This window comes from Xiphophorus hellerii, chromosome 4 (genome assembly GCF_003331165.1).
Source record: "Xiphophorus hellerii strain 12219 chromosome 4, Xiphophorus_hellerii-4.1, whole genome shotgun sequence".
NCBI lineage: Eukaryota > Metazoa > Chordata > Actinopteri > Cyprinodontiformes > Poeciliidae > Xiphophorus > Xiphophorus hellerii.
The window spans coordinates 20,445,309-20,515,777 of NC_045675.1; the positions used below are offsets into that span (position 1 = coordinate 20,445,309).

Sequence of the window (70,469 nt, forward strand, 5' to 3'; positions counted from 1 at the left end):
CACTCTTTCTCTTTGCAATATCAAAGTCAGGAATTGCTGAGATTTTTATGCATTTTTGGGGCTGTTTGGTCAAATGTAATTGTGACAAATCTCATCCAAAATCAGTCTCTATATATTTGAAATTAAAATAAACTTGACAATAAAATTGCAATTAGCTCAATCTTCTAAGTTCCAGTTAGACAGAATTAAGTTTTGTGTGGATCTAAGGCAAATAAATTAACAACAAAAAAATTCCAAGGGGAACAAAGTTTGACTTCCTTGTTTTTGTATTTTGAAATAATAACTGTATTTGATGAATGGGGATTTCCCCATTAATCTCTGTCGTACAAAGCTGAAATGTGTGTAACTGAGGTATGAAAAGTCCTGAGTCATTCCTGTTCTTTCTATATTTTACTTATCATGAGACTGACTTAGTTCATGGCTGTTTTTGCCACCTTTGTATTAAATCTTTTAACTCTGACGTTATGAATCATTCAGAAATAAAAAGGCTCCCAATCGAAGGAAAAGAATTAAGGCAGTTTATATTCAATCTTTAAGCACTTTGTTTCATAGCAGCCTAGACAGAGCTGGTTCCCATTTCCAAGAATATATCAAAAATACCAATCTGAACAAAGAACACATAGAAAACCAACAAAAAGGTGATTCCCAAAGAGACATGAGCTGGAAACTTGGGAAACATTTGATAACCAACTGGGGGTCTTGTTTAAATTTCCAAGTAAAATGAATTGTAATGTGTTCAACACCATTGAGCAAAGCTGTGTAAACCAGCATGCTCTTTTCTAAAGATTGACTTTGACATCTTCTGCTTGGATTTATATTTACTCCATAAATTTTGACAAAATCATTTGTTCATGCAATGAGTCTTGTGAGAAATCACAAAGTTTTTCACTACTTTGGGGGGGGGGCGTGGGGCTCACATTTGTGTTTGCCTTTTTCATTTCCAGATTTAAGATTTATTGAAAGATTGCAGTTATCTCTTGACACATCATCAAGTGCCTGGTAGATTTACCTTGCAATACAACAACCCCCACCCCAAAATTATTGTCATAACAATAAAGTTGTGTCCTGTGCCAGAACAGGAATCATAGAAATGTCTTCATGTACTGAGCACACTTTGCCACTTGATTGAATTATGGATGAAAAAGGTCAGAACATTTGGTAGGTGTACAGTTAATGAAATTTTACTCATATTTTCTTGTGTACTCTTAGCAGTTTTGTGAAACACATCCTATTTCACATGGTCAATTATGATGCACAAAAAAGCAACGTAAGACATGGAGCAGACAGTTAAACAGTTGAAAGGGTAAATAAACCCAAACAACAAACTGAGGGGTGATTTGTTTAATTACAAGGAACAAAAAAACTCTTCTTTGGAGCCACCAGGCAAGGTGCACAGAAGCAAGGGTGAGGTGCCTTAGAGCGGAGGATGCAGGAGGGGAAGAAGTGGCTGCAGGACGACACAGCTGGTTCCTGACAGAGGAAGCCCACATGGAGGCCCAGGTCCTGCTGCCTGCTGTTGTCTGCTGCTATCAACACAAGCAACCTTGCTGCTTGGCCTCCCTAGAGGCTGCAGCCCTGCAACACAGAAAAAAAAAACTGTAACATCCAGGCACACACTTCTCTTTTGAGCTGCAGTGGTGGGTAGAGTAGGAGGAGGGTTCACATGAGAGCACAGCCCCTCTACAGGAGCCACAAGACAAGCTGACCGGCTGGTGACATTCAGTCACACGCGTTCTAGATTGCATCACACAGGCATTACTGAAAAATATAAAACACGCAGGAAGAGAACCAGCAGAAAAGAAGAAACCTTTAAATTAGCTCAGAGATGTTCCTGTAAAGGGGTCTGCTGAGACGGAGGAACAAGAGTTAAAGTTTCGGATGGTACAGTGACCCTAAGGTGTTTTACATGTGCTGAAAGCAAAAGCTATATGCAAGTAAGAACAAGGAGACACCAGGAAGAAATTCAACCAGGACCGAAGACTGCAGTAAGTACGTGGAGGAAAGAAGAAACCCCTGTCTTTGTTTCTTTTTAATATCTGAAGAGTCGTGTACAGTTGAGACTACGTGTCCTTGCATGGCGGTTCAGCAGGTCACACAACTGTCTCCTGGGGCCTCAAAGGCGAAGATTATGAAGGAAAACAAGAAACTACAAGCTGAACTGGGAAATTATCAGATCTAATAGCAATTTTAAGTCTCACACCACTTTGCTGCTGGGCAGGTCAAACCTGAAGGTCAATAATCTGCTAGTCTCCAACCTGACCACCCTGGAAAGGAGTGCTAGCATGTCTGCCGAGGTCCACTTAGAGCGGCAAAAGAGGAACGACTTGGGAGCAACATCGTCCTCCTTTGCTCCTACCTTTACTCCATGTGTTCCCACGGTCACACTCATCAGCCACAGGGAGCTGAGGGAGAAGCGCGCTGCCCACAGACTCCAACCTGGAAGCCTCGACCACAAGCTGGTGGCCAGCAGTCTTTACAGATATACTGAAGGTAGGAGACTATCCTCTTACAGGAGCTGTTTTATGAAATCTACTGGCTACGCTGTAACCGCGATGTGTAATGGAGGGTACCGCAGCTGTCTGGTCTGCTCATTAAATCGAAGTGATTGGCAGATAATCAGTTTGTGTTGACTTTGCTGTAAGGGCAATGGCAGGTTTCTTCATATCACTGGTAAACCTGCTAACTGATGATTGAAGCCTTAGTATCAAACTTAGAAGGACATGAAATCTCTGGGTGAAATATAAGCTTCAATTTAGAGATAGACTGCTATTGAATTCAACAGTATGCCCTTTATTATCTTGGACTTCACATGGTCTGTCAAGTTCAAATGTTGCTAACAAGTCCATGGAGCATATTTATCCTGTGGCACTGGAAAGGAAAGGGAAAGAGGTGTTTTTAGAGCAATGGGTGTGTGGAGGGGGTCTTCCTCTGGGCTTCCCCATACAGCTGCAGAGAACACAACTCCATTCTGGAGTTTCGCAGTTCGGCTTCAATGAATTCCTAATGCCCATACAGCCAAGTGGCCGTAAAAGGCTCTTGGTGAATGCCGGAGGTACAACTTTAAGGCAAGCTTGCAGCAGACTGACGGGGAACACTTGAAAGGCACTCTGGAAGAAACGGAAAAGAAGTGCCTTGAAGTATAAATGAAAACCTGACTTGAATCAGTGAAGGTTGTGATGAGAGAGATGCATTAACAATCAGACTTTAAAAGACTAATTTTGTAGGCTCTAAATATGTAGGAACGGTAAGCCAGAGCGAGGACTAATACCCAACGTGGTGAATTACCTGCAGCGTGTCCCGTCTTTTGGCAGTAATGAGCTTTGTGAGCGTTGCAGTGATAAGGCCTCTATAATTAGGCTTAGTCATAAGCATCCCTCCTGTATTTCTGTGATAAAAACCCAGAACTCTGGTGTTGGTGCTCAAACAATTTCAACTCACACGTTCACATTTGCAGCTAAATCAAAATGGTCCACTTTGGACCGTAAACACCATGAGCCTTTTGTTTCAAGCAGTTTACCTGATGTCTAAACGTATGTGGATGGATATGTACAGTCGAGCAGCATGTTAACACTGTATGGAGAAGCAACAGCACGCTGCTTGTGCGTGTGCGCGCTCGCCGGTGTGTTTTTGTGTGTTTGGGAGGTGTTGTGTGCCACAGCGTAGGCTTCCTGTGAAGGAGCAGATGTCGCAGAGCTAAAGCACAGCTGCGACGGGCGATAACCGCGGTGGCAAGAATATGTCGGCACGCTGGCTCTTCTCCCTGGTTCTTATCAGTCGCACCCAGCACACAGAGTCACACACACATGCACGACCATAGACACTCGTATAAACACTCCACAATAAGGAACTGCCACCTAGCACTAGCACACCCTCCCAAAAGGCCCAGATAGAGCAAGTACGTCAATGAGAGGGATAGAGGGAGAGAGGCAGAGCAAGAAAAGCAGACTAAATCAAGGGACTTTGATGGAAAAGCTGGAAAAGAATCCTCAACAAAGCGTTGGCTCATGTCTCCTGTATCATAGACTTCATAATTTGAATGCCAGTCCTAATCCTCTACAGATATGAATTGGATATTCTTTACATTTCTCTAAAGAAACGTGCCACCAGTAATGGCTTTTCAAAACATCAAAAATAACTCTACAGCTTACTTAATATTGATGATGCTTGATTAAGTTGCATAATTTAGGTATAGATACAAGAATTATAATTTTCTCCAGGCTGCATCTTTTAAAACCAATAGTTCTTGGTATTTTTTTCATTCATAGTTTTTTTGCACACTACTTGACGATATTTTGCAATATCATCAATATCGTCAAGTATTATTATTTTGTCAAGCTGGTGTGAAAAAATGTGAACAGCTTCCAAAAGGAACTTATGCAATTGTCTATATCTGTCTCTGCTGGCCAAATGACTGCTCCAGAAGCACAGGTCAGCTGTCAGGTGCATGTAAAGACAAGTTGCTCATGGCTCTTATCTCTTATTATTGGTAGTTTGAATGATGTTATCTTCTGTTCTTCGTGTGGTTTGCCTCACACTTTTGTCAGGTCACGAGGTCTGCAGTTAGCCTGATAAATAAAACTGTCATGTTCAGAGTGACGGCACAAAATTTGCCAATGCATAAAACCAACGTTTTATAAATTTGCACATTACCTGAAAATGCAGTTCGCATTTTATTGACTAAATCACTGGTTAATTCCTTACATTTCCAAAAAGAATTTTACAAAATTTTGAGAAAAGTTGTGCAGTGATCATGATGTAAGAAGAGGTAAATGTTGAGTAAATCAGAATAAAAGTGATGGCTGTGTGCGTGGGGGTGTGTGTGTTTGGCAAGACAAGGTAGTAACAAAGTGTGTGTCTCTGAGAGAAACAGAGAGCAGTTATCCTCTTTATTTCCTCACTACCAGTGTTGTGGTTTCTATGAGGAACAGATGTTCACAACTTGATATAGTGCCTCATCCCCCTCTGCTCACTATCTCCAGTGCCAGTACCACCAACTGTCTGCAACCAATACACACACGCACACACATGAACACCCCGTCTCCTGGGAAAGTCTGTCTGTCGATCTTTCTGTTTGTCTGTCTTTCTGTCTGTTCGATCTTATCTTTGACCAACTATCCTTCCAAAGTGTCCTTGAGCATGACACTGAACTCCAAGCTTCCTTCTGTTCTGACTAACTCTGCGTCCTTGTAATTTGAGTGACTGAAATGACTGAAAAAGCACTAAATTTATTCAGTCCATTTAACATTCAGCTAATCATCACTTAGGATGCTTTGCTGTCCATTTCCTTGGAAGTTCAGGTTCAATGTCTTGTTCTAAAATATACATCAGACCTAATCAGGTGTCACTTCCTCCTCCGTTAGTTTGCAGTTCTGCGAGTCATATCTGGCCATGTGCTTAGAGCTCTCTCTGGCTCCATCTTGTCCTGGTCAAAGTACACATTCAATGGCTCATTTGGTTGTACTCCGTATATTAACATGCCAATATTTAAATCAAATAATACGTCAATATTAGTCATCCAGGGACTCACCAGCCCAATTAGTCCCATTCAATTAGTATTCTTGATGTAAAATGACAAACTAGCTAGGAGATGGAGCATGCATCCATCTCCAAGCTAGATGGATGCATGCTAGCTAGCTATATGTACAGAAATAAAATGTGGCTTTCAGTGCTAATGGAATGGGTGAAAAATGATTGTATTCAAGGTTTTGATATTTCAATTCCTGTCTTGCAGTCAGGCAACACTTTACCGCTCCATTTCAAAGAAAATGTCACAAGGGTCCATAAGTAAAATTTGTAAAAGCAGCATTCCAGTTTGTATACTTGAATATGTGGGTCAATAATCTGCTACACTGTGTCACAATGCAGAGACACTCTCTTTTTTTATTGTTCTCCTTTTTTGTGACATGCTCATGTTTAAGATGTAAGGGAAGAGGCCAGCGTCTTATTAAGTAAAATATTACAAAGAACAGAGTTTACATTACTGACCCTATATTTCCACAGGATATATGGGATTTATGAGAAAAGATTTCAACTCAAATCAAACCACTATGTCAGGATGACGATACAGTATGGCATGATATGAGACCCTCGGTCAATGACGTTAACAGCAGTTTCATAATAGTTTGTGTTGAATTTACACAAATGAGGAAAGGAAAGGATAGGAGAAGACAGAGAAGCACAGGAACACAATGAGTCTGGCATTCCTTTCAGTCAGCTCAGAGCCTTATCTCTTTTCAACACACTAGCCTGTGACTGCTGCAATAGGAAAGGATTTACAATGTGCGAGTGGAGGAAATGCTGCAAACTTCTCTCTGTCTCTCCTGCCTTTTACTCTGACTCAGTATTTACACAGACACAAATCATCATTCCCACTGCAGAACAATGACCAGTGTCAGTTCTTGCATCTCAGAAAGTGCCCAACCATCCAGGAGATGCTGTCAACATAATAAAGGAGGCGAGGATGAGGTGTTTGCGAGGTGACAGAGAGATAGAGGAGTGAGACGAAGGCTAGACAAAGGTGCCTTTGTCATTAGCGCCATCAAAGAGACTTCCAGTCACAGCATTATGCTGCGGGGAGTTCATCGAGGTGAGTTCTCGCCTTGTGTGTGTCTCATTGTGCAGTTTATCAGGCTGGCCACATGGAGCGTCAGAGGTAACCTGGTGACCGCGCAACAAAAGGCCAAATTAAGAGGAGTAAGAGGCTGTCTCTACAGAGAGGCTGACAGGTTGACTGACACTGTTCCCATGGAGAATAGCATCCTGTCAATCTTGGAGCTGTCACCTTGACAGGAATTCTTTATTTGGATGCAGCCCTCATTGCCAACCTTTCTGTCAGTCAAGGCCACACATACACTACTGTTTTCAGTATTCTGCACGAAGGGAAACTCCCTCTGCTCTGACATACTAAGAAGATAGACAAACACACATAGGTCTTTCTATCTTCACAAGGACTTTGCATCCACTTCCATTCATTTTTCATTCACTTCCATAGTCTAAACCTCTTACTCTGGTTTAGACTATGAAACCCCAAAAATCACCATTACCAGGACTTGCAAAACCTGACCTAACCTCAATTCACACCTTAGTCTTAAACCTAATCTCTAAAACCAAAACAGCACTTCTTCACATGGGGCCTCCCCATAAGCAGCAGTTGGTCCCCACAACATAGTATGTGTCCTTGCATTATATTGAATACAAGGCCTTTGCAGAACCTTGGGACAAATGAAAGAAAAACTTTGTGTTCATTTACTAATTTACATGAACAAAGACAATGCTTGAGGTGAACCTTATGAATTGGCTTTGACTTTACTGTTCACCTTTTAGTTCACATTTGACCCTATTCCAGAGCAGTTACTGAAATGCTTACAAGCTATGCTTCCAGAAGTTTATCGCCCACCTTAACTCTGGCAGATTTAAGTTATGCCCATGCATCTGTGTACAGGTATAGTGTACATGTATTTTACGCTAAGTTGTGTTTTGAGATGTTTAGTCAGAATCAAAACACCAGTTTAATTAGAAATTGGAAATTGCAATTTGAGCAAATACCAATTTCTTTACAGAACCTATTTGTACCTGAAGATATTTTTTTTTCTCATTGCGGATGCAGGCAACTGATCCTAATCAAGGGAGTGTTTGTGTTCAGCGCTTTGGAGGCTGGTGTGACTGGTGTCGGGGCTCAGCAGCTGTCTGTGTGTACTTTACAAGCTGGTTCTGTTTGTTCTGTAGACACAGGTGAGGTCAGGAGGGTGTCGGCTTTGTCTTCTGTCCCCCTTCCATGGCTATGTACGTGTATGTGTGTGTGTGTCTGATAGAGGGCAGGCGGGTGGGGCAAAGGGCCTAACAGACCAGTGCGGACAGGTGGAGGATTCTCACCATAGCGGCAGCAGATGTACTGTACCTGCCCTTTTCCCTCTTTGTGTCTTTCTATTTGCCTGACTAATAGAGTTGTTTATCTGCTTACAAGCTATATAAATTTTAACAAATAATAAAATGTCTACATGGCATTAAAACAGTAAAATACATTGCTATTGTGTTAATGAAAAAATAAATTGCCATCAAATTTTCTTGTTTTCAAAAACACCTTTTATTTTTAACCCTAGAGGCCTGTTAGATGATTTTCTTCTACTTTGTTCTACTGCTTTAAAGTTTGCAAACTTGACAGACTAACTGAGGTTTTGCATTCATGTGCATTGACCTTTACAGGCAATTTAGTCACCTTGATGCCAATAAAAAGTTGAAACAGTCAATTAATCATGACTTGGAGATATTAAGCGTTACTTGTGCATAGTGTATGGCAAAGTCTTTGCTGCCATTTCAACAAATAAGACTGAGACAATATATGATGAATATGTTAGAACATTATTAACATCAGGGTATGTTTTATGTTTAGTAATCACAACAAGACTTTTTATGGTGTTGTCAAGGTTCAAACTATTACAAAGCTGCAGATTCATACATAATTCCTGCTCTCATGCAAATACAAAATGTATTATCTGGTCAATGTATAAACATATTGGTTTTCCCAAAGCTTATTTAAATGCTTTAGCTACTGTAAAAGGATGTTATAAATAATTTCTAAGACGACCAAAGATAGTTAAAGGGATAGTTTTGGATTGTTCAGAAGTGATGTTATGTAAAATTACTATCAATATTAGTCTCCTTACTTGCAGTGGAAGGAATGAGTATGAATGCATCTGCAATCATGTAAGGAAACACTGAACTGCAAAGTGCAAATACGACACTTTTCCCAGAGTTCAGAAGCCACAGTCACCTCACCAGAGTTATTTACAGATAGACAGATGGAAGATGGGACTTCTGTCATAAAATACGATGACAGAGAGAACTGGAGTACCCAATGCAAGTGATAGTGCAAAAATTATCTCTAAGTTACTCTTTGGGATGAATGCATTACTACTTGTCTGTCATATTTCTTAGTCTTATTCCATGATTGACTGGTTGCTCTTGTATGAATGTCCCCTGCTTCAGCTCCCACCTACAGCCCAGTGACTCTGTAAGCAATAAGTTGAGATAGATAGACAGACAGAAAGAAAGACATTTTCTCTCCTGGGCAGCTTCCACATTAATGTCCTAAATTCATGTTATGCTGATCTGGAGTTCATTCACTGGAATGATTTCCAAAGATACTGCAAAACTTGAAAAAGCACAAGTGTGTCTCATTGATGTCGTTGCACAAGTGGCATTCTCCCACAAAATCCAGACATTGTCTTCTTCTCTGCAATTAGGCTTATTGATGCAGTCATCAGCCTTGGCTAATGTGTCATCATGGAGGGTGTTTGGATGAAAACACAGCAAAAATGTTAAGCTTTCCTTGTGAAAATATAGATATTTATTACCCACTAATACAGCGTTATATCCCACAAATATAAGCATTTTCAGTTTGAATTGTTTTAAATCAACAATTGTTTACTGTCAACTGTTCTCCTTTCGTAGGGCTTATGTTCTTTTCTACAAACTCATGACAATAAATCTGTCTTCTACAAAATGCAGAACAACTGATAAAAAGCATCATAAATGAAAACCCACCTGTTTAGAATTGTATTTGAAATGTAATCAATTACAAATTTATTGATGTAACTTGACTTAATGATTGATTCTATATTGCATTCTGATTCTGTGTTTGTAATGATGTAAAGCACTTTGAAATGTCTTGCTGCTGAAATGTGCTATACAAATAAAATTTGATTGATTGATTGATAAATCATCACTTAGAAAATCTGAACTATAAGTACTCGCTGTTACGTGTAACCTGCTAAAAGGAAAATCATACCCATCTTGAGTCAACACCTTTAATTTAAAGAAGCAATAAAAGATGATGATGTGATGCTAGTGTGGAAGGGGTAATAACCAGCCCTGGCCTACCACTGATTACATTTTCTCCATCTTCAGATCAGACCACAGAGGGAACTCTCCAAGAAAAGAATGTCACAATTCATTGTTTACTCATATGCCTGCAAACACATTCTTTTACATTTATTCTGCTCCCAAAAAGCCCTCATTAAGGAGTTAGATAAAGTAAATAAAATCTCGACGACGCTGCTACTGTCCTTCTCCTTAACGCCCTGATATGAGGAAACAGCGGCCCCCACCGACAGACGGTGAAATGGATAATAGTTTGACTCAGTTCTCGATCCCTCGGTGGGGGTCTGAGACTGAAATGATTAAGTCGGGCATACTTCTATTTAGTTTAGAAATTTTTGGGCGAAGACATTTTTTGTTTCGTTTTGGTCATTGAAACAATTAAATATAAAGTTTAAGGCCGGCAAGAGTTTAAATATTACAGTTTGTAAGGTATTTCAGAAGATGTGCGGTTGTTTGAATAGATTTGTACCAATATGAGATTACTTTCTTCTGCTTAGAAAGGATTTGTGTGAAAAAGTTGCAATTTTTTTTGTTTCTGATGGTACCCCATACACGCACAGAGACAGAGAGAGAGAGAGAGAGAGAGAGAGAGAGAGAGAGAGAGAGGTTAGGAGCTCCAGATGGTGTTTAAACGCAGACAGAAGGCTACAGCGAGGACACAGAGAGAGAGAGGAGGAGGAGGAGAGCGCCGCGGTTACTGCGCACAGTGAGCTCGCCAGCTCCACTCATCACCGAGGACATAACAAGTCGTAAAAATACCTAATACCGTGCATTGGAGGGGAAAAAAAAGACTTCTCCTGGTCTGCTCCGATGACAGCGTTTTTTTATTTCTCCTGGAAGTGAAGGTTTAATACAACAACCATCTGAGCGCAGCCTGACGGACGATCGGCGCGTCGGAGGAGGACAAGCACCGAACATAGAAACGTGGAGGTGGAGCAGCTTTGTCCGCAGGCTGGAAACAAACAAGAGAAAAACTATATATATTTTTTTTTCTCGGATTGGATGTATGAGAACTTGCCTCTGACACCATGAACTGTGGGTTCAACTGTGAGCTAAGAAGACTGTAAAGTTGTTTGGGTGGGGGGGGGGAATTATAGGCGCACCCTGCAGCCCTGAGGATCTGCATCTTAATGTGACCTCACATGGTGAGGCTTTTTGGACTTAGAGTGACAAATTAGTTACTTTTTGTACGTCAAAAACAAACGGGACCTCGTTCCTGCTGTAGAAATGACACTGTGTTGTCTCATCTGTCTGGGATGATCAGAAAGTGCCAGGGAGCGAATATACACGACTGGGACAAGTTCTGATTCTGTCGCATCGCAAACACAAGAAGCTTTTCTGCTTCAACAAATAATAAATCTATATCTCAGATTGAAAAACCAAAGACAGCAGTTTTCCTAAGGATCCAACAGCCCTTGTTTTGGTCTTATTTTTTCTTTTATCTTTTATTAAGAAGATAAATACCTCACAGCCTAAGACTTATTTAACCTGGACCCTATTAGAGCACCCAAAGGAAAGTTAAACATTTTTATACCATCATATATTTTTAGAAAAAGGGAATAACCCAACAAAGGCTTTAATTTTTGCTCATTTTTAGTGTACTTTTTTTTTTTTTTTCCAAGACGATGAGGATTGAATCGATATAAAATCCTGTTAAGAAGCGATTTGGTGTGGATTATCGCTCTGCTTGACCTCGACCTTCACAAAGTGAGTAAAAAAACCTGCACACTCAAACTGCTAAGAAACAAAGGACTTTAATTGGACCTGCAGTTCATTAGAACCTATTAAATGCAAGCTGTTTCATATATGAAAGCTCAAATTTGTGAAAGGTCAAGTTTAAACTTCTAGGTTCACTTGAGGATTGGTAAGAAGCTTGTTAATGTGAAGGTGTAAATTGGGATACCATTCTTAAAGTGGTTTTAAGCATTTCATGAATTTTCAATATGCTGAAACAGCAAAGAAGGTGTAAAGATATATTAATACAACCATACAAATGGAAGCAAATATACCTAAAAAGAAATAAGTAATTTGCAGATGTTATGTTGGCACCACATTTTTGTTTGTTGGGCTGATTTTAGTGTTGTGAGCAAATTCTGAGAGCCTGAAAAGGGAAAGACAAAAGAGGGGGTCATGAGTTGTTTCACCCCGGCAGTATGTGCTGCACATCAAAGAGATGCTGAGACAAAGTGATGACACCAGACCTCTCTCCTCTCTGTGATTTTAGTGTCCATCCATGCTGCACAAAGGTGATGGGTGTGAGAGGATAAATGCATCATTTACTCTGGACTGAACTGTTGTGAGACCCACAATAAAGCCCCATCCACCTTTTTTGTGTTGGTGCGCATCATCGCTGCGTCTGTGTAGGAAAAATAAAACAGTGAGACTAGAATCCTATCTGGTTGAGTCTGCCATGTATTCCTGTGCTGATGCGCTTAATGAGGAGAGAACTTGAAAATGTATCTTAGAAAACGATAAAACATTTCAACTGTGAAATATTTCAAAGGGTTTACAGCAACTCTACAAAAGCAGCAAATAGAGGCTTTCACTCCGCCTCCCCTACTTGAACAGCTTCAGCAGCAAACTTCTTCTTCTAAGTGCAACAGTAAAACACTCTGGCCATTTTCTCTGCAGGACACAACCCTGTATAATTGGCCCTGGTAAATATCATCTGAATAATTGAAGAGTTGATAATAGTCTCGAAGAATGGATGGGGAGGTTGCAGAGGTGAAACCGCAGTGCAGACACCCTGCCTCACCGCACATTATCCCTTCATCGCCGCAAGAGAACATCTCTTCCTCCCTCTGATCAGCAGGGCCTTCCGCTCGCTAAAGGCAGATGTCCCTACTTCATCACTGAGGAGCTCTCTTAAAAGGCAGCCCATTCATTATGACCCCCAGCCTGCAGAGTGTTTATTCACTTCCCATCTACCACAGGTGCACGGTCTTCTGTGTTTATATACTGGAAACATACCACCAGCCAGCGATAAGGAACCTGTTTTCTTCGGAGGATGTCAGAAGAGCATCTACTGTAGCTTAACAAATTTGTGTTATGTATTCATTTGAGCCAGGGTTGCCAGATTTCGCTTCAGGATTCATCTGGTGTTGAAGAACAGAAAACACTATTTTTTAAAACTTAAAAAGTTTCTGTTCAAATGAAAAAAAGACTCTTCTTCACTCTCTGTTTTTTGACAACTGCAGAATCTGGACCCCAGCTCAGTTTGTGTTTACCGTACGATTGCGTGGGCTCGTTGAGCCCAGCTTTGTGTGTGGTTAATTATTGTGATCTGAATGCGGGCAGTGCAGGTGAAACCGGCTGCTTCCTAATTAATGAGCCGAACAGATGGCCCTGGGTGGGCGGCAGCGTGAGCGTGCGCTGAGCCGGTCAGGTGGTCAGCACAGCACAGACACCTGGGCCGTCACAAACAAAACAAGGAAAGCAGCAGCCAAAAATAACAGGCCTGTTCTGGGCGCGCTTTTGTTTACATATGTTTGTGTAAGTCAACAAACAGATATAATGGTCTTTGTATTTGATATTTGTCACCTTTTACACGTTTTTCCGGCAGCCCACTATTTCTGATTGGCTCACGAAGCCACAGCTTCCTCACTCAGCTGTCATCTCTTTGGGTGTTGGTTGATTGCAAAGGAGGAGGTGATTGATCCCATTAGGCCATTGTTGCCTAAAAAAAACACTATAAAAGAATTCTTGCGTCACATTTATGCAAGCAATAATAACTAGTTCATTGTACAAAAACAATCAAATCCTTTTCACTGGTTTAGTGACATTTCAAACTTTTCAGTAAGTACTTCTGTGGTGCTGTACTGACAAAGAGTTACACAGTGTGTTTTAGGACTGCACCATTAATATCATCATTGCAATATCAGTGTGCTCAATGTTTTTATTGCGAAGAACTGTTTGGAATGCGATATATGTTGGCCATTATGTTCCAAGTGTCAGCAACTCCTGCTTTGCATACTAATAAGATATTTAGCCTGCTGGATGAAGTCTCATTGCAGTAGATGCCTACACACGTTACAGATAACAGTGTTTTGTAAAATAGTCACACGGAGAGGTGTGTATGCATTGCAATGACAGATGGGAAATAGAGAAATAGAGAAGTGGAGAGGTCATCTATCTGCGTCAACTGATACCATTCTTGCAATATTTTGTAATATTGTGCAATAATTGCACACGTCGCGTATTTGCTCTTGTGTATGCATTGTCTGAACAAGTGAAACAAACATTCACATTCAATCTATAAACAAAAAAACAAAATAAAGAAAAAACAAAGTGATTGACAGAACTGCATACTTCATGTTTGTGGCAATTAGGAATATTCGGATTAATTTTCATCTTATTAGCTGATATCAGGACGTTTACACCGTGTCATCTCCAGTGCATAAATATGTACTGTTGTTTTTTTGTTGGTAAATAAGGAGTTGCAGAGAAATTTCCAAAAGTTGGGTACAGAAGTGCTTTGAATGTTGAAACATTTTCCACTAGTTGAACTCATAAAACCACGGGTCTGAGTGTGAACTCATAAAACCATGGAAGGCATTGATGATAGGTTATGTTTGACTGGAGATGTTAACTATAATTTCATTGATATTTTTTTTTGTTTTTTACAAGAAATGAGATGAATTGTTGAGCAGTCCAGGTTGTTTCTAAGTCTGATTTTACAGTACAGATATATCAAAAACATTGTTTGTTTTATGTAAATATGGTAGCAATATATGAGGTGACGATCCTGGTGGTTAATGTTATCCTGCTATGTAGCCTCCTGCATGTCCATATATGTGTGTGTGTAGCTGTATGTTGGTCTGCTCTGCCCTGGTCCACATGTGTTTGATATTACTGCGACAAGGCTGCCCAGCCTCTCTGGGGAGACTGAGAATGTCAGAGACCAGAGTCGAGAACCAAGGCAGCTTCCCAACATCTGATGGAATGAGAAACACACTCTCTGGATGCTTGGCCCGCTGACGGCTCAGCGTGGGAGCCAAGCAGAGGGCGGAGAGCCACAATTGTGTGTTAGGAGTATCACTCTTTCTTTCTTTACACTTTTCACTGCCAGGATATGTGGGATCGAACACAGCGCACACACGGTCGTAATTTCTGCTGCTTTCTCCAGATTACCAATCCTGAAGAAACTAAAAAGTAAATGTTAAAACACATCACCTACTGACAGCTGCAGGCTAAGAAAAACACATCCTCCTCCTCCCTTCCTCATCTTGTGCCAGATTCACCTCCTGCTCTCTTTCCTCACCTTTTACTTCCCCGCATGCCTGCTGACCTCTGACCCTCCTTCGACCTTCTTCGCCTTCTCTTTCTCAGCCTCCTCGCTGCACCGTCTCACCTCCCGCCCCGCCGACTTCACGGTAGGAAGTGTGTTCAGCTCGGAGTCAGACTGAGGAAACAGCTGGGCTAATCTACAGTAGCACTGGACTCTGTTATAATCAAGAGGACAGGTCAACAGCAAAAAAGGGAACTTCATATCACCACCCATAACTCGCAAAATGAATCCCTCCCTTCCCCTTTTGCCTCCAACTGAGACCTTTATCAAAAGCGAGGGGATAAACAAGCAAAAACAAAACAAAACAAAAAAAAGCTGGACATGGACCACTCCAAAGAAGTCCTCTCGCTGGAAATCTTAGGAAGTGCTGCAACGGTGGAGCGTGCAGCCGCAGAGTGGGAAGGAAGGCATGTCTGTCACGTTCGCTCTGTTTGTCTCCTTACATTATTTGCAAAATTAAAAATGCCGTTATCTCCTGGAAACAGATCCTGTGCCACACAGATGGTTCCGTCTCTTCAAATGGGAAGCTGAGCCACTGAGTGCCGTTGTGTTACCAGTTAGTCGCACAGACCTTAATCTCGGCTCCAGCCTTCCTTCCTCTCTCTCTCTCCACACACACACACGCACACACATAAAAAGCACATTCAGACAAACTGAATCCTTTGACATAAATGTATTGTCCCTCTAAACGTTTTAACAGCTTACAGACACATGCACCGTATTAAAGAGAGGTCACAGATTTTTCGAATGTGTCAAAGAGTGGCAGTCACTTTGATGAGCAAGTTATTACTAAAATTACAACTTTAGGACCATTAAATGGTTCTGCTTATGGTCAGGTTCAATTAAATAAAACTGAGTTTTACTGGACTGGTGTCATACACAACTGGTATGCTTCACTGTGTTTTCATCTTCAAAGTCTAAACTTCACAACAATGATCCATATGAATTCTGAGCGTAGGCAAAAATCAAACAGATGGTGAAAGACCAAAATGACTTCTTCAATACTTAAACTTTTAAATGTCTTTCATTTACATGTAGGTCAGATTAATAGATGTTTCCAATCTGACTTTGCCAGTTTTCACTCCAGATTTTGCACACAAAGTAGGGCTGCATGGGAACATTGTGGAGCTGTAAGCAAAAGAAGAATCAGAACATAGAGGTTAATCATAATCAGTATTACCACTGCAGTTTTTACCAGTAGTGTCGGAACACCATGTTTTCCTGATATCATCTAGTAGTATGTCGAGGCACAGAGAATAGATACAGATATTACAGATTCGTAACTTACTTTTTCTTGACAGAAAGAATCAATATAAAGTTGTATGTTTTCTTTGTCATTCACCTTGAACTTAATTTAAGACTTTAGACTTCCATACAATTTCTAGGTGACATTTTTATGCCCTTTGGATCCATATATTTAGCAAATTTAAACAAAATTCACTAAAGATAAGTTTCCTCATTGTGGCAGGATGCTCAATGTAAACTTTCTGACTGACATAACAGTGGGCCGTGTTAATTAGTCAATTATTTTGTGTAATCGGCATGTTATTGGTACATCAGTTGTCCTCTTTCTTCCCCTAGCTCACTCTTTTTTTTGGGAGTTTTTTTTTTTGTGGCGGTGGCGGCGTCCTGTAGTCGGATTGTGTCCTGCAGGAATAGCTGGTATTTATTTTGGCAGCTTCCAGCATGAGCAGGCTGTAGGCTAAATGGAGAAACTGTCAAAGCTCCTCTCTAACCTGTCACTTAAATACACTCCACCCCTCCTCTGCAGTCCACCACATTTCTTAGTGGTTTGTATGTGTGTGTGTGTGGGGGGGGGGGGGGGGGGGGGGTGTAGGAGAGTGGGGGGGCTGTGAAAACTATGGGATCCTGTGTGATGATGCACAGCGCCCTACCAGCCAACGCCTGGCTAATGTCAGCCACTTTTGTTGGTGTGCCTGCAGGCCAAATGAAGAGGTATGAGAGAGCTGGCAGGCTGGGGAGCAGTTCAGGCTGCAGACAGTTTTGTCAGCGCTGACAGCTCCACAGTGACAGAGCAGACATTTAACACAGAATGAAATGAAATACAAGACATCAAGCTGGAGAATGACTAATCTCCTGTTTGTTTTCCTGTCTTAGCGGTTAGTGACAGCTCAGTGTCAGGTTTTACCGCCACACAAAGCGGTTCAACATGCAAAGAGTCGGGGGTCTGAAACGAGATGAAAAGATGCTGCGTTTGCTGTGATGCGTGTGTTGCCAGGGTCTAATCTGAGACTTCTGTGCTCCATAAATCAGCAGGCAGCGGCGGTGATGTAAGAACAAACAGAGCCGCTCTCTCCGCTGCAGCTGGCTCGAACAGGGGAGAGGAATAAAACGGAGGGAAAGCGAGAACAGGACAGCAGCTGTCAGGCCTCCATCGCACACCTGTCACACAGGAAGCCCACATCGGCCACTGTTTCCTGGACACACCTCCTCAAACATCGCTCCTGGAAGGAATGGAGGGAGGACATCTGCTGCCTGGGAGAGATGCTGAAAAGATCAACACAGGCATGTTCTAAGGATGAAGGATACGAGCCATATAACCCTGAGGAAAATGTTTCTCAAGCCGTCTTTGCTGTTTTACGTGTGTGTATGGATGCAGCTTGCACAGTTTGGAGGATGTTTGTGTTAGAAGCAGAGCTCTGTGACGGACGGGTCACTCTGTGGAGACTCCTCTCTAAACTCTCCCACAAATACAGTAAGCCCCCGTGCCCTAAAACTTTACAGTGGGACATTTCCCACGGTTGCTCCTCTCAGCCACCCCTCCAGCCCCCGCCTGCTGCCTCTCCTGTGACCAATACGAAGTAATCCAGATGTGGCCCACAGATGTAGCACAACTCTCTTTGCTCAGTCTATCTGTCTCATCTATCCCCCACCATCCTTCCTCACTCAGCCCACAGCCTCGGCCTGCAGACCCCGCCGATGTGAACAGGAGGTGATATCATCCTGTGCTTCTGACGAGGCGCTCGCAGCTATTGTCTCCTGGTTGTCTTCTCCTCCCAGCCTCCAGAACTGCACTGTTGTGGCTGCTGGCAGAAATAAAAAAAAAAGAAACTCCTCTTTGTTTGTCAGGCTTGTCAGGCTGGGTCCTCAGGAGGCTCCCCTTACCCTATTCCCAGGCTGCCCTTCATGCTGCCTGTGTGCAATTAACAGAGTAATTAAAAGCCTGATGAGCTAATAGGCGTTGGCTCAGGCTGCAGGTGTTTGGATGGGGGAACTCGTTTGGTGGGAATGCGCTCACCGCAAACATGCTTGGACAATTATGAAACCATATTTTTATGGTGTGTATGGATTAAATGATTCCTTGATAAATAGATAAAGTTTCTAAGTTTCTTGTGGATTTAGAGCTGCTACCACCTTCAAGGACCTTATGTCCCATTTTTCTTTTTTTTTTTTTTCCACATTAAAATTATTTGTATCATTAAACGGTGGAATTTTGTTTACACAAATGTTTCAATGGAAATTGTAATCAGCAGTTCAGACTTTCCAAAACAGAAAAACAGAAGGTTTAGGAAAATGTTTACACCATAAAAAAGGATCTTTTGTTAAATATCATAATTACTCTAAAATAAAAATGTCACTATGGTATAATAGTTTTTAAATGTAATGTTCAAGATAATTGCATTTCAACAAGTTTGAATATTTTATTTTGTAACAGAATTTGTCTGAATGTTTTGAATGGTTCTGTCAATTATTAGTTGCTGTGTCTGATGTCCAGCTGAAGACAGTAACCGTGATACATTCATCTGGGTTGTATTATGAACTAGTATATCAGCTTACTGAAAAATTAAAATGTCTCGCACTGAGAAAGTTTCTGTGTTGGAGCAAGAATTTCAGCTGCAAGTCGGTTAACGTCAGTGCTAACGCTATGGTCAAACTTGCTAACTAGCAAAATTTTAGAGCTCTTAAACAGTCATTGCCATAAATGGCACATCTTATCTGTTTTTGTAAGAGAAAATGCAAGAACAGATTTTTAAAAAATATTACAGTTTCAACTAAACAACTTCTAGTTTAGACATTACATGGTCTTCATAATTGTACTACATTTTAAACTGGTGGGAATTTGATTACCTACCAAGAAAATGTATGTAAATTATCACACCAGTTTTGTTAGTTACATTATAACTTGATTGTATCAGTAGCGCATCACTTGTAAGAAGAGGTTGTCAAATCTTTTGTATTTTCACATTTATCAAAATTAATGGTAAAAAAAAAAGTATTATTGTCAGAATATTGAAAGAAAATCGGGGAAGGTGTTTCCCTAACACCTTCCCCCTGGGTCAATTTCTGCTTCTTAAATCATTATTACCTCACATACCTTTACATTATTCAACAAGTTTTGCCACGTGGCCCAGAACCTAGACACTTTTACACAGCTGTCTCACACCCCACTGTATGAAGACCGCACTAGATGGTAAGATGATGCATCTCTCTACTGATGGAGCTCATCGGAAAAGAAACGGAGAACAGAAAGTCTGATCAAATGTTAGTTTACGACAGCCTGAGGCTGAGCTCTCAGCTGGCAAAATTAGACTCACAGCTGACAAGATTAAGAGGAGAGGATGTAAATGAGTGGGAACAAAGGAGAGTTTTTTTTTCCATCATCCAGAGCAGAAGCTACAATTCTACTTTTCTCTTACGTCTGTCTGTCTCTCTGATCCCAGATGCAAACAAACTCACATAGTAATGTCCTCATGTGTGTTTCTGTCTTGTTTCCGCCCCCATATGTCCCCCCCTCCTCTCTCTGCCTGTCCCTACCCTCACCCCCTCCCCGCTCTGTGGCAGCTGTGCTGGTGATGGCTGTGCGCCCGTGGTGCAAGCTGGCTGTGGGGTCCCAGGTGGCCCGCATGACAGTTATTGATGTTCAGGTGTTCAACTTCTCTCACACAGGGGCCCTGGAGCCACACACACACACACACACGCACACCCCCCCACACATACATTAAGAACTAAGGCACACGCAAGGATGCTCCCAAATGTAGTTCACATGCATACACAGAATACATGCTAGTAGTCATGTTCTTGCACTATTATGCAGTTAAACTGCATTTTCTGTATATTAGTGCCAGGGAAGTGTAAACAACACACTAACAAGTACAACTGAGACTTTGGGCTTGCAGCTGCAAACTTGTCTGGAGAGAATTACAGTTTTCAGTCTGATGTAAAAAAAACAAGCTTCATAAGAAAGCTTGCAGTATGGAAGCTTATGGGGAATTTTCTGTGCACACATGTGATGGAGTAGCCAGTGTCGGTACCAGTGCCCTGCGCAGTCCTAACAAAGTCCAGATGTGTCTGGCTAGTTGAGGAGTTGTTCTTGGCACGGCTTGCCTCGGCCAAATGTCACAAATACTTTCCTTTATTTAGGAATGGCTCCGGGTTTAGTGGCTGGAGAAAAAAAAAAAGAAGGCGAGGATAGATGGATGGTTGGAGTGAGAGAGGGAAAGAGCGATGGGAGGAGAGGTAGATGAAAAGAGCCTAATAAATGATTAGCAACGTAGGACAGGAGAGCAAAGAGGAGGCGTGGGGGGAGCAAGAGAAAACATGAAGAGGGACAGAAGATAGGGAGGGAGGAGAGAGGGAGGTGGGGTGGGGAGGGAGGCAGAAACAGCTCCAGTCTAGCATCTGGATTTTATTAGCAGCCGTTGGGAAAATCTGAAAAGGAAGTTTTTTCTCCGTGAGCACGTCGGCAGCAGTGATATGCTGCACATAACCACTTCACTGCCGACAAGAGGAGCCAGGCCCTCCCAAAGGAGAACAGATGGTCGCTAGAACTTCAATACAATTACATCAACAGCTCTCGCAGATATAAGCTCGGTATGACAGAATCCCTGCAGATTGGTGAGACAGAAATACAACTCCTCTAACCTTAGCACCTCTGGCCCCGGATAAATTGCCTTTGATTCATCATTCCCTCCCCGCTTGTCCTCGAGGTAGTCCAGCTTTTCTTGCCAGTTTAACCAATAAAAGAAGATCTGGATACTTTTGACTTGAAAAAGCTGGTGACCTCTCGGTGATTTGATTGCTGTAATCTGATCAAAGACAGGATGGGGTTTTTTCAGTGCTTAGTGGGAAGAACAGATGACCCCCTAAGCCCCCCACACACACCCCCCCACACACACACCCCCACCCCCGCAACCCCAGTCCTCCCATTCCCCAGCTTTGTTTTGTGCTCAACGTGTTTGTTCAGCCGGCTCTGTGTACTGTCACAGCGATTCTTAAGTAACACGGGAAAATGTCTGTGTTTGTGTCCTTAACAAAAGCACCAGCATTTTGTATACTTGTAAGGGTTTGTTTTTTTTTTGTATGTTTTATGAGCAAAAAAAAATGATTTTCCACCACAGGAACAGCCTGTTATAGAGATTGGAGTGAAGTAGCCGAAATGCATTAACTTACACAGACAAACGTCTAAAAGCATGTGTTTGTACTGGTCTGACTCCCACCCTGTTATTAGTGAGGGCTGTAAAGACTCCGAACTCCAAATCAGCACAAGATGAACCAGAGTCTGCGATCTTGCTGCAAGAGTAGCTTCCTGTGCAGACATATGAAAGGATATAAACACATTCCCAACTCACCTGTGATAGAACCCAAACGCTGTCAGATAGCAGGCATGTTTTAAAACACAAAACTCATTGGCAGATGTAGAAAGCATGCTTGTTTTTGCTCTTTGTAGCTGTCAGATGGTGTTTTGGTTCTGGGCCAACTGTATTGTTTTTCCTAAAAATGTCATTTTCTGCCTGTAAGAAAAAGTGGGCGGTTCTGCACCCATAAGTCTCATGTCCAAGGGACAGAGCTACAATCCCAAAATGTTTTGATATAAAGACCTTAGAGGGGGAAGGGTGGCAGGGGGGCTTATTCTCTGTTTGTGTGGACTCCACAGCGGCCTGATAGGGAACAGATGTGGAAAGGCAGGCGGCTGGGCAGCCAGCCAGAGCAGCTGGGAGAAATTAAAAACAACAGCATTCCTGGAGACTGGGGGAATTACAGTGGGAGGGCGGGAGCAAGAGACGGAGAGAGAGAGAGAGATGGAGTTTTAGGCCTATGTGGTCACCAACGGAGTCTCTGTGGAGTACAAGAGATTGAATAGGCGAGGGGGTTTTAAGGGAACTGTTCTGCAGCGGTTAGCCAGAGCTAATAAGCTGCAGCTGTATTTTCAGTGGAAATGCATATGGGCATGCACACATATACATTGCATAGAGTCCACACACAAAATGAGATGTAAAATGAGTTTAAATCCATCCTCAGAAGAGCAGTCTAATGTAAAACGATTTGTACTCATATGTTTATCTTGATGGCGCTCCAATGAGAGCTTGTGTCTTTAAATCTTTAATAAGATTCCAGAAGGACTTCAGAAAGTTTGAAGAACCCACCAAACTGCGCTCATCCAGTTGTTCGGCGTGCTCTCTGCGGTTTAGTGCCTCTTGCAGTGAATTGTTTTTCATCTCGTTTCATCATGGCACAAGGGGAGAGCAGAAGACAGAGAACATTTTTAGAACGCAGACTGCAGACTGCTTCTTTGGTGAGCAATCTTTTAGCCCCGATTACGTCAAACCGTACAGACATACAGCTGTTCTCAGAGTCTGAGAAACACAGACAAACAAGCACAGGCAGCAGCAGCAGCAGCAAGGTAGGTAATGATTGTACCACGCTGGTTTATTTTCAGCCTAATATGCAGGAGTATTTAGGACAGATGGCAGTAGAATTGAGTGGATCTATTTTCGCCTGCATTGGTTTCAAAGTGGCTCCTTTCAGACGTACGTGTTCGAAAAGCTACACCTGAACCTCCAAAAAACAGGTCAACTTCTGCAGGTGATTCACTTCTCCTCTTTTTGGTATACGGCTTTTGTTCTTCAGCACAAAGCACGGTGGAATCACAGGTGGTCACAGATGGGGTTTCAGACCGAGCAGACTTCCTAATGTATTAAAAGTAAAATCCAGAGCATGATGTGCATGTGTGTCCTGTCTCTGGAGCTGGTCAGATTAAACAGCTGTCCATAATCCCGCGGTGGGGGCAGACAGACAGGATGGTCCCCTTATCCTTTCCTTTCCTATTTCTTTTCCTTTCCTTTCCTTTCTCCTCATCATTTGTTCATCAAGTATAACTGTATGTACTCAAACTAACAAACATGGGCACAGGTATCACAATCTGACTTCGTAAACACAACAAAACCACTGAAGGTGGGACAAATCTACCGTCTTGGACGTCTGCTTTTGCATGTAACCCTGTATTGAAGAATGGTTGCATCTATTTATGGCAGCTGCCCCCCGTCTGCCTCTGTTTTGCGTGTTTATGTTGAGAGCGTCTGGCATGGGCCAAACAGCCAAGCACCCCTCGTGTTCTTGGGGATCACTGTGTCAATGGCCCTCGTACAACATACTCCAGTGTGGCGCTCTTTAAATACAGACACCAGCTGTTGAATGCTGCTACGCGAAGCTCTCAGAAATAGGCTTACTGCGAGCTGAGGCCAACTGACATGGTGGCGGTGGGGGGTGTTTTAGAGAAACACACGAAATGAAAAACAAATTGTGCGATGGTGATTTAATGGTAGCGGATACATTCATACAGGAATATATACACGCAGGATTTAAACAGCATGAAGGTCAGGACTCTTTAGGTCATTTACCTCAACGGTATTGATGCCGGGTTTAGGTTCTCCTTTTATTTGTAGAGGTTCAAGAGATTATCTCTAAAGCCACAAAGAGGACAATGATGACAGATGCTTTCATTTATATGATGTTTTCGAATGTGGATTGTGACATTTTGAAAATATTACAGGAAAATAAATTTTTTGTCCTGTGGTAGAGAAGGCAGCGAGAAAATGATCAACCATCTCTTAGTGTTGTCCTGAGTTTCAGGTTTAAAATTTTCAGGTTTGCATGTATATCTCCAGAAAGAGAAGAAATTAAGTACAGAACATAAATCAAATGGTTGTAATTTTATTTTATACTACACAAGGTGATATCATCAATGACACAAAATACAGAAAACAATGAGGGAATTTAATGTATGTAAACAGTTTGGCTTGGTTTACTGATATGTGCCATTGATTGGTTTTCCTTTAATATCATCTCATATTTCTGTTTTTAATCTTCCATGAATAACAAATTGATAAATACCAGGAGCCATAACAAATGAGAAATAAAATGCTTTATTCTTCTGAGGCTTACAAATGCTTTATAAATCTGATTCTGTATATGCAAACAATAGATTTTTTCCAGCTTTTTTTGAAATTGCAAAAATGGATTTTGACAACATCAATTTTAGTAAGATTTTTTTGCACTATCTAACTTATTTACCAATGTAAGGATAAAACTTTTTGTTTGGAAGATAGTTAGGTTCTCAGTAACAAATGGCGAGTTTTCCATCATTTTTTCACATGGTAGACAGTTAAAATGATGTTAAAAACAGATGTTCATTGATTCACATGTAGTGCATGTCCAGATGAAGGAAGAAAAGAGAATGTTTGACATTATTTGCACTATTTTGACAGATAACGCCTTACCACAGAGACAAAAACAAAAGAAAATACAAATTGCTTTTAAAATTTATGCGTTCGCTCACGGTGTCTCAGCAGAAGAATCATCAAATGGCCCATTAAGTCTACTCTGTGCTCACATCTGTTTTTATAAGTTAGAATAATGACTTCCCTGCACAAGTTTTTATGATACATGTTTATATTCATTTAGTAAATATATGCAGCATTTATTGTGAGCAAACCACCCATGTATGTCCTGATCCATCCGGGGCATAATTAAAAATGTACTTTATTCCATTGGTTTTTCTGTATATGGAGCAGAGTCATAACCTGCTTTCCATCCTTCTCAAGGGGCTGAAAAAGTCATCACACTCTGTGCTCAGGTCTGCAATGCAGGAGGATCTGGTTCCAGCAGCTGCACCAACAGGTGGACACAAACATCAAGACTAGTCTATGCTCCATAGATAGATGCAGATTGAGTTTAAGTTCATGCATGCTGTGTTGTGTTTGACAGTGATTTTCTACGATCTGCATAGAATAATACCCAATCCAGGAGCCTGAAAGGCGCTGGTGGCTGCAGCAGGGCCACCTTGTTGTTGCATTTTCTCCGCTGTCAGAGCCGAGAAAATGTCCTCCACCTTCATGCTGCAGAGCTTGGCCTTGCCTTGTTTGGTCCTGGCAGCATGTCTGGCAGGAGACAGAGAAGCCTCTGGTAGTAAGACAGAACTCTGCTGAAAGCCAGTCTCAGTGATGGACAGCAGCAGATCCAGCTGCACTTGTCACTGGCTGTCAAGCCGGCTGTCTAGGCATGGGAACGAGAAGGGACAGGCGGTGTGTGTGTGTGTGTCTGGGGGTTGGAGGTTACAGTGGGGTACTTGTGGGGTGGGGTTAGTGGGGTGCACTGATTGGGATGTCATTGCTACACGGATTGTGTATGTGTGAAAGAGAGAGCGTGAGGGAAGAGGGGGGCAGCGAGGAGCGCTGATCTCAGTTAGCAGCAGCTGAGAGGGAGAGCAGGTGTTACTGTGGGTCTCTCAGGCCCCATGAATCTCCAACAAGAAAGACAATACAAGTTTGGATCCATTTCCACTCTCTGCATTGATCTCCTTTAGCTCTTTGCATGAGGCTTTTTGGTTTAAGGAAACAATCGATGGCTCGCAGGTGAAAATGTCAGTGCTCTCCTCTTTAACCAGCTGTCTCCTCCCAGCACAGATCCTGGTTTTATAAAACCGGAGCTCCATTTTTAACCTGTTTATGTGTTTTTCTTCTTCCATGTGGCAGGTAGCAGAGTGCAGAAGGCTGGAACAATGCCAGATTCACCTGCGGATGTGAAAACCCAGCCCAGGTCCACCCCACCTACCATGCCTCCTCCACCCCCGGCTGTGAGTCAAGCAACAAGTCGCAACGCCTCATTCACACCGGCCACCAGTAAATCAAGTAAGACTCCCTTGTGTGCAACGATGCGTAGTTGGTACTACAAATCGTATCCAGTGATCCATCCTTGTTGTGCTGTAAATTATTTGGCTGAATGATGCTTAATCCAGAGTTATTTTATCTGCTGTTCGATGGATGTTTTCTTGAAAAGTCAGAAGGTCTTTAAAAACAGGCAGATGTGAGAGAAAAACAGAGACAGGTGATATATCAGAGAGCAGGCAGCTCACTGGGGATGAAACATCAAACCCCGTCCAAGTAGAACTGACAATAATTAACAAACAATTAAACTAAAAGTATGTTTCCCAGAGTACATTTTGGAAAAGATATTGAAACCAGAACACAACAGACCAAAAACATAAAATCAACATTTGTTACGAACAGCATTTTTAAAGTTTAGGTCCTGCTTTGAGGTGTTTGCATGGTTCTCTTGCCATTGTTGCTTCTGCTTATTTGTACTTATTCAGTTTTGTTTTATCATTTTCTACCCAATGATAATGGGAATGAAAAGGCAGTGACATTCAGTTGAGATTTCATCCAACCATCATATCGTACCACCAAACCTCTCTGGGCTCTTTCGTTTTCTAAAATCTGCTTCTAATAGACTGTAAGATATAAATGTGATTCTATGAGTCCAATATTTCAGTTGTACAAGTCAGAGGTTACATTGATTTGATCAGTGGATCAAATTGCTTCATGCTGCATGAAAGCCATTTGGTTCAACTAAACCAGCCAGTAATGGAAGTGGTGTGTTATTTCAAATATTTCCCAAAATATTATACAAACTGATTTAATTGAGAGTCAGATGTAAGCATGTTATATGTATTTATCTCTCCATAAGTTGTCAAATATATCTATTGCTAGATGTATTTCGGAAAATACTACAACACATTTCTTTCTTGTAAATATGTGTTGTAGTATTTGCCCTGTTTTATTTTTCTTGCTGTATTTTACACACCAGTACCGACCATTTTAACCAGATTATGAAACAAATCAGTCAGTGATACTAAACATGTCAAGTTTCTGTTGCAGGCAAAATGTCACGTACAATCAACTCTAATGCTAATCCTTTTACCTAGTTTGATGGTTGTTCATCTGCATTGAGCGAAAGGAATCCAAAATATTTGTTCCTTCCCAGTTCTAGTGAGCAAGTGTTTTGGTCACTTGTGTGTCAGGTGTGTCTCTCGTGGCATTTGTCTGTCTTTTGGTGGAAATAATGCCCTTGCTGGCGGGACAAGTGTCTTTTGGTGTACATTGTTTATCAGCTGGTCAGGCGGCGGGTTGGTACAAGGGACATCAGGCGTTCTTTCTTCCCTATATAGCAACGTCAGGCCGTGTTGTTTCACCTGTTGTGGCTGGCGGTCAGCAGCATGGCTCTCTCCTTACGACTCTTCCTCATCTAAAACCAGAACACAAGTGCCAGGATCACATGGGTTAGTCCATATGTGTTCAGGCCTTCGACCCATGGATTAGAGCAACAAGCATGCCTGAGAAGAACCACAAGAACAGGGAACAGCTGAAGGTTAAAGACTGCTTCTTCCAGAACAAGGACCGGGTGACGAGGTGCATTTCAAAGAGATGCTGCAGCAGAAATGAACTGATGTTTAGCATGCTGCTGTTGTGAAATGAGTCATGGTTCAATCCTAGTTACATCAGATTTTATGGGAAAAAAAAAACAAGCATGCGACATACAATCATCAAATAATCCGATATGCATATAAATGCACATAGAAATCGTGACAGATTGAAGAGCAGCGTTTGAGGGGAAGAGGTCAGGCTTGCTCCCAGGGTATTTACGAGTTTGTTTGGGCTTCCATTAAGAGGTGAACGTGTGTGATCATATATGTGTACGAATGCTGTGTGACTATTCTGAACCCCAAAGCTGCAAATCTACTTTCAGCTGGTGGACATGTGCAAGACCTGATTTAGCAACACACCTGCTACTGGAATAAAAGTAACACAGCCCACTGGACTATTTTTGGCACCTCTTTAACAAGTTCCTCTTATAGTTGCACCCTACTGAGTGAGTGAAGAGCAGGGTGGAATACAGGCTAATACAGGGGCCGATGGAAGGGCTGGAAGGGGTCAAATGGTAGCACTTGTGAGACAGCTGAAGTTCCTGCAAACACACATGCAGCTTGAGGGAAGGTAGTAGAAAGTTGCATCCCTGTGGTTGTTTAAGCATCAAGTGTCATGCGGCCATGTATAAGAGTGATTTAATTACTTCAGCTGTCATCACATCTATCAGACTCCCCATACAGGCAACTGTTATTCACCCCATGTGTGTTTTTTTGCAGTGCTGAACGGGAGCAGCCACTCTCCTACCTCGCTAAACGGTGCTCCTTCGACTCCCAATGGCTTCAGTAACGGGCCGGCGATGTCTTCGACGGCCTCCCTGTCCAACCAACAGCTTCCGCCGGCTTGTGGCGCCCGACAACTCTGCAAACTAAAGCGCTTCCTAACCACACTGCAGCAGTTCGGCAACGACATATCCCCCGAGATTGGGGAGAGAGTGCGCAGCCTTGTGTTAGGACTGGTGGTAGGTTATGTAAATATCTGTTCATTGCAGCCCAATGTTCCTTTATTGCTTTGATTATCATGTCAGTATATGTCCTGTGGAAAATTTTAACTGAGGTTAATGTTTCTATCACTTCTGCTTTAAACAGAACTCCACTCTCACCATTGAAGAGTTTCACTCCAAACTTCACGAGGCCACTAACTTCCCACTGAGGCCTTTTGTCATTCCTTTCTTAAAGGTAAAATATAATCAATCATTAGATTTTATGTCAACTGTTGAACATCAGTTATGATTTAATGATGGTCTGAAAGCATACCTTTCATACCCGAAAGAAGCCAAGTGAAATCTGAAAGAGGAACTAACAACTAACAAACAGCAGGAGTACATTTTTCAATCAGTATTGATGAGGAGCTCCACATCTTTTTCTTGCATTCAATCAAATTCTACACTGAATATGTTTACACTTCATCACTTTCAGTAGTTGTTTACCTTGTTACTGTTTTCTTAATGGAGCAGTAGCTGTCATTGCAGCTGACGCCATATTTTTAGCATGTTGCCATTTTTGATACTACTCGGGATGCAATAATCTAAGGAGATGAAAGATGATGGGTGGGCAGCAAAACTCCACAAAACATTTATTTTCTTTTTTTTCCATCGTAAACTCACCATTGTCTTATATGGCCGTTGACATGTTCATTGATATATTTATGTATATATACATACGTATATATATATGTGTGTTTGTAAGAAATAGGTCCCTATGCGAAAAGAATCATGGTACCTCACTCACTGTAGAGATGGCCCAAAGCAGAACTTAATTTGAGGACCCACCTCCAACAAAGCCCACCAGCAGGGCATCGTAAATGAAACTCTGGCCTAATTAAAACCTATATGTAAGCAGTGACTCTATATAAGGAATCCATCACTTGTAGCCATCACTGGTAGGATGTAAATACATCTTTTAAAAAAAAGGTGTGAAAGTGTGTGTGAAAGTGTTGGACCTCCTGCCGTGCGATGATCCTTCACATCTGGGATATCGCAGCGAAGGCTGTGTTATATCAAGCCGACAGGTCTGAGAGAACTGTTTGACAGCGCTGTTACACACACGTTCACACATAACCCCCCCACACACAGACGCAACACACACAACAGCACAACCCGAAGAGAGCGAGGCACATGGTGGAGGAATGTGTCAGGGTACCTGTCTTATCTCATCCTGTCTCTTCATCTATCACTCTCTCTCTTTTTACTCCCTCCTTAGCTTAATCTGGCATCAACCTCGCCCCTGACCCCATAAACCTAATGTTCCACCAAAGGTTTTAGTTTCTCTTCTTGTCCACTTAACTCTTCTCTAAAGGTTATTTGATTAAATCTATTATATCTTTCCTGCAACTTCCAACTTGCCTAAGCAGAGATGCCTGTCTTTCCTCTTTTAACCACTAAAGGCAAACCTGCCCCTGCTGCAGAGAGAATTGCTCCACTGTGCCAGACTGGCCAAACAGACTCCAGCCCAGTATCTGGCTCAGCACGAGCAGCTCCTCCTGGACGCCAATGCTAGCTCGCCTCTCGACTCCTCGGAGATCATGCTAGAGATGAACGAGCATGGCAAGAGAAGGACTCCTGACAGGTGAGACATTAGGGGCCTGAATGCGCCATCTTAGTGCATTAGTGTTTTTGTCTGAATACCAAGCAGGAGGAAGTGATAAATCCTCTGAGCAAGAGGCAGAAGTCTGGACAGTCGTAATGCCAGCCTGACTTTGCCAGCTGTCTGGGGAGGAGGAGGAGGATAAATACAGAGTACGGAAAGAGGCAAAATAGAGAGAGAGCTCTGAGAAGCAGGAAGCAAATAAGACAGTTGTGTTAAACTCAATAAAATACAAACAAGACCGATTCAGGGCTGCCCTCCTTTTCTGGTCACTGTTTTCACTTCTCTGTGTGATCTGTTATTCCCCAGCAGCCATCCATATGTCAAAGATGTGTCCAGATGGTGACGTGCTGCGCGAGAGTGTTGGGAAGTCAGTGGCTGGCGGTTTTGGATAGACCAGAACAAGGGGTTGAAAGCTGGATGTGCAATCCCGCTGTAATCTGCACACCTCCGCCTCCCGACCTCTGGCTTATGTACCGCGTGCAGAGTGGAGGGGGAGGAAGGGCACGAAGGCAACATTTTTCCAGCTGTTCCTCTCATTTGTTAGCCACTGCAGCCAAACACATGCACGAGCAGTGCACGTACGTGCATGAAACGTCATCTGTGTCTGCATGTGGGCCGCCGCATTGCATTTATTCACTTTTTATCCCCAGGATTGTAAAGAGTGATTTTCATCCGAATGCCCGGCTATCGCCATTCCAGCTAAACAGATTAATATCAACGCTCACATTTAAACTGACCAGATGGCTCAAAACCACACACTCCTTTCAAGCATACAGGCGTATACAAGTCCGACCAAACATCTGTCAAATACACAGCTTTCAACCCCCACAGCCCCTTAAGCCTGAGTACAGGGTGGGGGCGAGGGACACTTGCAGTCAAAGAGTAGGCAGAGGGATATTCAGATTAAGAGCATGGGATGCAGGGTGTACAGTTGGACTTGGTTCTGTTAGATACATATGGCGTACAGCTGTCTGAAAAGCTTTAGAGAAGCCGTATTGTACTGTAACTGAACAACAAGCAGCTCTATATGAGTGTGTGTGCGTGTGGGGGTGTGTGTGCTGGTGGACACCATATGGGAGTTGTTGGACTTAAAAGAAAACATGTTTGTGTTCCTTGTTTGAGCTTCTCCAACAGGAAAGTTCTTCTACTCGAGGCTGTAATCTGTGACACACATCTACTGTTTTTGTTTTTTTCTTTTCACTCAAAGTGAACTTCATACATTCTGGAAGTTTTCTGTAAAAATAATGAAGCAAAGTTCAACTTGTGTCTGTGTCTATCTGTTTAGGACCAAAGACAGCTCCGACAGAGATGGCTTGCACCCGGAGCACCTGGCAAAGCGGCCCTGCACTATCAGCCCCAGCCAACGCTTCAGCCCCAGCACCGGGCTCCCAGCTCACCCGCCTCCCAACGGCCTACCAACGCACCCACCCAACGGTCTGCCCCATCCGCCCAACCCCCAAGTGGGACCCCAGCACTACCGCCTAGAAGACATGGCCCTGGCACACCAGTACAGGGATGCTTTCAGACACAGCGAACACAGAGACTCTCGAGACAGACACCGGCAGACAGGTAGGACATTCACATGGCTCCATAGAGTTTCTGGTTCCCATTTAGGTGGTTGAGACAGAAGGAGTTTGCGTTAACATTGGTGGAGTTTGGGAGTAGGACAAAGGCCAGTTGTCGGGCAAGTGGGATAATCCTCGTGGCGGTGGGTCTATATAAAGGACCCAAGCCATACATGCCCTTTTATGCTGATCATCTGCTTTTCTAATAGGGAAGGAGAGTCATTCTTTTTGACATCGTTTTACTACTTAGTCATTAGACTGGAGTTACAACCATGAGTGGTTCTTTTTAATTAGAAAGAAAAAATGCTAAAAAGCAAAACAGTTTGTCTAGAAAGTGTAAGTCATTATAAGTTTCACCAAGTAAATTAAGAAATGAATTCAGTATTCATGTTGAAATTGAATACTGGTAAAAGTTATGAAAACAAGTTTCAATTTTGTTTGAATTTAGTTTTTCTATATTTCTACATTTTGTCTTTTTAATAAGTAATAACACTGTGTTTTGCACACTAGAGACCAGATTATTTACTACATATTAAAACGCTGGAATTGGCCAAACACGTACTTTGACTGTAGGCAGGTAAAAAACTTCTGTACCTCATTTCTTTTAGACCTTACTTCAATGTAATCATATTTTCTTGTAGTCTGTTATCTGTCTGTTATGATTTTGAGGAGACTGTATTTTATGTTAATTCCTAAGACTTGTTAATCAGTTAGGCATTAAAAGGACCTCAAACAAATAGCAGATGACACAAAAGCATGCTTCAAAAAACTAATTTCAACAAATTTTGTATGTAGAAACTTGTTGAAACTTGTTGAAACTTGTTACTGGCAGCCTGACAACACGTAGTGTTTTATTTTTTGTTGGGTCTCTAAAAATTCAACTCAGTTGTATTTTGTTTCATCAGCAAGTTCATTTGTACATGTCTAGTAGGTGAAATCTTGGCATATTTTCCGTAGGTCTTTAATGTTTTCCAGTTTCCACATGCTCATCTGCAGTTAATAGGTTTTTCTGGCTTGAAACATTTGCTTATTTACAATTTCTGTCTTCTGGATTTTTTTCCACCTACAGCAGCATTTAGTACATGTACACTTGATGTACATGTCTGCCTTAACTTCTACAGTTTGTCTACGTCAGTAATAGCAATTCCCTCTAATATTGTACAGACTGTACAAATCATTTTGCATCGGTTACATCTAAATATCTAATAGCCTAAATTTTACGTTTTTGTTAATTCAGCTAAATCCTCAAACTGAAAAAGAGCTAAACAACCAAAATTAATACCAGCTTTTGAATTGTCTTATTAAAATAAAGCTGTAGTTAGGAGTTATGAACAACTGCTATTGTGCGAAGCTGTAATTGTACAGCAAGTATAACGGAGATGTCCTGTTGCAGCGGTGCACGGAGCTCGCCAAGAGGAGGTGATCGATCACCGTCTTACAGACCGAGAATGGGCAGAAGAATGGAAACATCTTGATAATGTATGTATTAGCCTTCTTATTCCCAACCACCCTCTTTCCTTCACTGACAATAAATGGGTCGGGAAACCACAACAGTCAGCAAGCGATTAAAGTTAGCATTAAAGCAATCTAAGTATGGCGGGCGCATGACATCAACAGGAACTGTCAACAGACAGAGCAGACGCCGTCCCACCTGAGTTAGCAGCTGACAGAGGTCTGCGTCAGTGTGGCGAATTGACAATTGGCGGATACCTTCCCGGATTCCTAGCACCAAACTCCACAAAGCGAAAGCGGTGCACATTAGAAACCCAGACACATACTCCGTTAGTTAGAAACAGGACCCCAGATGGAGCTGAGGGCCCAGCAGAGAGCAGCTCCAGCTGGGTAGAGCAGCTGAGACAAGAGCTGCAGTCGTGGAGGGAACCGGCCAGGCCTGGACCCCTGCCAAATTAGAAACACTTCACTGAAATAAATATAGCCAACTCAGAGGGGAGGGAGCTGAGATAGAGAGAGAGGGGGGGGAGAGAATGGGAATAATGAGATGGATTGAATGTCAACTATGCTAAACCTATTTAGCAGATCTTGCTGAGCCTGAAAAGACAGGGCACTTTAAAAAAAAAAAGAGTGACACAGTTTACAACAGAGGGAAAAACGACAGGAAATCTGTTGAGTTGGCAGGGAACAGCGCCGAGCGGGGGAAGGAATCAGCTCGAAGTTCTCATCAACAGCCCAGCTGTTACAATATCATTGTTGTAATTCTCTCAGACACTGAAATTCACCAACGGGGATGCAGTCAGTGACTAGATAGACAGATAATAACACACAAGCTGCCTGGTTGATATATGATGTGCTGTTAGAGATGAATTAAGATAATACACTTTCTATTTGACCAAGTTCTGATTAGTGTTATCGGAGCCAACCAGCAGTGAGATCACATTTTCAGAACTAAGTCTTGGTCTTGGTTTCATTCTTGTCTCTGCATTTTTTCTTGAGACGATTCGAAACTACAGCTGCAACATTGTTGTTGTTTTTTTAGTGTAACTATAAAACGTCTAACTGCAAAAATTATTATTGTAACAGCAATGGTGTTGAAAATGGTCTTCCATTGGTTTGGTCTTGAGCAGATTAGAGGCAAAACCGAGCCTCTAACCTGATGTCTAGACTGCCTCAGATCTGGAGATCAACACTCATTCTAAATCGTTGCTTTTCAATTTTGGAAAAATTGGATGAATAATAACATCTGAAAGAACATAAACTGCATTTTGTAGTTGACATCTCTTCTGTGTTTGCCTTTGCAGCTCCTTAACTGCATCATGGACATGGTAGAGAAGACGCGACGCTCCTTGACGGTGCTGCGCCGCTGCCAGGAGGCCGATCGTGAGGAGATGAATCACTGGATCCGCCGTTACAGCGACGTAGAGGAGATGAAAAAAGGTGGGAGCAACGGACAGCACTGCCTCCCTCCTCCTCCTACTCTTCCTCCTCCTCCTACTCCTCACCACAACTCCTCCTCCAACACAGCTAGCAGCAGCGAGTCACTGCCCATAGGAACTCCCTCGGCTGCTGAAAGGCAGACAGGCAGACAGACAGGTAGACAAACACTCTCAGGGTATGTTTGGCAAAGCAAAACACTCACAGCAAGGTAGGGCTCATTGGAGACGCTGAAATGCTGTAATACGCTAATTCAGACTCAAAAAGTCAGTTAGAAGATCATATTTTTCAGCACATTTGCAAATTGGAGCTCACACTGTGAGGCAATTCAAATCCACCTGCAGCATGTTGGATTTTTAACTAACTGATTGCACTCTTATGTTAACAGCATCCTCGTTCACATTAAAGTTTGTATTCATTTGTAATCCCTGGAAATGTATTCTGTCCTTGAAATGGTAAAAAAATAACAAAAAAAAAAAAAAGGGATTCAATTCATCTCCAAATGTTGACGCATATGATTTGTTTTTGTCCCAGAAACAGATGTGCAAACTATAAGTAGATGGATGTGTATTCTTGCATTTTCTGTGTATGCTTTATGTTGCTGATTGGGTGGCTGTGTTCGTGTTTCAGAGATCCACAGAGACTTCTTGCACCGGCCTCCCTCAGGATACCTGCCTGAAGAAATCTGGAGGAAAGCTGGTAAGAATGGACTGTCATCCTCCGTCCTGCCATCTTCACGACCAATCCCCCGACACAGGCTAACAAAACACACACCATCACTCTTCATGGCTACCAACACATTCAGAGCAGAGGCCTTGTGGCTCCAGGTCCATGAGGCTGGAGGCTTGCAGGCCCTCTGTGTCATTTAGGCTAAACGCTCTCCATTTGTCACCACTATGAAAGGCCACTGCAGTTAAAGCTGCAGTGAAAATGCAGACACCAGGGTTTTATTGGGTCGCAGCAGCGCAGCACAGCGCAGGGTGGAACTTACCTGGTCTCCCTCATCCTAACCTGCCCCTACATTCCTGACTTATGTAAGTCAAAAACAAACAGCTTAAACATACAAACCCTTGATGATTTTTTTCTGGCTCCTTATGTAGCCAAATAGAAGCAGCTGAAGGTGCTGCTCTGCATGGGCTCCTTGTATTTTAGACGGAGCCGATCCCAGGAGTCATCCGGTTCGGCCTCGGTTCCACCTCGGTCCCAGCACTATTATGTTGCACTCATACTCCAATACCCTGCGGAGGAGAAGATGCTGCTGCTGTCGGCAAAAATACTGTGCTGCATTTTCACCGGCAGGAAAGGCTCTTTTAATTGCAGTTGTTTTTCATACAGGTACTACAAGCATGCCGCTTTCCCCAGCTCTAAAGCACCTCCAAAACAAGCAGGGTGAGTAGCACATCTTACTCCCAGCATCTCACCTCTCGGTGTTCTTGTGCCTATGTGTCACCTCCGGTTCTGCAGCCAGGTAATTCTGTCTCGCTGAGCTGCGGCACTCTTTTTGCCTTTAATTAAAACCAAACATGTCGTCTTTGGTCTGGCTGAGGTTGAGATCTAGGATCTGAAGTGCGAAAAAGCAGCCAGTAATAACACATCTTAGGGACTTGCCAAATCTCTGGGGAATTAAAACGTTAATATTGCTGCCCCCGTGTTTTCCATTAAGTGCTAATTGCCCCAGCATCTGCTATGCAGTCTCCTTGATAAGAATTAATTAAATTTGCAAACTAATCTTAGTGGTGCATGCATTAAGGCAGATAGTTGAGAAGCTTGGAATAATGCATATAGTGTGGCAGAATGCGAGAAAGCCCTGCGAAGGGTGAATTTGTGTTAAGGATTTTTTTTCATTTTTAAATACTGATTTTTATTTTAATTAAGCTTAGTGAAAAAAATATGTAACCTTCCCCAAGCTCACATAGGCTGGATAGCCTTTTTTATTAATAAATAAAATCATAATTTATACACTAGGTATACAAATACCTTTTGTAATGATCCTTTCTGATTTTGAAATCAGTTTGATATTCTGAGACGTTTAGGTGTTGCAAAAAATCAAAACCAGAAGAAAGGTTTAAGAGAGTAAATATTTTTCCACACAGAGTAGGAACACATGCAAACCTATGGCAGGGTTTAGATAAGGATTCTCCTGTATTTTACTTTTTATTTTGCATCTGCACAGTAGTTTGAAACAGCTGAGAGGATAGGCAAGGAAAAGTGACAGATATTTATGAGCTCCCTCTCAGACAAACATGGAGCGGAGGAAATGGGGAGCGGCGGTGAGAACATCATCAGCCTCACCTCCTACTTGGTTGGTCTAACACACCTGGCAGGCCCATCGCACATCTGGAGGAAGAGCAAGATGCAGCATTTATTGTTTGTAAAAATGTTGCTGTCTTCGACGGTGTGAATAGCAGGGGGAATCTGACGATGACAAAGTGTCCAAAAAGCATTCAATTAATGAGCAGGATATATTTGGCAATCCTTGTTGCTGGACCAACACACCAATGTGAGAATTAATTTGCTTTATATTTCTTGTGCACTTCCTACCAATACTGAAATGAAGCAATACATATCCAACTTTTTCAAGGATGGCATTAATCAGAGAAGCAACCAAAAGGTCATAACTCTCAGCTCAGGTGGGAAAATTAGTTGACAGGACGACTATTAATCATGCCCGGTTGCAGTTTGCTATTTCACGTAACATAGGAGCGCAGCACAATCTTGATCCTATGCTTATATGAGACCGAATGTTAATTTCTGGCCTAAAATTAAAAAGAATGTGTTGGAAGACTAATAACGTACATGATCCTGAACAAACCATCTCCACAGTTACACATTGTGGTGGCAGCATCATTCTGTGCATCAAGCCTTTCTTCAGCAGGTGGAGGGAACTTGCTCAGCATTGATGGGTAGATGAATAAAGAGAAAAAAAAGACAAAAAAAAACCTCTTGTACAGTGGCCACACCCCTTTTATGGGAAATTGATGGCATGGTTTAAATGGGAGTCAATGCAACTTCTAGGGTTTTCAGCATAATAAAAGCATAAATTAAGGAAACAAATATTTTCTGTGAGTTTATGTGCTTATTCTTATCTTAAAACGAAGTCGTCAAATCAGAAAATGAAATCAGATTGGCTTTTGTTATAAATAAAATGTCAATTTTCAGTTCATTTTGAAATCTGGCCTTTTCACCTTTTTGGCCAAAACTGTTATGTCTTGGATTGTGTATATCTATTTAGTGAAGAAGAAGGAAGTTCTTCTTCAGAGAAAGGGTGTTACTGCAGGCGCAGTGAGATGCAGTCGTTAATGGCCCCCTGTCTCTTTCTGTGTTCCTCAGAGGAGGCGGTGAATGAAGTGAAGCGGCAAGCCATGTCAGAGCTGCAGAAGGCGGTGTCAGACGCAGAGAGGAAGGCTCACGAGATGATCTCTGCTGAACGATCCAAAATGGAGAGGGCACTGGCCGAGGCAAAGAGACAAGCTTCCGAAGACGCGCTAACGGTCATCAACCAGCAGGAAGACTCCAGCGAGGTGAGGGTCAAGCATATTTATCCAAATCCACCTTCTGTGTTTAAGGAGTGGTGCTGAAAATGGCCAGCTTTCAATTCAAAAAGAAAATCTGTCAGTAACTGTTGAACAGGAACACTGGAAATAAGCCAGCCTCTCCACGCTGTCATCTATTAAAACCTCTTATCTGAGGTTTTATGGTTTAAAAATGTAAAAAGTTAAGAGCTTGTGGTTATATTGGGCTTAATTTATACTAAATGTTGCTGTTCCTGCATGAATACAAGTAGACAGACTCAGATGGGCTGGAGCAAAGTGCCTGGTTCATGTCTTCAGGGAGCAGTTGACCACCACCTGCTGGTAGCAGATCAGCTGGCCTTGGACCAAACTCACTCACTACAACAACAGCTGTGGATCCGAATTATAGCAAAGTATAATAAGGACTTTCTGTGTCTTTTGGGAAAAAAATGTGTAAAAGAGGGAAATGGACTTTGATGTAACACAGAGGAGACTTCCTACCAACTGACCTGTCCAGGGGTTTGCAACCTTTATGATCAATTTCTCCAGCAATCTAATATTGTTCTAATGTTTGTTTGGAATCAAAAATCCCACTAAGCCATTGCAAGTATTTTCAAATTATCCAAGCACAGAACTATTCACACCATATTTGTCAAATTCATAAAATACGTAAAGTTTTAAAGTCCAGTTATTATCTAAGTAATAATTTAATTTTATTCTAAACTTATTTCGTATGATTTCTCTCACCATAAACACACATTTGGCACATTTATTATAATGTTTTAATTGTTTTAAAGCCATAAGATCTAGTCATTCCTAACATATGTACAAAATGTCTGGTGTTTTACCTGTAAAACACTGTTACACACAATCAAATAAAATTGATTGACTGATTGTGGTTTTTCTATCAGCAGTTTAATTCAGATGTTTGCAAATAAAACATTTCTACTGAATTTTGAATTGAATGTTTGCCAGAAAGTTGGATAAAAAAGGCGAAGAAAACAATTTAAGAAACGTTCAACTTGTTTGTTTTTTATGTTAAATAAGTGAAAAAATTACATATTTAATAAATGCAGCTCTACGATAAATATTTTTCTCATTCTTTGGTGGAGACTCAATAAATATATTTCACAAATTAAGATGAGAAAACTAGCCTTTCCTAAAACAAGTGAACTATACATATTTGCAGATTTCCTCCTTCATTTCGGTCTAACGTACAAGCTGGCGCATAAGGGGTAAAAGCCTGCGGTTCTGGAGTTGCATGTTGCAGGCCCCTGATCCAGTCTCTCATTTCTGTCTCCCCAGAGCTGTTGGAACTGCGGCAGGAAAGCCAGCGAGACATGCAGCGGCTGCAACACAGCTCGCTACTGCGGCTCCTTCTGCCAACACAAAGACTGGGAGAAACACCACCACGTCTGTGGTCAGGGCCTGCAGGGGCTGCCGGGGGGCAGCAGCGTTCCCCTGGGCACCCCTTCCTCCACCTCCTCGGTGTCCTCCAGCGCGCCACCGACCCACTCAGAGAGCACCCCTCCAGGACCCCTCTCCCTGGCGGGCCAGAGCAGTATTGCGGGAGGCGCCGGCAGCGGGAGCGTCTCCGCCAGCCCCAAAGAGAGCAGTTCCAGCAGTGCCTCTCGCTCCACAACCCCAGCGACCCCTGCCCTACTGGATGCCACCTCACGCTGACGTCTGAGCCCTCTGTTCGTCCATGCGTACTGAAATGACAGTGCCCACACTCCACACAAAAAGCCAAACTGAGGAATCCGCATTGCACACAACTCCCTTTCCTCCTACCCTTATTCATAACGCTCTACTTGCAAGCTCTGTGATAAATCCTTTAACAACCAACAGCTTTTCTCACCATGTATAATGTTTTCTATCTCTTCGGTGACCGACCCACAGGCAGAAAGATTCCAACCAGAGGTTCAACGTGGTGCAAAGCGTGCAGCTTGCAGCGTCTGCTTCAACATATCAGATTTGTTTGCTGAGAACATAGGCTTTGAATTAAAAATTCACCCTCATTTGTGTAGGCGTGGTTAAGTTAGGGGCTGTGATCAGGCAGCATTTATGAAAGATAAGTAGGACTTGATAGAATTTCCCCTTTAATTTAGCACCAGTGGAGGTACATCATCCAGCCCTGAAATGTGCACTAACAGTCTGCTGATGTGACAACTCTGCAGACTGTTTATTATGAAACTTTATTATGCAGTTTCATAATAAAGAAGCAAAAGTCATAACCTTGCTCCAAAACCAAGGTGGGAAAGGATACGAACTGTGATGCGATTTATTCCTCAGAAACACAACTTAGTATTTATTAAAGGTTTCTTTCTGGCTTTAACGGAAAACAAAGATAAGTCCAAATATTCTGAGTAAAGAATAGCGCTGATGATGCTGATGATGATATGAGAAATAAATTAATTTTAAACTGCTAACTACCTTGCTAGCAAGCCAAGAAAATCTACACCGGACTCACCTCTCTGCACCATTATGAACCCAAATAAATTCAAAGATGAAACAAATAACATGATCCAAACCTTTTTACTACACTGCCAAAGTGAAAAAAAGAAACATAAGTGATAGAAAGAAGCACTCATCTTATAACCAAACACAAAGCAACATCACCTCCTGAGCAGAAAAGCGAGCCCTGATAGGACCAGGCGTGGAGGAGCTGCAGAGCAGCATCTCAACTCTGAGATTAAAAAAAAAACAAAAAAACACAAAACTGTGACCTGCTTTGATCTGCAGCTGCCTCCCGCAGTCCGGATAAAACTCCAGCGACTCCTCAGCGATGGCCCAGACTAGTGAATATGGACAATGCTGTGAAATTGCCAACAAGAAACACTTGATGAAATTGATGGAAACCCTGCCACAGTGTGGTTTTTTTGTGAATGGTAGCGAGGACATAAAGAGGGAAATAGGAAAAAATTAATGCTACATGGCCTCAAAAGAGACAGGTAGAAACAAGGCAACGGAGCTCCCAAAAACCTCAAGCAAGCTTGGAGACATTGTTCAAGAAGGCATTGCATACTATGGAGACGTACAAGGAGATTGCTTAAAAGTTGATTGTTTGTTTTTTTTAAAACAAAAAGCTCAGAAGGAGGAGACATTTTGAGGAATTACTGTTACCTTTACATTCACTCCTTCCTTTTCCAAAGCATGACTCGCAGTTCAGAAGAGCCGACAGGGCGGTGTAAACTTTGTTCTCCTCTCTTTCTACCTCCCCTCATCCCTTCTTTGCTCGTCCCCAAACTAGTGGACTCACGTTTTACCCCCAAAATCTCGGGTTTGCTTTGGACAGAGCTGCAAAGCACTCGCAGGGGAGGGTTGAACCTACTTGTAGATATTCTTCCTCTTTTCACTTTTTTCATAAATGTCTCCTGATTGCTGATGCCACATGTGCTGCCCTTGTGTATATCCCAAAAAATGGACTTTGTTTTGGGTTATTTGCCTTTCATTTTCTTCAAAGTTTGGGTTGAGCAGTCACAGCAGAGGAAAGGATGTTTGTCTATGAAAGGAAGCCCCACATTGTACTTATTGTTTGAACTGTTGTATCTGTATTGATGAGATGAAACCCCTCTTGTAGAATATTTTGTATTGCTCGCATTGTAAGACAGTGAGAGGACAGAGGTGCAATATGAAGAGAATTCAGCTACTGAATGGAACCTCAGCAACTGCCCGTAGGGTGTCATATAATATAGATACATATAGATATATTTAAAGCAACATCAGTAACTTAATGTGAATGTACATAGTATTTAAAAAGGTCCAAAAATGTGTTTGCCAAATAACAAAAACCTTTAAAGTTCAGAACATGACTTTTTCTCACAGTACATTTGTTTTTCACTCGTACAAGCTGAATCAAAGTGTCATGAAACTGCTGGCGACAGACATAAAGTAACTCCAGCCTGCACCAGGCAACATAACATTATCTGTTTTGGTCTGGGACATCCCAATATAGTCAATTGTTACAGGGGGTTAAAAGTGATGGATCCATTAGAAATCAGCATATTTCAGTCAGATCTTCTTTAGTGACTGTGATGATCCTGATCATTCTGATCAATCTGAATCAACACGTTTTGCAAGACAGGCCATTATTGTAGGGGAAAGTGATACGCCAGTGTTAAGCTCACATCAAAAGTCATTTTAATTTTCTGTTTTCGATTTGACCTCTTTGTTGTTTTATTAAACATGTGATTCAAGAAATAAGCTGCAGACGTGGAACAGGCCTTTGTTTCCAGATCGAGAGAGCGGCTTCGCCGCATTCCACATGTTAGTATCTTCTTTTAGCCTCTCCAATACGGACTTATTGCCTTTTATATTGATCATTGTAAACCCTACATGGCTAGCTTCATTTACACTTGGACCAAACTTGGAGAAACAAAATAACTTTTTTTTTTTTTACAGAAATATATGGTTTTCTTTGGACTATTTGGGAAAAGCTAAAATTCAGATAAGCTGTAAGGTACCCCTGCATCTATGTGTAGCATTCATGTATGTGTTTTATAATTACTGTGTTGTAGTGTTGAGCTCAGTTGTTTTTCTGTGACATCTTTCTTCTCCCCTGATGTCTAATTGTCAGTCAGACCCACCACATGTCTCCTCTTCCCCCCTGTTGACACGAGCTACCTCCTGTGAGCATACAGCGCACCACCAGGAGAGGCTGACCTGGTCTTTAAAAAACACAGATGGCTTGAGAGCAGACATGGGCACACAATCACGTTCGCAGGTGATCAAATGAATCCATGCTGAAAGGAGCTGTCATTACTCATGATGTGGGAAAAAAATCCATTTTCACTGAGCTGCATTTTTATTTTAGGGGAGGAAAAAAAACAGCTTTTGTTGAGATTTATTGGTAGACACACATCCAGTTATTCCTGCATTTTACCAAACCAACCCCAGAATCAGTGATGACATGTCATTTGCTGTCTGAAACCAATAAAAGCACAGACCAAAGTACTAGTTTGCCATTGTAGACAGTAACATGGCAAGTAATGACAGATGGCAACCAGTCAACCAAAGTATATCTGAAAAACACACACCAGGAGAGCCCAATCGACAAACAAAACATCTGAATTTCAGATGTGAATTCTTACTCAAGCAATCAAAGTGCTTGTTGACTACATATTGAGCAGTGCTTCTCTGTAAACAACAGCAGCGTCACCTTTAGAAAAAGCCTGCCAACTGTGTGTTCTTATAGCTACAAAGCCTTGCAGAGTTAAAGTGAATACGTGATAAGTGTGTGTCTGTCTGCGGATGGTGGAGTGCCTGTCTTTTAGTAAAAAAAAAAAAAAAAAAAGAAAGAAAGTAAGAAAAAAAACCAAACAGCAACAAAAAAAACTTTATGTCTCTCTGCAAACTACTTGAAACCTTCAGAGCTTTAATGAAACATTCAAGAAAATCAACAGTGATGTATTGATTTAAAAATAATAATAAATAAAGCAGCAGTTTTCGTGCAGGTTTGTCTATAGAAACATCCACATCATAACACAATGGGTTGACAGTTCCATTCAATTCTTGAAGTGCTTTGTGTGAACCTCCTTGCCTGTGAGTAAGCCCTCAGATAAACAAAGCCAAACCCAATATACAGTGTACAAATTACCAAAATACAACCAAAAGCTGCATCTTTTCTTCTTCACGTTGTTAAGTTTTTCTTATAAAAAAAAAACAAAAAAAACTGACACTCCCCCTCCGTGACCCCTCTTCAAGTCATCATTCTGCAGATTGCAAATATCTGTTACTTTCTCTGTCAAGACGCATCGCCACCCTGCTAGTCAAGGGTCTGCTCATTTTTTTTTACATCAGCTACATTTTATCTGTTTAACCATGTTTCACATATGGGCAAAACACATATTCAGAGAGGACATTTAAGTGCAGGGTTGGTGTTTGTCCCAACCTGTAGATCTGCTTGCAAAGTTTCAGAGCTCAGCCAGTGCGATGGTGACACGTCCTTCCTGTGAAACAGGCTCCGAAGACTAAAAAGCTGAAGTGGCAAAACAGTGGACGCAGCACTTGTTTCCCAATAAGCCATGGCTCAGAATGATCTTGTTTTTAAACTTCACATAAACTGAAGTGAAAAGAAGTTTATGCTTTTGTATGTGTAAGGACGCCTTCTATACTGTACTGTGCAATACATTAACGCAGAAAAAAAGACATGTTTCTGTAGGGAAGGTTGGCGCTTTCGAGATCTTTCCCGCTTTGTTTCATTTCTCTCTTCCAACAGTCCTGTTGCCATTTTTTAGATGAAGTAAACTGTGCCAGAGGAATTAAATTCTGATTTGTATTTATTTCTTGCATGCTTCTCTCCCTGTTGCTAATACCGCTTTTTAACTGTTCGCTCTGTTGGATGTGTGAAGCTGTAAAACATTCTAATTCAGGTTATTGTCTGTGTTGAACAATGTAACTGTGTAATTAAAACATGAAATGATGTATCCATCACTCTCCTTCCTTTTCTTCATTTTACATGAAGATGTATTCCTAAAACAGCATCTTTAGAAGAAGAAAATCTCTCTCTTTGTTATTCAGCTCAGTCATAAGTGGGGTAGGGTTATTATAGATCAGTTTACTCTTAACATTTCTGGAGTAAGATATCAATAGATATTAACACATCACAGTTTCAATTTAGCTTAATACGAGAAAGTCTAAGGAGTGTCTTTCAAACATTGAAACAGCACGCAAAAAAAGCATAAACCAACATGCAAAAGTAGAATTAAATATCTTTATAAAATATCTTTCAACTGTGAGTGTAAACATTTTCTGCAAAAAGAAGGGAGGTAAGCTAAGAGGGTGACTAATTTCCCTAAATACATCCCACAATATAGCAAAGAAACCTTAAGTGTTTTTTTCTAAAATATTTATGAACTACAGGTAATATATATTCTGCAAGAACTAAGGAATTTATATTTGTTACTTAAGTTAACAAGAATGCACACACTTTTTTTGTCCAAGACATTTCATAATTCACAAGAATTCAAGATCAGAATACTTGTAGAGTCCTCACAGGTCCCTCATACTGGAAAATGTATGTTTGATATTGTCGGACAACACACAGGACAAAGTTCTGCCCAGATGATGTGTCAAGAATAAGCTGCAAGAGTTTCCTGACCAGAGGCAAAAGAACAAAATGAAGGTATATCAACATGGCCCACCTTAGTGGTTAATTCATCTGAGTCAATAGAATGATGTGGATCACCTGGGGTTAAATCCTTTATTAGTCCTTTTCCCAGTGTGAACCAAAGCAATTAAACTAATGAAAACATTTTAATGCAAAACAAACAGAGATGATGAATGCATTTCTAACCTCAGCCTTCAATCCCTGCACTATTTTATAATAATGTTTCTTTTATGTAAATGTGTATGTTTAAAATAAATGTATAGGTTTTCCCAAATGGGACCATGCACCGCATTCAGAGTTGGAAGTGGAGGTTCAGAGGTGGGATAGCAATGTAGATCTATTGAATTTATGTGTCCAAACACAAATGCAAGGACCATGTTCACTATTAGAAGATACTGTACAATGTGTGACACTGGGTTAATATGCTAATAAATAGTTTATAGATAAATTAGTTTTATTGGATTGTGAATCCAGCTGATGCTGAGAGAAATGACAGCTTTCTGAGAAGATTCTTTGTACCTGCTGCATTCATATTTTAATTCACAGAGAGGCATAAAGTATGATATATGTGCTTTTGTATATGGCAGCATTTTTTTCTTCTGAAAGATTTGCAGCATATTTTATTTTTCCTGCTTTTGTTAAGTTGTTGCCTGTTTGGAATGGCATCAAGCTAAAGTGGAATTGTCTGTTCCGGTGGAAAAAGGTTTCCCCGTTCAAATAACTTCCATAAGTAAAACAAAAATTTTGTAAAAAAAAAAAAAAATTATACAATGTATGCGTAAACATTAACTTACTTATCTTCGACACAGCAAGAGATAAACAAAAGCTACATTAAAAATGTGTCATCGCGTAATGTCCATATCTTGGATATAGAAGGTGGGTCAATGCCTCAATTTACCTCCACTCTCTGCTATATTACAATCCTATGTGAGATGGGTGTGCTATCGAGGTGAAACTAGGACATAGTTTGCAGCCTTAGCCCTCTGTAGTGAAGAGAGTATTGTCTTTTCCACCGCGCCAGGCCCCAGCCTCAGACGGTATGGATACGGCCCTGGGAGCAAGCTTCCCTCCTCCCCTCCGTCTCTCATTCTCCTCCTCTTGCATCCCTGTCACGTGGCCTCCACTGTGTCCCTCCAGCGCGTCATGACGAGCCTCAAACACAGGTGATGCTTATTAGCCTCCCAACCAAATTTCCTTCCGGTGAAAGAGGTTTTTCTTTTTCTGTAGGTTACCATTTCGGTAAGCTGAAGCTGGTTTTTGCAGGTACTAATATGTCTGAGCAGTGAGCATGGCGGAAAATCATCTGGAGTACCGCTACCTTGAGGGCGAGCCTATGGGTGAGCATTTCAACGAGGACCCGGTGAGTTATCTTGTCTTTACGTGGAGAGCATAAAGGGCGCCGTCACGCCATGATTGCCACACTCCCGACACAAGCGCGCACGCATTGCGGGCAGAGTCGCTGTTGTCAAAAGCTGAGGTGGGAGCTACATGCTAGCCTCATGCTGCTGGACACTAGGCTAACAGAGGCCAAGCAGGTGCATTAGCTGTCCGTAACACAAGCTGTCTGCTGCTCATTGCAATGTCCATTCATTCATTAACACTACGGTTCATCTTACTTTCGCCCACATGAAAAGATGCCAATAAAAACAGTATTCATTGTGCGTGTTTATTAAAGCGAGGCTCCAAGGAATGAAAAAGGGGGGAAAGAAATAAAGGACGCACACAGACCTCCTATTCAGTAATGTTCCAGTAAATGCAGCACAGTATGCACAGCTATCTTGCAATTGATTAGATGTGGATTGAGGTGAATAATACAGTTACTATGTAGATGCAAACCTTGCACCTCGTCTTAAAATGCTCTGTAAAGATTCTTAAAGCTTTGGGGGTTTCTTCAGGGCATGCGCTGACCCATATTATTAATCATGCTATCAAAGTCTCAGAGACTGTTCAAGCTATGTTTGAAAACATCTGTACATATTTTTCTGAATGAGTTATTTGTTGGGAAAGCCCTTTAAGAAAAGGAGATAATCGCAAAGGAAAATAGCAATACGGGTCACAGATGAATACAGAAATCATAAAAGAAAAAAGTAATGAGAACATGCATAATAGGATGAAGTGTAAACCTAAGCAAATGGCTTAAATAGACGAGTTTTTCTAATTGTATCTAATTTGAGATGGGTTTCTCCCTGGTTCAGGCCACAACCTGATGAGCTTGAGTACTCTGTTAGAGAAGGACTGACAACTTTTGATTTTAAGAATGAGGAAATGTCAAATTTCTAAATTTACTGGCTTCAGACTTTTATGCACTCATTCAACTTAATTGTACATTGTCAGCTTACACCATTGTGGGTTGAAATGCTTGCTATTCCTTGTTTCAGGAGCTCCTGGCCATCAAGGCCAGGGTTCAGGAGCTGGAAATGGAAGAAGAGACTGAAAAACTGAAGGAGGAAGAGGAGAGATGTGATGCAGAGGAGATGCAGCTCCTGACCAGCAGTCCCCGGCCTGGTAAGAAAGATGACTTTTGCATCTGATCTGTAAGGCGTTTTTTTTTCATGCCATTATTGGTGTGCAACTAAATGCTAATTATGCTCTTGGTGGGTGGAGGGAGGCTCTGTAAAGTAACTTTTTCCTTTTAGACCAGGTGTGTAGCATTGCAGCCTCTGGGTGGCTGAAGTAACCACATTTTTTTTCCCCCCATCTGGCTAACACCTGCGACACCTCACTGTGGTCACAACGGTGTTCACATGTGCCTCATCACTGCCCAATGAGACGAAGCAGTGAGCTCCAGAGAGCCAGAAGTGTCCGTCTTGTTGCCTGTGGCTATTTTCTGCCTCTGTGCATCTCCTCGTGTCTCCCTTTGTTTTGCTTTTCCAATAGAACTGAGATGCTACCAGATAAGACATTTTTGTCTCTGCTGTTTTGGCAACATTTCAAAGTGGCTACTTGCTAAAACTGAGAGGTGATTAAGACCTGTAGCACGTTTGTTTTTTTTGTTTTAAACCCAGGTCCGTTCTACAGTATGACTCCTGAAGAGAGGATAGATGCCGACAACCGATCAATCTATGTTGGAAATGTAAGGATTGTGTGCCATTTTGGACATGTATGATTTTTTTATTTATTTATCTTTTTATTCTAATTTGACCCATTGATTAAATTTCAGGTAGATTATGGAGCTACTGCAGATGAGCTGGAGATCCATTTCAATGGCTGTGGACCTGTAAACAGAGTTACCATCCTGTGCGACAGGTTCTCGGGCCATCCAAAAGGGTGAAACTACTTAGTTGTTATATCTTCCACCTATTCTTTACCCTTTATTATTGTATTAATGGAAACATTCAGGCCATGTGTAACAGTCTACTTTTCCTTCTTGTCTTTTACAGCTTTGCTTATATCGAGTTCTCTGATCGAGATTCTGTGCAGAGTGCCATTGGTTTGCATGAGACTGTGTTCAGAGGACGGGTTCTTAAGGTAAATCTATAAACTCTGACGTCGGCTTTTAGAAAGATGCTCACTGGCTTTCCACCCGTTTCCCTCAGACTTCAGTGGGATTGTTGCTGGCTTGCACAAACCTAAAGATAGCTTTGAGCTGTCTCACAACTCCAGTGATGGAAGGTCAAATTTTTGTTCATCCTTGACTATATGGTGACTGAATGCTTCATTTTACTACTGGTAAAATGTTTAATTTGATCATTTTCACAAAGATCTGGATTAAACTATTGAAAGCTTTGAAACGGCAGCTTCCTTTGGTTTAAAAGTGTTTAGAAAGGATTCAGCTGTAGGCTGCTGAACCATAGAAGAATGTAATCTTGAAATCTACTATAACCCTGATGTCTCCTCTTTCATTGGAGGCTGGACTTCAGTGCAGGCCAATTACGGTAAATGTTTTTGTCTGGCCTGAAAATCTTTTTAAATACTGCTCTTTTAGATTGGGTTAAACTGATCATTTTGGCCTCCATTTATACTTCTGTTTTTTAAAGCAGTGTTTTTACTGAGAATGAATTTGCAGTTTGCCTGAACACAAGCATTGTGTACCATCTACGTCTTGGGTTAGTTAGCTTAAAGTAAAGCCTAGATCATCATCTGAAATGTAGCATTAGGCTGTGCTCCTGGCCACTGAAATCAGAGCTTGTTTTTTTTGTTACCGTACAGAGTAAATATACTCGAACAATTGAAATCTTGGAATGTTTCCACAATACTTGAATCCAGTCATGAAATGAAGACTTCTCTTTCTAGCTACACAAGTATGACATTTACAGTGTATTTCATGTAATTGGTCAGTGTGAAAAGCTACATTCAGTTGATGAATGATGTTGTGCAACATATTTTGAGAATTAACTGAACTTTTAACAAATTTATCATTTGACTCTCAGGTATTGCCTAAGAGAACCAACATGCCCGGTATCAGCACCACAGACAGGGGTGGACACAGAGGAGGTCACACCAGAGGCAGAGGCCGTGGCTACCGTCCCCCCAGGTACCAGAACAGTTCCCGAGGCAGATTCCGGTACCAGTCTTCAAGACCGCAGCACCAGTCCCCCCACCCTTACTATGGAGGACCATCAGCGGGAAAGAGACAGTGGGGTCACATGGACTACCATGAACAAACTACAAAACGTTACCCCTGCCTCCTTCTCATTACGCCACCATCTGAGGATCTCGGGGCAGCGCCGAGTGGACAACACTACCCTCAGCAGCGTTAGCACTAGCAGATGTTGGCTGGCTGGAAAGGATTTTTAAACTCTAAATGCTTTCCAGCATAATTTAAGTATTGTGATGCCTAGGATTGACCATTGTCAATCCTAGGCCAGATTTGACTAAAGCTGACTGGGGTTGATGCGATATAGGTTTGTTGCTGTGAATGCATGTGACGGTCCTCAAGTTGCATCTGTTTTTAAAAACTGTGGTTTTGTTTTGTAATGTATAACCCCTCTGTGTGTAACTGACAAGCTCTTTGCTACATGAATAAATAAAAAATAATTCAACACTCAAAGTGTCGTAAAAGACACACACTGGTATCCAACAGCAATTGAGTTTATTACCAACTTTTTTTTCAAGAATAAAGGCAACATGTAAACAGAAGAGAGGGTCATATGTACAGTGGATGCTTAACAGAGAGGGTGAACTGGAATTGAAGTCAGCCTGTCTGTACCATCATTCCAGAAACGATACCATTGAAGGCCCTGGATAATGAGGTAAATGTTAAAATGCATCTCAAAGCCTTTTCCCCCCACCCTGTGAAACATGTTTGTAAATGTATAACTAACTTACTTTGACTGAATGGGGTCCCCAGGATTGTAGAATGGATTGCACATTACATCAGTAAATGAGTTGTGCAGTTTTCTAAACATCTGAAAGAAATGTATTAAAAAAAAGACAAATGCAAACTGCAGGTCAGTTACCTATTTGACATAAGAAACCAAACCCTTTAATATGATTCATGCACTGGGAAAGATGACTGGTATAAGTTGCATACAGGTCTGAAATACCATTCAATTAAGATAGTCAATAAAGTGACCTGATAGACTTGGGCTAAAGGTGAATAGTGCATATGACTTTATTGGAAATAAACTACAGAAGACCAGTTCCATCTGTAAATGTTAACACCATCAGGTCAAACACTAATTTGGCACTCTTAACATGTTTCCTAGCTGAAAGTCAAAACTATTTAAAAACTAAATTTACTTACACTTCGTATTTCATTGTCCCGCAATGATGTATTGGAAGAGTCCACAACAATCACAAATTTCACCTTGGAGTTGGTCACATACCCATAACTATTTCTTACAGTTAAGGATACACATTTGTTGTTTCTACACAAAACCTAACCGATCATCTACGTTTTATTTGGCATAGTGTTTAAAAATAGAGGATACACTTTATAGTCTTCAGTTGGATAGAGCAGTCCCAGGTAGAGCTCCCTCTGGTCTGCTAAGGATTTGCCCACAGCTGAGACCTTCTCTTCCACCACATCCAGAGAGGTGTGTACAGTGTAGTGGAATTTCAGCTCATTTTGACAGGGTACACTGCGTATATAGAGCGGGTAGTTCTGGGGGAAAAACATCAAAAGACAAATATGAAACTGCTTAAAGCAGTATTTAGAAAGAAATCGCTCAAGTATCAAAAAATAAGAGTGGGAAGTAGTAACAACAGGATGCCATTATCGATGCTAGCACTAGCTTTGTTGCATTACTTAATTTTGGTGAAAGACAGAAAGCTGACAATCATATACAGGCGACTAACGACGCTACGAAAACCCTGTAAAATTTAAAAAAGTGCTACAGGCAAAGAAATTAAACAAGAATTGGTACCTCTTTAGCGATCACTGCTATGCACACCGCCATGTTTTTGTTCCTCCCCTGAGCTGACAGCTTTCGTCACGTGACGAGTTGCATTCAAATGCTGAGGCGAAAAACGAGCTTCTAATGAAAACGGGTTTTAAAATCTGATTCATGTTCAGAGTGTTGCATCCACGCTAGCTATAGGGTTTAATTTGAATATAAAATGATATTTAACAGCTTATTTAAATGTTGATGTATTGTCTGTTTTTTATTTTATTTAGATCATTTAAAACAACATTACATTAATATATTCTGTGTCCGTCAACAAATGCAGCACAAAACAAGGAATGTATTTATGTTAACCAATCAATACAGCAAAATAAAGTATCTTACAACTTAAACGCATTAAAATCCTACGTTAACTATAAAGGACGTAAACTTTAGTTTCTTTCCTCTGGTACGTACTGCTCTGGCAGATGAACGCCAACGCAACAATCCTCTTCCGTGATGATGCTGGTGCTCATATGACTACAGCCCAGCAATGCGCGCAGTGTGTGCACCAACTTTAATTCTCATTAGCGTAACAATATGTTGTTCCTTGACAGAAAAGCAGACAAATGGCTCATCTCCAAACATTATCATCTTGCTCATGGATGACGTAAGTTACTTATCTGTGACTGATTATACAAACCAGCTATGAATGCATCTTTCGGCTTATCTGTATGAACTCTGTGTTGACTTCTTGTTTTTTTGCGCATATTCTTCTGTAAACATTTACCTGACTTCCTCTGCTCTTTTTTTTATTTTATAGATGGGCTGGGGGGATTTAGGGGTGCTTGGTCAGCCCTCCAAAGAGACCCCCAATCTTGATGCCATGGCAGCTCAGGGGATACTTTTAACAAACTTCTACACTGCAAACCCACTTTGTTCCCCATGTGAGTCAGCAGAAACAATGGTGATACAGTATCTGAGTCATTTGTGCTTGTTTTTCAGATTAACCGAATAGATATCTCTGTTTACGAGTATAACTTTGCCTGTCTCAGTGGTTAAAGAACCGCCTGCTATGATTGCATGAAATCATGAAAGAGAGAAATTTTTCTTTTTCCAGTGTAATGCCAGGTGAACAGTTGATAAATAATACCATTGTGTTGCACTTTTTTTTTATTGCTTTGAAGTTCAATGCTTCTCATTCTTCATTTATAGAGCAATACATCATGGGGTTAGCATGTGACAGACCTGAAAGCCTGCCAAACCAGCTCAGTGATTTTGTTTTAATTTGTTTTAATATGTGAAGAAGATTGTCTGCTTGTCTTTGTGAAATCCCCTTTCTGAAATAACATCTATAGTTCATTAGTAATGAACTATAAATATGGTTCATTGCTAATGGTGCCAGAAGAATTATGAAGAAATTATGTGATGAAGACATAATTTAGTACATGCAGACCAACCACAGGCATGTAAATGGTTTGATTTTGCGAGCAGCTGCTGCTAAAGGGCGATGTCATTACCAACACCTGAATGAGTTAGACAGTGGAGGATGTATGAGGCTATGTGGACGTTTATACTAATTCATATTATGTGGGACATACAGGTGTCACAGTGACCTTAGGCTTGGGGACGACAGGAATCAATACTCAGAATTTGAACAATGCCAGTGTTAACCTGAACAGCACCCTTAATTCAGATCTTAGCTCAAGTCTTTTAATCTATTTTTGCTCTTGAGTGTTAAGAATCTTCATTGCAATGTTCACATTGGAGCAGGAGCTAGTGAGAATCCCATTTACAGATTTATTTGTTGACAATAAGAACATTCAAATTAAGGGCTAAAAATCTTAATATTCATTTTGTCTGCAGCGCGAGCTGCTCTCCTCACTGGGAGGCTGCCTGTGAGGAATGGATTCTACACCACTAATGCTCATGCCAGGAATGGTAAGCTTTCATAATATTTTTTTTGCTGCATATAAGTTCCTCTTTCGCTATATTGTGTAAATACCGGCTGTGTGACCAATTTCTTCTGTCTTTCCCTTTTCTCTCACACTTAAATCTTTCAAAACATTAAACGATATGTAATGTCAGACAAAAACAATCTGAGTTGTCTCAAACATTTAAGTGTGACAAAATAGCAGAAATGAATCAAACGTGAGGTGGAAACACTTTTCAAACCACTGTGTTTTAGTCACATATGTTTGCATGTGATTAAAAGCTTTTATGAATTTTTTCTATTCCTGTAGCTTACACGCCACAGGAGATAGTGGGAGGAATCTCCAAGGATGAGATTTTGTTGCCTGAAATGCTAAAGAAAAACGGTTATATCAGCAAGATTGTTGGCAAGTGGTGAGTTTTGAATTATTTCCTACATTTTCTACTTTCTTTAAACATTGTAATCACCGTATTATTTGCATTGGATGTGTTGGTCCTCCTTCACTTGTTGTTTTACTTTAATTTTTTTTTTTTTTTAGCAACATATTGACTAAGTTTTATCTAAAAATGAACCAAGCTAAATTCTAAAGTCTTCTGGTTCTTCAACTGTAATTATTTTACTTTTGGATGAAACAAAAGAGAGAATACACATTAAAATCCTGATTTTGGCTGAGCCTGATCAACTAAGTCAAAAATACAGAAAAAGTATAACAAGTATGTAGACTATCGAAAGATGATTGCCTAATCTTTGATTATGCAACTAATCACCTTGAAGTTATGCAAATTGCAGAAGCCTTACATGTTTTGTGTTGGATTAAAAGCTTTATTACAGTAGCTTAAAACACAAACAATTTGAAATATTGTACATGATTATTCCTGTCACAATAACAAATTTTACTGGTCAATATAAATTGTTCCAGCAGTTATTGCGATAAACGATAATATTGTTGTTTTGAGACCATTTTTAAGTAATTTAATGGTAATGGCTACATAATAATCCAAGAACACATTCTCAAACATCAGTAAACTTTAAATTCTGATAAATATTTAACACTGGAATTGGAAGACATTTTAAATATCCAAAATAAATAGATAAAACATCAAATCAAATGAATTTTGAAGTCTTCGTAAACAAAATCGTACTTCAAAAAAAGGGCTAGTGGAGATCGAGGCACCAAACTGAAGACTTTTATCATCTAGTGTTTCGAAAGAGAGAAAAAAAGAGATAAAAGAAGAAAAAAAACATGTCAATGGAAATTATTGAGTTTGTTTTAAGTTATCATAACTCTGTTGAGTTAGTCATTAGTCATTTTCGTCTTACAGTATTTGACTGTCCCTTCTTTGTTAATGCAGGCATCTGGGCCACAGGCCGCAGTACTTACCTCTGGAGCATGGTTTTGATGAATGGTTCGGTTCCCCAAACTGCCACTTCGGCCCTTACAACATCAGCGTCCGACCCAACATCCCCGTCTACAACAACTCTCAGATGATTGGAAGGTAGCGTCGCACACACAGGCACAGAAACTAAAATTCAATAAAAGTGTGTTTTCCCCACCTGACTCAGTTGTATATTTTGTTTGTCTGCTCCTCTGGATGAGCTCAGTGACTCCCTCCTCCCCGTCTACACTTCCTCCTCTGTACCAGCTGGGCCTGTGTATTCCATTTTCCGCCCATTTGTTTTCCCCAAAACAGCCATATGTGTATTCAGGGTCATTGGAGCCGGCAGCCGGGCGTGTTTTTCGCTTAGCCGTGGGTTTAATCAGCACTGCATACCTGGGCCCTGGACAGAAATGTGCACACACTCACACACGCCTGCGTACGCAGAGACACACACGCCCTCGAGAGACGGCAGGTTGCGCCGCCTCTGCGCGAGGACACCTGGAGGAAGTGAAGCATAAGAGAGAGATTTCTGTCACTGCTTCCACGCTTCAGTAGCGCCTCATAACAGTTCCCGCTGCTCTGCTTTGCTGAGACTTCGCACATATGTCTCCCCCCCAAAACAATTCCTGCAAACATCATCAACAAGTCGAAAATTAACTTTAGTTGTCTTAATGATATTATCTGCACTAGTTTAAGTCACTTTAGAAGGAAATTAAAAGTCCCATCTGCTCCTGTGCTCAATTGAGAGAAAAGAAATCAGGTTGTAAAAGGTTGTAAGCAGAAGAGGTCAGACTTTGTCTAGTTGGGATGATGGCTGTCATTTGTTTTCACAGATACTTTGAGGACTTTAAGATCGATCTACGGACCGGAGAATCAAACCTCACTCAGATGTATTTGATGGTGAGTGAGCACTTTACTAACGTCTCATTTCCAAAATTTCTGGCTCAGATCATCAGAGTCATTTTTGTAGAAAAAAATACAGGTTTTCTTCTATTCAACGAAAAGAAAACAGCATGATGGAGGACTGTTTCTGACCGAAACATGAAAGCACAGAAACAAATTGTCTGTAACAAATTAGAAAATGCAGTTTTATTGTTGCGCTGCTTTCTCCAATGGAGGTAGATTATTGACTTTTTCACACTCTTGCAATGAATCTACATCAGTCTCTCCTTTTATGTTCCTATAACAGGATCAAAAGCAGCATGCTGAGGCACACTGCATGCTTGAGAAGTGTAATTTATCTCCACATTAGGAGCATGTCTTTTAAGCTAGAGTGGTGTCAGATGTACAGTGTGTTTGGACATAAAAAGCACGTTCTGAAATTTGAACTCTTATTTTTGAATTCTTCTGCAGCATACTGCAATACAATCTGTTTGAATGCACAATAAATTTGCTGCATAATATTCTGCAATCTTTAAGTCTCTTAATAGACATAGAATGTTTGTTTTTAAAACATGTTTTCTGTTGTTTAATTATTATAACTCTTTTATAAGACGAGGTTCATGTTGCACAGTTTCTTCTTCTCATCTTCAAAAGATCTAAAATCGGTTTGTTTTGGTTATGTTTCACAAAAATCTCCAGCTTAAGTTTATTAATAAAAATGGAAATAAAAGTTCATTTTAAAAGCTAATCAGTTAACTATTTTTTTAATGCATAAAAATAAATCAATGTAGATATGATATAAACATAATTCTGTCGGATCTGTGATTTACTCCAATTTGTATAACTACAATCTTTTTTATCTTTCTTAAGTAATTTATGAAACATCAACAATAGATTTACAAATATTGACTAATTTGGCTTATTTGAAACAAAAATAATCCAAAAATTGAACTTCCCCCTTGAGAAACATTTCACTACATGACTGCCTCAAATGCTACTGGGACAACTATTCACTTTGTAAATTTGAAAAGGTGCATGCATCGACAGCATCAATGCTAAGCATATGAATTGAACTTTTTACTGACAGTAAATCTCCCACCTCTGCAGGAGGGCATGGACTTCATACGGCGTCAGACTGAAGCCAAGCAGCCCTTCTTCCTCTACTGGGCCGCTGATGCCACTCACTCCCCGGTCTATGCCTCCAAAAGCTTCCTGGGGAAGAGTCAGCGAGGCCGGTAGGCAAAGCTGCACAAGATAATGAATCACAGTTGCCTTTTTAATACTGCTGTACAATATTACAAGTATTATGCATTCTCACTCTGCGTGCTAATTGTATATTTGTCTGAATAAGTGGTCTGTTACTGGGTCAGCACAGTGCGCATGACAGTAGATAAAAAATGTGGGTTAATATAACCTGTAGCATCTTTGCGATGTTTAGGAATAGTATTGTAATTACATGGTTTTCTGATATTGCTTTTTACTGATAGGTTAAGCACAACTTTTCAACAGATGCTCAAACATACTTGAGCTTCATTTCATAGAGTAAGTGAATGCATGTGGTGAGGAGGACTGTGTTTCCCTGTGTGCTGCAGCTATGGAGACGCCGTCATGGAGCTGGACTACAGCATCGGTCAGATCTTGTCGCTGCTGCAGAATCTGGGCATCGAGGAGAACACTTTTGTCTTCTTCACTTCAGACAACGGAGCAGCTCTAATGTCGGGCCCACAAGAAAGTATGTTTACATTTTTTGACTTGGAAGTAGATTTAAGTAATTTTCTTCTTATTTGTGTCATCATGAGATTCATGCAGTTTCTTGTCTCTGATTCCTCAGGTGGCAGCAACGGGCCGTTCCTCTGTGGGAAGGAAACAACGTTTGAGGGGGGCATGAGGGAACCCGCCATCGCCTGGTGGCCTGGGCACATCAAGGGAGGCGCGGTAAGCCCACCTCCAACTTTCTGCCAAATTAAAGCCCGCTATCCTGCAGTCGTGAGTGTAAGGAAAGAGCTGGAAACAACGTGTGAAGGTTTTTGCTCCCCAATTTTCTGGCCATGAAAGCAGAATTGTTCTCGGTGAAGCTGCAGGCAGGCGTATTATAAACCAGGTTGTGAGAGAATAACTAATTATTTCACTAATCTTCTTTAAATAACTGATATTTTTGGGGTGTTGTGATTTATTCTGTGTCATTTAGGGCTTTACATGTGTACACTCTGATCCACTGGCACAATTAATTTTGAGTGAGTACCACAGTACTTTTATCAAAACTGTGATTTCAGCTACAAAGCGTGCAGGCCCTTCTTTGAACTGTTCCCTCAAATATTTTTAGCTGAAATAAATGCCCCCACTCTCTCTTTCTCTCTCTTTTTTTTCCTCTTCCTATTCCCCAATACAACCCCCTCGCCCACCCCACCCGCACCGTGATCCCCTAAGCCTGTGCGTTCTGCAAATGACTTTTAATTGTATTAGGGGCAGCTGTGACACGGGGCTGTGACGCAGAGGGATTTTGTGGAGGAGCGAGCGGAGGCTGCAGTCTGCAGTAAGCCTTGCCCCTGGCTCATCTCACAGGGTTGTGCTGGGCCCTGATAGCGCAGCGGAGTAGTGAGGGAGAGGGGGATTGGGAGCGTCTTAAGCGGCTAATCTGTTTGTGTGTTTGCTGAGGTTGGATTGAGCCGTAATGAGGACTTCAGTATCTGAATATGCCAGGCGTTCAGGATAAAGGAGCGGGGAGATGGGAGGGGGCTGCAGGAAAGGAAGCAAGGGAAGGAGTAAAATAGGTAGCTGGCGAAGAAAAGAGAAAGAGCATTGGTGAAGATGCAGCATATTGAATGCCAATGCATTCGCAATACCTTTGTCGCCCCTGTGATGTTGTATTATTGATTAACCTGCGTATGCAACAGAGAATGACTTTGTAGACGGACTTACTAAATAGATAACTTTATAAATCCTTCTATTTGTGCAGAACAATGCAAACAGATATTTGTGTGTGCTTCTGTATCCAGCTACATTTGCGTTTGAAAGAGTTATGTTGAAGCTCTGCTGGGCTGTGATGACAAAGCTGCTTTGTTGGAGCTACTGTACTCCACAGATCTGGATTCATCGCTGTTGCATTGTTGCTTTGGAGGGAGGACAGACGAGACACAAGGTTGGCCTCTTGCTTGTTCTGTAGTCTTTTGAAATCTCTGCTGATCTGTGCTTTGTGAAAGCCCTGAAAGCTGTTGGAGATAAACTCTGGAGGCACATAAGAAAGCCTTTATGAAAAGGGGATTTTCAACAGGTCCCTTGTAATCAGGGCACACTGATTTATATCCCCTGTCAGAAGAGGAAAGTTAAGAGAGGTAAAACTTATCAATTAGTGTGCAGGAAGTTTTCCAGGGGGTGTGTTGGAATGAGCGGGTGGGGTTGGTCTCGAAGCAGATGCAGATTCAGCATTCTCCTTGTTCCTGAGGAGGAGGTGGAGGAGGATGATAAGTGGCGGTGGCTGTATGAACAGGGATGGGGAAGTGGGTGGGCTGTCAGGCCCTGCAACATCATGAAGCACCCCGATCCCTTTTGTTGGTTTATCAGTGGCAGACACGCATCCATGCGATGGTGGAGATGGGGATGAAGGTGCTACGTCCTCCGATAGACAACGTTACCGCAAAGAAATAAAGGACAGAGTGAAAATACGAGAGTTTAGGAAGTGACGATTTGAACAAAGCAAACAGGGGACAAAGGGGAGACAAAGAAAAAAGTTCAGGACAGACTGAGACAGGTCATCTGTCTCGCCACTCAAAGTTTGAAACTTTGAGTTTTTGTTATGCAAGTTATTCCCAACCAAATGTCAGTGCTGCTTCTCCCCCTTTACGCCCTGTTTCCTTTAATGGCAGATGTTTCTGCAAGGATCTGAAAAAAGGAAAAATGAAGTGAAGAATTCAATCTGTTGGTGTTTGTGCTTTTCAGAGAGAGTGTCTGGATGTGCAGATAGATCATGGAACTCGCTGCAGAACCTTTTCTGTGGCTACTTCTGTGGATACAGACGAAAAGAGGAATTCATTTCAGTGCTTAGGAGAAACACGCGCGCGCCCGTGCTTCGCTGTGTGTGTGTCCGCATGTGTGCTGGCCGCCGATAGGAGCGCAACGGCACATGGCGCTGCAGCTGCACGGGCCTGATAGCACTATCTGATTGTGAGCGTGCCGTCTCCCTCTAAGGCTCGCTCAGGAGAGAATGGAACGGAAGATCAAGGATGACAGCGAAAAAATGGCATTTTATCTGAAAATAGTTCAAAGTTTATAAATAAAATAAAGCTTTTCACAGCGACTGGGAGAGGGAGATAAAACACCAGCTCGCTCCAGCTTCGGCAGCCTGCTTGCCCGGGCCGTGTCCTATCCCATGCTTCCTCTCCTCTCTTCCTTCTTTTTTTTCCCTCTTTTTTTCCTCCTTCTCCAAAAACTCATTTATGGAAGGAAATGCATTTTGGAGTTTTGATAGTAAACCAGCATGTAGAGATTAGAGAGGAAACTGAAGAAATGCAACGCTTCTTCTTCATGAGGGCGTCCTATCATCCCTTTGTAGTAATAAAATGTTACCACAAATTCTTTTTGATTCCAGAGAGTTGAGTCGACAAGTGACAAATTATAAAGTTCATCTGAGAAATGAATAGGATGACACTGTAATGTGCATGTTAGTGTCTGTGTACACTCTATTATAAAGGAAAATGTGTGTTGAAGAGTCAGGCGGCTGTGATTTATTTTCTTTTTTATTCTTCCATCGTACCTCGGTTCCACATTGAAATCTAGTGACTAAAGAATTTGTTATCCAATTTATTAAATACATTAACTAACTCTCACTGTTTCAGTTTTTTAAATGTTTGCCGCACAATTTTATAGTTAAATAAAGATTACATAAATATGAGAGACTTCAATGATATATCTGATTTCTGTTGGATTCAAAACTGCTGCCTCTATCAAAGAACAAGTAGGCCAAATGTTTTTCTCATATGTGTTATGATTCTTAGAAAGACAACCTGAAACATCAGGTCAGACCTCGTTTTGTTGATTTGTGCTCAGATTTCTTATTCCTTTGTCCCGGTGCAGGTGAGTCTGCAGCCTGCCAACGTCATGGATCTCTTCACCACCAGCCTAGCGCTGGCCGGGATCAGCCCCCCAGGTGACCGAATGCTGGACGGACTGGACCTGACGCCAGTGCTGTTGAACGGTTCCCACCAACTCGACAACAGGTGAATAAAAACACTGATTCCTGCTCAGACTCTTCCAGACTCTCTCAGCCTTTGTCTGACTTTGTCTTTGCTCATCATCATCAGAAAGGCGATGCCTAGACGGAGGTATTCTTGTTAGACTTCTGAACTGTCGCAGTCAGCTCTAATTCTTGTGGAGAAACAGCACATTTGCTGGTGATCCTCTGTGCTGTATGTGGAGGAAGACTTTCTAAGACTTTGAATTGTGTTTTTGCATATTTAAAAGAAAGAATATGACCATTTGAGTCATAAACCTAAAGATGCATGAAAGAAGTGGAATTAGGACATAATAAATATGCAAAAGAGAAATATTTTTCTTTCTGTCTAGTTTGTTAGCGTGTATAAGAAGGTGTAAATCGAACCTTACGTTTCTCCTTTTCTTTCTCAATAGACCCATTTTCTTTTACCGTGGCAACGAGATGATGGCTGTGAGGCTTGGACAGTACAAAGCGCACTACTGGACCTGGAGCAACTCGCTGGAGGAGCTCAAAGATGTAAGACTTCCTTTCAACGCAATGTCCCTTCTCTGTCTCCGTACTTCTTAAATTGCTCTGTCACTTTGCGTCTCGTCGCCGCTCCTAATCTTCCTGAAACACACCAACACTTTCCTTGTTGCTCATGTTATCTCAACAATGGCTCATCAATTGACTGCTGTGTACATCAGAGAGGAATGAATATTAATGAGGAACCCCCACATGTGCCAACTGGCGTCGTTCATCAACCAGTTGACTTGTTTGTTTAATCTCAGGTGGAAATACCCCCCGTTGTCCGCCCCCCCCAAACCATTTACATACCACCATCCCCTGCTTGTTCTTCCGCCATCGCAGTCACGCCGACTCAGTGTGGATCAAACATATCAGGAGAAGCAGGAAATCTACCACCTGAGAAGCAGGAGAATATGATGCCTTTTTGTCTCCCTTTCTCTCCGCTATGTCCTTTACAAAAAAAAACAAAAAAAACACGTCCTCCTGTCCTCCCTCCTTGGCTATGCTTTTCCTGCGATCCAGTTTGTTTTATGCCCCATCGGACGCTTAAATTGCTCTCTCCTTCAGGGCCGCTGAATCAATAGCAGCCCCCTTTATCAACTCATGTGAACTGAAGTGGAACTTCACAAATAATGGCGTCTGATTGCCTGTGAGTTGCCTATCGATTGCTGTGCGTATGAATGTGGGAGGCAGAGGGGGATAAAAAGCAGCGAAGAAAACATGCACAAAGATGCTGTGGCTCCTCATGCAGGGGTGAACGTCTGTTTGTGCGTCGGTGAGCAAGTTTTGAATTTCTGCAAGGGGAAAGTTAAATGTCCACTTTGCTTTGTTGCTGTAATGGATGGATCCTTAAACTGTGCCTGTGTGTGTATCGACTAAAAATGATATTCCACACACATCCATCCATACACACAGACAAGCTTCACACAAAAAGCCTACTGACAGAGTGTCTTATCCCTATGAGGTTACAGAACTAACGATATTTTTTTTTTTTTATGTAGTCAACTATGTTCACCTTGTTTTACGAGATGTGGATCATGACTGAATGAAACCTTGGATATAAGCAGCAGAACGTTTATTTGTGAGGAACTCAATCATTTAGGGGATGCTCTGCTCCGAGTTTCAACGAGTCAACTTTTGGGTTGAGTATCATCGGGTTGCCCTGTTTCTTCTCATTGATAGATTTTCCTGTGACGTTACTTGACTGTGCTATAAAACGACACTACATGCCTGGAAAATACATGACACCGCCTTCTTAAAAATCACTTAAGTTGATGATTCAAGTGCATTAATAATTGCCCAAAATTAATGAGACTCATGCCCGTAAGTGGATGAAAAAAACTTTTTTATTAATGAGAAACAATTTTGTTTCTTAAAAATTACTATCGGCCATAAATGCTGTGGTACAGTACCCATTGAAGGAATGCTTAATCCACAATATTTGTAAGATTTTTCCCAAAATAGATGCTCGAAGTGTTGCTTTTTCCCTTTTTTAAAAAAAAATCCCCCCTCCCACTCCTGGGTGGTTCTGCATCTTATCTTGTCACGACTGCTGTGCTTCAGTTTGAAAGTAGCCTCGCTGTATCTGTGCTGCTAATGTCATGGGAGATATGGAGCTCTTGCTGTAATATCTTTGGCACAAGAGACAGACAGATACACAGAGCAGGCTTTTCACGCTGCTCCTCTGGGATGAGATTCTGTGTTTTTTTTTTTGTTTTACTCTTCTCTGCATTTCTGAGCAGCTGGCTTCAAAAGGCAGGACAAGTCTGAATGGGTAGAAGCTCACAGGCGTGTGTGTGTGTGAGTGTGTGTGTAGGTGGGGTATCAGTCTTCACTTTTGCTTCTTCTCTCCATTCTGTATGTATTTTGAGGTGCGCCGATGAGTGATCCCAGAGGGGGGCAGCCACAGCACCTTACAGATGAATGCTTTTTCAATATTAGGAGTGCTCATCAGAAAGTGTGTGTTTGTGTTCGTGCTTCCAGGCAGGGGGGCAGCTCTCTGGGGGGTGTGGGAGGGGGGCGGGTTTCTGCAGGAGAGAGTGTGACTCAATCAGGCTGCGATTACTGCCAGCCTCCTGAGAACGGCGTCAGGGAGCAGGAGCACGGAGATGAAGAGGAGGCAGGAAAAAAGTCTTGAGTTTCAGAGACTCCAACACCCCTTTGTGATGCACCAGCAGTCGCTCCATGAACAACAGATTGGAGGACAATATTGCATATAGACAGTGTAACAATGAGTAATCAGCTCAGGGTAGCAGGTGGCTGGAAGCAAAACTCGCTGGTGTTTGCAGCGGAGTGCTTTGCAGTTTGCTGCAGATTTTCAGTGAAAAGTAATTGTTTATTGAAAATATCGAAAACGATCAAATACAGAACGTTGGATAGACGTTAGCTTAAAGTTTGAATACTTTTTGCGAAGATTTGAATTTCGGAGAAAAAAAAACACAAACCTGCTTTTCTGCCTCCGGAGAGACTGACCTCGGACTTCATGTTTGCTCTTTTGAGACAGGCTGACCTTTGTTTGAAATTTATGAGCGTTTTGCAGCCAAAAGTGGGCAGATCTGCCATTTCCTGTCAAATATTTTATACTAGGGCAGAACCAAGGATTCCCTTGGATATCTGGATGATTTATAATCCGTGTTTAAAGACCACAAGCTAGCAGTAAGACATTCTTTTCCATTTTTGTTCTTACTTTACTAATTATGAATGTGACTTTCAAAACGCAGTATCCCACTCAATGTAATAAATACCTCTGTATTAGGGGTGCACCAATTGCAGTTTTCTGGCTCATCGTCGATCTTTTAAAAAGCTTAACCTGCTGATTCCAATTTTGACCAATACCAATTTTTTTGTCTGAAATGTTGTTCAATATAGTAAGAAAGTTGTAGAGTTGGCAATGGGATAATGGGATAACTATTGTTAATTATAAACATGCAGACATAACTTGGTGGGCTGCTCTGTCAGTCAAACCATTTTCACCGGACAGCAAAAGAGAATTGATTCTTAGACCTTTGCCAAGCTAGATAAGATTGGAGGATAATATCGGCTTCACATGTAAAAATCGGCCGATCACCGGTCTCCCAAAATGAAGGAAATGGACTGGCCGATAAATCGGTGCACCCCTGTTCTGTACGTGTGTGTGTGTAGGCATTGCATTTTGTTCTATACAATCAAACCAAAGTCTTACTTGTGTCATAACAAGTTAGATTTCATATTTATTTTTGAATCCAAAAGTGCAAACTCTACATCATGCAAGCACATTGTGCCTGTAAGACCTAATGTAAATGACAAGGCCTTTCATCATCTTGTTATCCTCTCAAAGCCTTTTGATTACAAATCGCATTCACTCATTTCCATGTGTGTTCATCTGTACAGTCCTAAAGGCTGAGCAGTGATTTCTCTCAATCATAGACTCACGCATACGAGAATCAATTGATTGTGAGCGAAGGGGCGCTCAGTGCCTTGTCCACAGAAAGGGATGAACCAGATGATTACCCCGCTGTGGATCTGTTTTTAATCAGAACTAAAAAACTCCCATCTTTTTGGTGTTTAAGCATGTGTTTCTTGATGTGCTTTGCTTTGAGTTTAGCATAGCAAGATAAAATCTAGGGACATTTGATGCATGAATAGGCATGATCTGGTAATTACTGTATTTTCTTTGGGATTTTCTTTGGCATTTTCCTCATCCCCCTGTTTCCTTTTGTGGTCATATTATCCCCACACCTCTCTCTTAGCTCTAACATCTGGTTAAAATGCAAGGAGCTGTCAGGGTCCATCCAACTTACTGGATATAGTGTTGGAGTACAGATTGTGAATTTATCACACTTTAAATATTAGGCCTCCAATCAGTAAATCAAAGCAGTTCTTTTGCGCAAGTAAAGAAAATATTGAGAAAACGAGTGATAATTTTGAACCTCTCCAGCCAATCCTTTAACTGTAGGTCTAATTTTATATCATAAAAGTTCTTTTTAAGATGCATAATTCTATCTTTTATGAAAGTTTATTTGGCCATTTCTTTATTGTTTAATTTCATTTAAGGAGCTAGAGTTTGTTGTTATCTTGTCAATGAGCGACAGCAATGCTTCATCAGATTTTTGGCTGCTTTTTTCTCATTTTAATTCCAGGTTGTGAACATTTTCAGAATGTTTTTTTTATCCTAATTGTAGTTTATCCATGCATTAAAAGCTCCTAAAGTCAAGTATAATCTTTTTGCACTATGTTGTCATGAACCTGTCACAAAGACACAGTTTCTTCATATGTCTTTCTAGCTAAATCTATTAAAAATACAAATAAAAATGGGCGTGCCGTGGTGGCGTAGGGGTTAGCACGACCCGTATTTGGAGGCCTTGAGTCCTCGACGCGGCCGTCGCGGGTTCGACTCCTGGACCCGACGACATTTGCCGCATGTCTTCCCCCCTCTCCTTCCCTGTTTCCTGTCAGCCTACTATCATTTAAGGGACACTAGAGCCCACAAAAGACCCCCTGGAGGGGTTAAAAAAAACAAAAAACATTTTTCTTTTGTCTGACACTTTCTTTGTTTTCACCCCACTTTATATGATGACTACTGAACATTAAATGGGAAAAACTTGAAAGGAAAATTCTAATAAACTTTAAATGATTCCCTCAGAAAGACTGAAGAATTATTCATTTAAATCCATCTTAAAAGATTACAAGAAAGTTTTACTTCTTCAGTGAAAAATATAAAGACACTTCTTGCTTACCCCCCTTTGTTTTGTTTTTTTCTTTGCAGGGTATAAATTTCTGTCCAGGTCAAGAGGTTCCAGGTGTGACAACTCATGATCAGAAAGAGCACACACTTCAACCACTTATTTTCCATTTGGGGCGGGATCCTGGAGAGAAGTACCCACTCAGGTCAGTTGTCTCAAAAGATAAAATGTAAACCTGTCACCTGTCAAAGGATCAGGGCACCGTTTAAGCTTGGAACTGAAGAGCTTGGCAAAAGAGAGCAAATAAAGATTAAAGGGGTAGGGAGTTTAAATGTTGTTTGGCTGCTGAGCAAAATGTGTGTGTGATCAATGGAGATTCAGTGGCATGAAAAAGAAGGCAGCGGATTGATCCACTCAGCCGGAGCGCGCGTGATTACACTCTCCTCTTTGTGATTGCAAACAGCTCCTTAAAGATTGCTATCTGGCCATCGGGCCTCCTCCGGCGGGCTCCTTGCAGGTTAAAATTGCAAGATAAATTGTTCAGGTCTAAATTGAGAGCAAGTGCTGTTTAATGTGTTTTGTGTGTCTCGGTCTGAGCCACGAGGAGAGTTAAGACTCGCTGATGCCAGAGGACACACAAACCGCCAAGGATGACTGGGACTATTACTAAATAAGGATGCAAAGATAAACGAGCGTCATCTCTTACTGTTTATTTTCAATGCAGACTATTAACGGGATCTTTTAAGGGAGAAAAAGGCTCAGCCTGATACCATGACTAATACATTAAGATAATCTCAGAACGCTTTGATGGGAGAATATTCTTTTTATGCTTTCTGGCACCCTCCTGGCATGAAAACCTCCTACACTGACCTTTCTTTTCTGCCTTCTGATGCTCTCTGCTTTTCACATTCTGACTGTGGCCTCATCTCTCCCTGTCTTTGCTTCCGGCTCGAACTCCTTTCCGCTCCGCAGTGAGATTGGATGATAAAACATTAATGTTGTTTTTCATTCGTCCATCCTTTAGCCTCGCTATTCACTTGGAAGAATAAAAAAAGAAAGGCAAGAGCCAATCAATATGCAGCCATGTAATGTGCTGAGTGCTGGCAGAGATGTGCACACATTGCTTATTTTTTACTTCTGCAACAAGAGGTCACGAGTTTGCCTCCAAGGTTGCAGTTTAATTTCAACCACATCTTTAGTCTCGTATACTTTTTAAGCCGCTTTCTTGAACTTTTGTTTTATTCCTTTTGGTTGTCGAATTAATATTTTGTTTCTTTTTCATTTTCAAATTTATGCAGTGACTTGAAGAGCGATATCCTCACAAATCTCATTCAGGTTAATTAAATCACATTTACTCTATGTTTGGGATCATTGTTTATTAATTTGTACACAAGCGTTAGCTGTCTGGCTGATGTCTTCAGATATTGCTTCAAAACCTCCTAATTGTACACTTTCCTGTTGATGTCATCTATTTTGTGAAGTACACCAGTCCCTCCTGCAGCAGAACTCTCACACAGCATGATGCTGCCACCATGCTTCACTGTTGGGATGTTGTTTTCAGGCTAGCACGCTTTGACTTTTTTCCCTTAAGTATAATGATGGCATTATAACCAAGCACTTTAATTTTGGTTTGCCCCCTGAGTGCATTTGCAAAGTATAATCTGGCTTGCATAATTGAGCAGATGAACATGGCACCTTCAGGTATCTGGCAATTGCAGCATAGGATGAACCACATTTGTGACAAAGGTCCACAATTCTCATCCTGAAATCTTGACCATGACGTCTCACAAGGAAGCAGTGTGCATGACGTGTTGTCTTGAAATACATATTCGTGCTTCCAATGAACTCAAATGTTGCAAAGCTTAGAAATATCTGTCCTTATTAACTGGACTTTTTCAAATTGCTGCGAAGATGCAGTAATCTTACTGTTGGTAATGAAAACTTTAATGACAAGACCAAAAAAATCCTTAAATATTCTGGAGTTTAGCTTAATTTAATCTCAGAAAGAAAAGGTTCTGTGTCTTTTGCACTTTTCATGTGTTTCATTTGTAAAAACATAACCAGAAATTGGGAAAAATCAATTAGTGTGTTTCTAAACACACTGATTAATAAATAAATGTGATTTTGATTATGACCAAAACTATCCTGAGAGTCCCAGCTTTCCCCATGTTAGATCGTCTCTCTGCCGACGTCCCGGTGCCTCCATGGGGCCCTTCCCCAGCCTGGGTGGGTGTGTTCTGTCCGTGTGCTCTTAGGTCCTCCAGCTGGACTGGCTGCCTGGCCATCATTAATCTCTGTCACCACCTAAAGAGCCACTTAAGATGATATAGGACCTGTCTGCACACATACCTTCACTACTGTCGCAAGGCGTGATACGGCGAAGAACACACACAAACACATTCCCCAATTAACCAGAAAAGTGGCATTAGTTACGATTTCGTAAACCAGAAGATCACTCAGAGTTTATGTTGTCGTTTAAGTTTGTTGGCCTGCTGGTAACTGCAGCCAGAACCTGAGAACCCCGACGTAAGCCATCTGTTCGGAGTGCGAGGCAGACGCTGACCAGAGTCCCGCAGCTCAGTATTTCTGGGAGTTTCTGCCCTGAGATTAACACATCCCACTTTCTCACCACCCACCCGAGCTCACGTCCCAGGAGTCCCTCCCTCATCCCTGCCGCCACACCGCAGGGGCTGCCCCTGCGTCGGCTTGGCCGCATCTGCTGCCTGCCACCAAGCTCTCGCGTCTCCAATCAATAGTCCTCACTGAAGAGCTCAATTTCCACTGGGGTGGAGAAGACGGCGGAGGGGAGGGGTGGGCAGGACAGATGTATTTGATTGTCTCCTCAATTCCCCCACCTTCTGCTACTGTGTGCTTGTTTGGAAATGAGTGTGTGTATGGGGGGGGGGGGGGGGTGCGCGTGTGTTCCTGCAGTAGTGTTATGAATCAGTAATCAGAGCGGTGACACACCTGAGCAATGCCCTCATCCCCCTTGGGCGCCATACATTATAAATCAAAAGAGTGCATTTGCATAGAGCCTGCTTATTATTCCAGATTTTGCCTCTACACAAGTAAGCTAAGGGTTATAATCATGATAATGAGCTGTGCTGACTGTGAGCTTTTCATTAGCTGTATGCGGAGGGGGCGCAGGAATAAATGATATTATTAGTTTTTGATTTAGAGTTCCGCGCCGTGAGTTTTTCCCCTGCATAGACAAAACAGCAGAAAACTTTGTACGCCATGCTACTTTCTCAAAGCCATCCCCTGCTGTGCCTGACCACTTGTTCTGATGAAATCTCCTTCACCTACATGGAGAAAGAAATGCAAAGAAGAGAAAAGTCACAGGCACAGATCAGATTAGCTAGAAGCACAGAATTTGTGAGAAAGCTTCTGCAATTTCAGGGTTTTTTTGTTGTTTTTTTTTTTCTTTAACCAGTCTGTTTCCCTCTTGAATCACAATGCTCTGTGGCACACAAGGAGAGAGACTAATTGCAGTCAGCACACTACCAGCCAAGTAATTGTAGGCGAAGTAAAGAACGAGTATCAAGGAAAAGGAGCAGGTGCTTGCTGATGGAGGAAGCCTTGCTACCCGGTGGGAGATCTAAGAGGGGAGGGTAGGTGTGAGCTGGACAGGGCCCGGGGTTATTACTCTAATTGACACTTCACCTCACACACATGCACACGTTCCCCAGGGGCCAATCAGAGCGCCTCGACTCTGCAGTGGAGGGATGGATGGAAGGCTGGCACAGGTGCTGCCGGCGAATGTATCAGGGGTGTAATTGCACTGCTGATATTTGTCTATCCCTGTGTCACGCCACCAGACGCCCACTCCTCCTCACCCCTCAACACACACCCACACCCACGCACACACACACAGCCCATTAACCCTACAGGTCCTATTGAGAGCAGCGTTCCTTTGAAAGCCTTCAGGGCCCCTGTGTTTTACACTCTGAATATAATAATGCACAGAGGTGCTCACACTCGCTGGTGTCCAACAGCAGTAATTGAGAGACAGGGGATGTGATGGGGTTACATAGTTCACCCTGCTGAGTGTGCTTTGCCAGAGCTGGCCAGAGTAGCGTGTGTGTTTACGCATTTATGTTTCAGTTCTTTGATCCCAACGCTGATATAATGAGCTAAACTGCCTTAAATGTGTGTGTGTGCGTAGTGGGTGTGGGGTGTGTGTGCGTGTGTGTGATATTAGTTGGAAACCAAACAGGTCAAAGAGATAAATGATCAAACTACTCTTGGATGTGTATCCTGATTAGGACTAAAAATTAAACTCAATTCATGTACATGTGTGTGAC

At 41.7% G+C, this 70,469-nt stretch overlaps 4 protein-coding genes across 11 annotated transcripts in view; 3 read left to right on the forward strand and 1 right to left on the reverse strand.

Moving 5' to 3' along the window:
* Window positions 1–1,644: 1,644 nt before the first annotated feature.
* On the forward strand, window positions 1,645–44,650 carry cbfa2t3 (CBFA2/RUNX1 partner transcriptional co-repressor 3). Of its 7 annotated transcripts, none has more exons than XM_032560313.1 (12): window positions 1,647–2,490; window positions 25,939–26,094; window positions 28,386–28,627; window positions 28,755–28,844; window positions 30,052–30,233; window positions 31,540–31,823; window positions 33,213–33,298; window positions 34,576–34,711; window positions 35,339–35,407; window positions 36,044–36,097; window positions 38,039–38,229; window positions 39,526–44,650. In XM_032560313.1, exons 1-12 carry the CDS (start codon window positions 2,283–2,285, stop codon window positions 39,901–39,903), a joined length of 2,076 nt encoding a protein of 691 aa, XP_032416204.1. In that variant the 5' UTR covers window positions 1,647–2,282; the 3' UTR covers window positions 39,904–44,650. The 7 variants fall into 7 exon arrangements, with proteins under 7 accessions (XP_032416202.1, XP_032416205.1, XP_032416204.1 ...); XM_032560310.1 differs by having other exon boundaries at window positions 2,283–2,490; window positions 34,576–34,867; XM_032560315.1 differs by lacking the exon at window positions 1,647–2,490 and adding an exon at window positions 10,462–11,586 and having other exon boundaries at window positions 34,576–34,867.
* Window positions 44,651–46,356: 1,706 nt separating this feature from the next.
* pabpn1l (PABPN1 like, cytoplasmic) lies at window positions 46,357–50,318 on the forward strand. 2 transcript variants are annotated; one of them, XM_032559913.1, is made up of 7 exons: window positions 46,357–46,491; window positions 46,592–46,688; window positions 47,707–47,833; window positions 48,334–48,401; window positions 48,489–48,595; window positions 48,709–48,796; window positions 49,699–50,318. In XM_032559913.1, the coding sequence occupies exons 2-7, from the start codon at window positions 46,617–46,619 to the stop codon at window positions 50,026–50,028; spliced, it is 792 nt and encodes a 263-aa protein (XP_032415804.1). In that variant the 5' UTR covers window positions 46,357–46,491; window positions 46,592–46,616; the 3' UTR covers window positions 50,029–50,318. The 2 variants fall into 2 exon arrangements, with proteins under 2 accessions (XP_032415804.1, XP_032415803.1); XM_032559912.1 differs by having other exon boundaries at window positions 46,384–46,688.
* Window position 50,319: 1 nt separating this feature from the next.
* On the reverse strand, window positions 50,320–51,746 carry trappc2l (trafficking protein particle complex subunit 2L). The gene is made up of 5 exons (XM_032559917.1): window positions 51,637–51,746; window positions 51,202–51,374; window positions 51,015–51,102; window positions 50,597–50,676; window positions 50,320–50,508 (listed from the first exon to the last, which is right to left on the reverse strand). The coding sequence occupies exons 1-5, from the start codon at window positions 51,667–51,669 to the stop codon at window positions 50,463–50,465; spliced, it is 420 nt and encodes a 139-aa protein (XP_032415808.1). The 5' UTR covers window positions 51,670–51,746; the 3' UTR covers window positions 50,320–50,462.
* A 352-nt stretch (window positions 51,747–52,098) lies between these two features.
* The window catches only part of galns (galactosamine (N-acetyl)-6-sulfatase), a 21,604-nt gene continuing 3,233 nt past the window's right edge, over window positions 52,099–70,469 (forward strand). The window contains exons 1-12 of the mRNA XM_032559911.1: window positions 52,099–52,264; window positions 52,418–52,541; window positions 53,461–53,535; window positions 53,838–53,940; window positions 54,880–55,023; window positions 55,740–55,806; window positions 56,896–57,023; window positions 57,381–57,520; window positions 57,620–57,723; window positions 60,859–61,001; window positions 61,411–61,513; window positions 66,249–66,370. Of these exons, the coding sequence (XP_032415802.1) occupies window positions 52,148–52,264; window positions 52,418–52,541; window positions 53,461–53,535; window positions 53,838–53,940; window positions 54,880–55,023; window positions 55,740–55,806; window positions 56,896–57,023; window positions 57,381–57,520; window positions 57,620–57,723; window positions 60,859–61,001; window positions 61,411–61,513; window positions 66,249–66,370 (1,370 nt within the window). The 5' untranslated portion in view covers window positions 52,099–52,147. The remainder of the gene's footprint in view (window positions 52,265–52,417; window positions 52,542–53,460; window positions 53,536–53,837; window positions 53,941–54,879; window positions 55,024–55,739; window positions 55,807–56,895; window positions 57,024–57,380; window positions 57,521–57,619; window positions 57,724–60,858; window positions 61,002–61,410; window positions 61,514–66,248; window positions 66,371–70,469) is intronic.

What these genes read in the sequence shown, in the direction of transcription:
- cbfa2t3 (XM_032560310.1), top strand. Translation starts at nt 2,283, where the DNA reads ATGTCTGCCGAGGTCCACTTAGAGCGGCAAAAGAGGAACGACTTGGGA. An exon ending in GCAGACAGGCAGACAGACAG is followed by an intron (nt 34,868 to 35,338) that starts GTAGACAAACAC and finishes TTCGTGTTTCAG; the next exon opens with AGATCCACAGAGACTTCTTG. An exon ending in AGCAGGAAGACTCCAGCGAG is followed by an intron (nt 38,230 to 39,525) that starts GTGAGGGTCAAG and finishes CTGTCTCCCCAG; the next exon opens with AGCTGTTGGAACTGCGGCAG.
- pabpn1l (XM_032559913.1), top strand. Translation starts at nt 46,617, where the DNA reads ATGGCGGAAAATCATCTGGAGTACCGCTACCTTGAGGGCGAGCCTATG. An exon ending in GACCAGCAGTCCCCGGCCTG is followed by an intron (nt 47,834 to 48,333) that starts GTAAGAAAGATG and finishes TTTTAAACCCAG; the next exon opens with GTCCGTTCTACAGTATGACT. An exon ending in TCAGAGGACGGGTTCTTAAG is followed by an intron (nt 48,797 to 49,698) that starts GTAAATCTATAA and finishes TTTGACTCTCAG; the next exon opens with GTATTGCCTAAGAGAACCAA.
- trappc2l (XM_032559917.1), bottom strand. Translation starts at nt 51,669, where the DNA reads ATGGCGGTGTGCATAGCAGTGATCGCTAAAGAG. An exon ending in GGGACAATGAAATACGAAGT is followed by an intron (nt 50,677 to 51,014) that starts GTAAGTAAATTT and finishes CATTTCTTTCAG; the next exon opens with ATGTTTAGAAAACTGCACAA. An exon ending in GGGGACCCCATTCAGTCAAA is followed by an intron (nt 50,509 to 50,596) that starts GTAAGTTAGTTA and finishes CTCATTATCCAG; the next exon opens with GGCCTTCAATGGTATCGTTT.